Below are 72,089 nucleotides of genomic sequence, written 5' to 3' on the forward strand. Positions count from 1 at the left end.
CTCACGCAACTACACCAAGTTCATGAATGATTACGCAGCGGTCTACTACCAGTCACTGCCGATAATGGTGAAGGTTAAGGAAAGGTTAAAGGAGATGGACCGATTCAAGGCGAAGAAGGCTGAGCTGGAAGGCTTCTGGAGGCTTTAGCTACTGAACGGGAGGAGCTGAAGAGGGTTGTGGATGAGGGACGAGCGAGGGAGCTAGTGCTCCAGGGTGAGGTTAATCAACTCCAAGCTCATTTGGATGTGGCCGACCACGAAGTCATGCGCCTACGGGAGGTCGTTGAGCACTTGGAGGCCTCCGTTGAACACATGGAGGGGGAGAGCGCATAGTTCGCGGAAGACCTCAAGAGGGAGGAGTGTAATGTTCTTAATGGGCTGATTTAGTAGAGGATAGTCCTCGAGGCTTGGGCTGCTACGGAGCTGGAGAAGCAGTAAGGGGCGCTCGAGACTCAAGCGGCCTCACAAGCTACCGTGACAGTGGTAGCTTACAAGGAGTCATCGGAGAGTGCCGGAGAGTTAGACAAACTATATCTCTTCGGCTATAACACCGGCTTTAACACCTGCCTTGCTGAGGTCTGAAAGCTCCACCCAGGCATCAACCTCGACGCTCTTACTGCGGATGAGGCCGAGAACGCTGAACTAGCCGTAGTTGAGGAGCCTGAGAATGCCCCCCTATCGTCAAAGCCACCCCTGACGCTCAGCCCCCCAGCTCGACAGCTGGTCCCTCTGCTCAGAGGGAGTGAGATACTTTATATATATATATATATATATATATATAATCTTACTTGAGATGTTTATGGATGATAATTTTTTAGGTGAATGATATTTTGTGGATGATGATCTTTTAACCCTTGGTCGAGGGCATAATTTTATGTGTTGATTGCTGCATGATAATTTTTCGATGTTGAGAGTCAACCCCTTGAGGGGTCAACTCTCCATGAATGGCATGCGACACTTAGTCATTTTGTAGATTTTTAACATATAATGAGCCGACCCCTCCTTTAAGGGATCGGTTCACCTATGGGTTTCATCTCTGCTTATGAGATGTGACCCTTTTGTAGTTTTTCATAGATTAACGAGCCGACCCCTTCTTTAAGTGATCGGTCCATTGAGTTCGCCTCTACTTATGAGAGGTGACTCTTTTGTTATAGATAAACTGAACGGGCAAACATGTAGAAGGAAAGATGCTTTTATTCAGAGCCTTAATAGGCTAGTAGCTCCGAGTCGTACATTCATTGAGGGCCTTGAATGCCAATAGTTTTTCATGGATAGTAGATCTTCAAGTGCTCGACATTCCAGGGGTGAGGGAGTTGACGCCCTTCGAGATCTTCCAGGTGGTAGGAGCCTGGCTTCATTGATCTGACCTCGCAATAAGGCCCTTCCCAGTTCGGTCCGAGCATCCCAATTTTGTTGTATTTTGGAAGACGCAGCGGAGAACCAAGTCCCCTAGATGAAATCACCTTGTCTTAACCCTGGAATTATAGAATCGTACCACTTGCTGATGTCGAGCTGCGACTCGAGTCTGGCGACGTCTCTGGCCTCTTCGAGCAAGTCAAGGCTTACTGTAATTTGCTCAGCATTCTGTCCCTTCTGGTAGTTTCTGATTCGAGCTGTGGGGAGGTCGATCTCGACTGGGTCGATTGCCTTAAAGCCATAAGAAAGTGAAAACAGGGTCTCCCCGGCAGATGACTGAGCTGTACTCCTGTAGGCCCGAAGGATAAACGGGAGCTCTTCAGCCCAGTTACCTTTAGCTTTTTCTAACTTCATCTTGAGATGGTGCTTGATAACCTTACTCATGGCTTCTACCTGCCCATTGGACTACGGGTGACGAGGTGAGGAGTATGCATTTGAAATGCCAAGCCCCCTACACATGCCTCAAAATTTATCATTATTGAACTGCTTCCCATTGTCAAAGACAATGGTGTGCGGGATTCCGAATCGACAGATGATGTTTTCTCAGACGAAGTCAGTCACCTTCTGCTCTGTAATCTTCACTACGGGTTTGGCCTCGACCCACTTGGTGAAGTAGTCGACCACTACGATAGCGAACTTGACCTGTCTTTTCCCAGTGTGCAGAGGTCCGATGATGTCGATTTCCCACTGAGCAAATGGCCACGGCCCGCTCATAGGGGTCTTCTCCTCCGCAGGCTGCCTCTGCACTACAGCGAACCTCTCACATTTGTCGCACCTCCGAATATAGTTCTTAGAGTCTTCTCGAAGGGTCAGCCAGAAGTACCCATGACGGAGTATCTTCAGAGTTAAGGCATGACCACCGGAGTGATTTTCACAGATTCCCTCATGAATCTCTCGAATCACGTAGTTTACTTCGTCGGGTCGAAGACACCTGAGGTAGGGCTATGAATGCCCCTTTTATATAGGATCTTGTCCAAGACTATGTATCATGCAACTCTGACCTTCAGACGTTGGGCCTCTAATCTATCTTGGGGGACTTCACTAGATGTGAGGTAGTTGTAGATCGGGTCGAAGTGGTCTCCACTGGATTGACCATTTCTTGATTAGCCCGGTTGATGCTCGAACTATCCAAAAATTCCACAAGAATGATTCTAAGAATCTTTCCTTCCGCGGCTGAGGCTAGCATTGCGAGAGCGTCGACCCAAGAGTTCTCCGTCCTTGGAATCTGATTGATGATGCAGCTCTAGAACTTCTCTATCAGCTTTCAGGCCTCGACAAGATAAGCCACCATTCTAATCTTCTTGGCCTCATACTCGGTGGAGATGTGGCTCACAACGAGTTGAGAATCACATCGTACCTCAAGAGACTGAACCCCCAGACTAGCTACCAATTTGAGTTCGGCCAGCAAGGCCTCATACTCTGCTTCATTGTTAGAGGCTTTAAAGCCAAGACTTATAGCATATTGGATGGAGGTTGAATTAGGCACGACCAGGACAATCCCTGCCCCAACGCATTTGGAATTGGACGACCCATCCATAAAAAGAATCCATCTATGCTCTCTGTCTGACTCCACATCCTAGACAAGTGAGAAAGCTGGTGGGGCCGCGGGAACTGCATCCATGCCCACATCTGTCACCTCTACATTCGAAGTAGTGAATTCTGTTATGAAATTGGCCACAGCTTCACCCTTGATTACAGTTCTCGGATGATATTGGATGTCAAACTCCCCGAGTTCTATCACTCCACTTGGTCAATCAACCTGACACTGTGGGCTTTTGAAGGACTTGCCTAAGGGGAGAGTTAGTCAAGACAACAATAGTATGCGCCTGGAAGTATGGACGTAGCCTCCAGGCCGAGAAGACTAAGCTGAGTGTTAATTTCTCCATACTCGGGTACCTGGTCTTGGCGAGTACCATTGCCTTGCTCACATAGTAGACAGGGTGCTCCTTACCCCCCACGTTCCTGATAAGTGCAGAGCTTGAAATTGCGGTAAAGACCGCTTTAGTTGAAGTAGGAATATGCCAATATGTCCTAGAGGGGGGTGAATAGGACTTTTTAATAATTTTATGATAATTTTAAAATCCTATCACTCTAATCCTAACAACAAGCATGTTTTAAAATTACTCAAGAGTAACTCTACTAGCTTCCAAGCTCGATAGAGGATCTAATCACAAACTATTTAATAGATGAACAATATGCAAACTAGTTTATGATGGATATGACTGTGCATGTGTGTGAAGTGTGATATCAGATAATCAGATATGAATGTATTTAAGGAAATCACATAAACAAATGAAAGATAATAACAATCTTAAACACAGTCATTTTTATAATAGTTCGACTACTTGTTTACTCCACTCCCGGTAACCGCACTCAACCCTTAAGTGTACCGGATTTCACTAAGGAGGTTTCACACGGTTCACCCCAAACCCAAGGTTTTAAATCAAGTTCACCTTTAACCTTTACAACCTACACCTAGGCTGACTGTTTATGCTCTCACGAGTAAGGGTCAACACAACGCACTCACTTTTAGGCACACTGGCCAAGGATCTTCCATAAGACCCTAACTGTTTATGCTCTCCACAGAGCAAGGGTCAACACAACGCACCCACCACGTACACTCCCGTTGGAGGCCTCCTAAAGGACTTGCAAGGGGTGAGAACACCTTAGACCCAATCCTACAAAGGAATGATCAAAAGGGTCCTCTGGACTCTGATAACTTATAGATAAGCAGATGAATCCCTTTTAGCTCATTGAGGAAGATCTCCTCCTTTATTGATGAAAAGTCTTCTGCTTCCTTGAACTACAACTTAGAAGATATATCAATGTATAGCGACGGGTTAGGTCAAGGTTATAATGGAATCCTACTCTCAAATGTTTTCCTATTAAGGAGATAGAGAGGTTCCAATCATCTATGCATTCAAGGCATCCCAACTTAATGATTTGCCATTAAGGTGGTAGCTAGAGGATCCTTGAATGTGGGAGTTCATTCCCCAATCCACTCTATTGAATATCAATGATGAGGGTGGATTGGAGGATGAACTTCCCTGAGAGAAAGGGCTTTCGGTATATGATCTAAGGTTAAACACTCAAAAGCACTCTCTTCTTTCTCTACCAGCAACAAAAGACAATCTCTCTATATATAAGGCAAAAAGTTCCAACGGATATAAAATAGTCACATTTATGACAGAGTTCGATATCATCGAGCGTATACTCTCGATTGCATCGACTGGCTGCTCGACGACACGAACTCAAATGTCATACGCTTTTAAAACCTTTTGCCAGCTGGTCGAGGGGATCGAAACATGCGTCGATGTTATCGAATTTCGAACTCCGATTTCATCGACACGAGGTTCGATTCCTCGACATTTGAAAATGAGAGAGACAAAGCCTTTAAAAATTTTCAGGTCAAGGATATGATCGAGGTACACTCGATATCATCAGAATTTGAATGTCGATGATATTGAAGGTCCTGTCGATGCATCGATAAATCCAAAGATTTTATCAGTGAGCTTGCTGGACAGTTTATGTCCTTTCTTGATGTCATCAATCCGGCCTCGATATCATCGATATTTGAATATCGATTCTATCAAGTGACCCTCGATCCTAAATAAAAACCACCTGAAAAATGTTGCTGGAAAAACTGTGTCTGAGACCGATATCATCGAAGCCCTTCTGATATCATCGGTTTTTGAATTCTGAGGCTATCGAGGAGTGTTTCGATATATCGAAGGTCTATATGATTTTTTTATAAAAAACAGGGACACATACACTCTGCTATCAATTTTATCGAGTCAACTTCATAGACTCAAGTTTCAAATATCGATGATATCGATAGGGGTATCAATACATCGATAATTCCGTCCAAATAAATATTTGGTTGCTGGACATCTTTGGTCCTCATTTCGATGGTATCGATTGATCATCGAGGACATTGACAGCACTTCTCGATTATATTGATAAGTCTATCGATAAATCGACAGAGGTAAAAAACTTAGAGATTTTTTAATATTTTGAAAAGTTTTCTAACTCAAAAACCCTATGGTATTCTAATCAATTTTTAAGGGTTTTAAGTACCTGGTGTTTTGGGGCATGGGATGTGAGGTTTAGATTTACCTGTGGCGAGTTTGAGTACACATCTGGTTGAGGCAGATGGTTAATTGATCTTCCTATAAAGCTTCTCTGTCTTGCTGACTCAACACTCACACTAATTGACAAACCAGGATACTTTCAATCTCCCCCTTTGTCAATTACGTGACAAAATACCAAAACACCCTAGAACAGCATCTAGACAAACACATCATAAATTGTGTGTACATGTATTTTATACAATTTTACAATGTCTAGTAAGACCATACACACACTTAGTAGCTGCTCCCCGTAACAGCATTCTCCTCCTATCTTGATGCAGCTGCTCCCCCTAACACCTGCATTACCATTCAAGTAGATATATAATTTTCCTTTCATGGTGTTTGAATTGCTCTCCCCCTTTTCTCAGTCATTGACAAAGATGAATATAGCCGTTAATATTGACTAAAGTTTGAAGTATGTGAGAGAACCAACATTCAGAGAACATACATATATAAAGGATAGATGTATAATGATCAAATCAGTTTAATCAGACATCATTTTCAGAAACTATGTATGCATAACAGACCAGATAGAGCAGTGATATAAGCAGATAGAATCAATCATTAAAAAAAACATCACATGCATTCCACATATCAGAAAGTAGATAAAACCAGGGGATCTTAACACATAGTCATGGCAGTAAATAGAAGTGAATTATAACCGGCCATATCCAGAAAATATCACAAAATGTATATACTACCCTAGATTGACAGCAGTTCAACAAGGAATCGAAGAAAAAAAATATTCCTCACTTAGAGGATATTACACCAAAAAGAGACTTTTCAAACTTTGTAAGTTAGTAATGCATCACACATATATATGAGAGAAGGGCATTCAAAAAGATATTTATGCCCTAGGCATACCAGGGAGACTCTAGGTATGTGATAAATTGGACGTACTATAGACAATCAAAAACCTTTACTGCGCTAGCATGAAATTTAGAATTTGTTGTGTAGCATGTTGCAACGTTGCCAGCATGGTTTTGATCTCCAATAGACAGACTTCACAGTCATCCAGTCGTTTCATTATGTAGGATTGAGATATTTAACATGAAGCATATTCTTTGCATTTCTCAGTATAGTAACACCATTACATAGTGCTCTAGTAACTTCTCCCCATACACCAAGACCATTCATGTTTCGTTCTGATATAGGTGTCCTAGTGACTTCTACCCCAATCAGTCGACTTATCAATCTAGGGGTGATGTGCTCGATTCGATTTATTACATCGACTGAAATGATTGGAGGATAATTTTCAACATTGTAAATTAAGTTCAGAAATTGATGCACCAGATTATAATGAAATCCTCCACCAAAATTCATGCTATTCCCCCACCCAATCATTTCTAAGAGACCGATGATCCCAAAGGGTTCAATGCATTTTCTCTGAACAGTTCGTTCTGCCACAAATTTTAAGTTGGAAAATGGAGATGAGCCAGTTGCATTCTTCTTAAATTTCTTGCTCTCCATTGAGAAATGTTGTGGAAGAACCAGTCCTTTAGACATTTTTGCTTGAGATGAAAGAAGGAAAAAAACTGTTCTGAGAAATGCACTACCATACTGAGATCAACAAGTGAACCTCTTTTTTCGTTCTTCCGTTTTTAATTTAGCAGTGACTTTCGATATCATCGAACATATTTTCGATGATATCGAAATACCTTAACTGATATTTTCAATGAAGATCAGAGGGAAGACCAACCGACCCGACGATTCAATTGCTCGAGAGTTCGTCGATGGTATCGATGTAATCGAACCGTTCACTTGATGTATCAACAGGTATATCAAAGGTGAGTGTTTTCAATTTTCAGCATTCAGACAACCCTTCATGTATACTTTAGTATATCTATGAATCAATAGTGTACATAGCAAAATTTTGTACAAGCATTGTACAAATCAAAATTACAAACATTAGAATGTTTATATACAAAAAGATTGAGGTGAGAAACCTCAGATGTATCATTAGAAGCTTGGCAAAAATTTCATCTTTTCAACACATATCCAGATCTCGATGCATGACCTAGACTTATTTTTCTATGCTCAATATTTCTAGGCATAGGGATCACCCTTTCCTTTACCTTTGATGACATAGCAGTGGTTATTTGTGCAAGAACCCTTCATTGCTGATTTTCCTATGAGGTCTAAGATTTCGCATTTTTCTTTGTTGAATGTAACCACGTGCTCATTGTCACACATGTGAGAAATGCTTAGAAGATTGTGTGTTAATCCTTTAATGCAAAAGGCATTCTCATTTTTTAGCAAATCTATTTCTTTAATAATTTCCCTATCCGACTACCTTAGCGGTGCTACCGTCTCCAAAGGTGACTATTCCATTATTAAGATCTAAATAATTTGTAGATTTGTTACATGTGACATGTCTTGAACATCCGCTTTCTAGGTACCATTTAGTTTCATTGCTTGGTATATGGTTTGAATGAGTAACCAGACAATTCTTCTTTTCTTTTGGAACCCATTTTGTGACAGGATTTTTGACTATGGTAGATGTTGTTTTCTTGTTCAATTCGGCCACTTGATTCACTAGCTCCTTGTTAGTCATTTTAGGTGGTGATGGATGAGTATTTTTAACCAATCTCCTAGGTGGAATTTTAACATTCTGTATTTCTCTGGTCAGTTTGAATTTACCAATAAGATTTTGAGTAAGGTTATGTGGAATCCCTCTAGGTGTCAAGCATTCAAACTTATAATGACCTAAATCACTACATAAATGACAAACTGGAGTAGTTCTTGTATTACTAACTGAAGCAGCAGATTTTTTAGTTGTTGGTGTTGCATATCCAGTCTTTGTTTTAAATTTTTCATATCCTAAGCCGCTCTTGTCCTTTCCAGGTCTTCCCATACCTAAGAGTTTTTCTAACTTCTCACCACTCCGGGAAAACTTGTAGTGTAGCTTAGCGATTTTTCTAGATTCTTCTAAATCAAACAGGAGTGTATGATTTTCATTTTGAAGGAGCATGTTTTTGTCTTTTAATTGCTCAACCTGTTTGTTTAGTTTTTCAGACTCGGATTTAAGGAAGGTGTTAATTCTCTCAAGTCTATCATTATTTGAATGATATTGATGTAAATCATTAATTAGATGTATATAAATTTTTAGAGTTTTATTCAAATCTTTTTGCAGCAATTTCTTTTTGTTTTCAAATATTCCAAGTCTTCTAACAATGTTGATGCTATGGATGTAAACTTGATTGTAAGCATCTTGTAGTTTGTTATGTTCTTCTTCTTCTTCCTTTTCGGTTTCCTCATCATCTGATGGAAATGATTCAGTGGCTTAGTGTTCTTTCTCATTCTCAGTTTCACTAGGAATGATTGGAGATAAGGATTTTCAAAGATTTCTGATCTCCATCACTCTCTGAGTCGATAGATTCTGAGTTTGACTCTTCTATATCATCCCATGTGGCAGCCATTGTTTTACCCTTTATTTTTTTTGTTTGGGCATTTAGTAGACAGGTGTTCAAACCTCTGACAAGCATAACACTATAGTTCTTTAGTCTTTTTACCAATTTTACCTGCAGAAAGTCTGTTGTCCATCTTTGTTCCTTTAAATGGACAGCCACGATTTTTCTGAAAGAACTTCTTGAATCTTTGTGCCAGCAATGTCACTTCCTCATCTTCATCTTCTCTTTCACTTTCAATGTCCTCATTAGTTGTTTTCTTTGAAGTTTTGAGGACAGCATTTTTAGATTTTTGAGTTTGTTTGAAGTGTAGTTCAAATGTTTGTAGGGAACCTACAAGTTCTTCTACTTTCATTTCATCTATGTTTCTACATTCTTCAATGGTTGTTACTTTAGGGTTGAACCGTTTCGGTAGGGATCTTAGAATTTTTCTATAAATTTTTGGTACCGAAACTTTCTCACCTAATCCACCAATGGAGTTACAAATGATATTCAACTTTGTGAAAAACTCCATAAAGGTCTCATGCTCTTTCATTCTGAGACTTTCAAACTGTGATGTTAGGAGTTGCAGTTTGGATCTCTTTACAGTGCTTGTTCCTTCATGGGTTGTTTCCAATAAATCCCATGCTTCTTTAAATGTCCCACACATACTGATTTGATTGAAAATATCTTGGGACACAGCACAATAGATAGCATTCATAGCTTTAGCCTCAGCATTTTAATTTTCTTTGTCGAATGTTGTCCATTTTTCTTTTGATTTTGGTTTGGAGATAGTTGTACCATTTTCAAGTACTATCTATTCAAGTGTTGGCACATGTCCTCTTTCAACTATGTCCCAAACAACATGATCCAAAGATCTCAGAAAGTAGTGCATTCTAGCCTTCTAGTATGCATAATTTGATCCATCGAATACTGGAGGTCTAGAGACAGATGAGCTCTCTCCTTTGGCCATATTCCCAACTTTAGTCAAGATCACTCTTTAGGCGGTGAAGCCCTTTAAAAGAGACCTGCTTTGATACCAATTGAAATTGTGGTAAAGACCGCTTTAGTTGAAGTAGGAATATGCTAATATGTCATAGAGGGGGTGAACAGGACTTTTTAATAATTTTATGATAATTTAAAATCCTATCACTCTAATCCTAACAACAAGCGTATTTTAGGATTACTCAAGAGTAACTCTACTGGCTTTCAAGCCTGGTAGAGGATCCAATCACAAACTATTTGAGAGATGAATAATATGCAAACTAGTTTATGATGGATATGACTGTGCATGTGCGTGAAGTGTGATCGCTGATAATCAGATATGAATGTATTTAAGGAAATCACATAAACAAATGAAAGACAATAACAATCTCAAACACAGTCATTTTTATAGTGGTTTGACTACTTGTCTACTCCACTCCTGGTAATCGCACTCAACCCTTGAGTGTACCGGATTTTACTAAGGAGGTTTCATACGGTTCACCCCAAACCTAAGGTTTTAAATCAAGTTCACCTTTAACCTTTACAACCTACACCTAGGCTAACTGTTTATACTCTCACGAGCAAGGGTCAACACAACGCACCCACTTTTAGGCACACTGCCAAGGATCTTCCATAAGACCCTAACTATTTATGCTCTCCACAGAGCAAGGTTTAACACAACGCACTCACCATGTACACTCCCACCGGAGGCCTCTTGAGGACTTGCAAGGGGTGAGAAACACCTTAGACCCAATCCTACAAAGGAATGATCACAAGGGTCCTCTGGACTCTGATAACTTACAGATAAGCAGATGAGTCCCTTTTAGCTCATTGATGAAGATCTCCTCCTTTGTTGATGAAGAGTCTTCTGCTTCCTTGAACCGTAACTCAGAAGATATACCAATGCATGGCAACTGGTTGGGTCAAGGTTATGATGGAATCCTACTCTCAAATGTTTTCCTATTAAGGGGACAGAGAGATTCCAATCATCTATGCATTCAAGGCATCCCAGCTTAATGATTTGCCATTAAGGTGGTAGGTGGAGGACCCTTGAATGCAAAAGTTCATTCCCCAATCCACTCTATTGAATATTAATGATGAGGGTGGATTGGAGGATGAACTTCCCTAAGAGAAAGGGCTTTGGGTATATGATCTAAAGTTAAACACTGAAAAGCACTCACTTCTTTCTCTACCAGCAACAAAAGACAAACTCTGTATATATAGGCAAAAAGTTCCAACGAATATAAAATGGTCACATTTATGATAGAGTTCGATATCATCGAGCGTATACTCTCGATTGCATCGACTGGCCACTCGATGACACAAACTTAAATGTCATACGCTTTTAAAACCGTTTGTCAGCTGGTCGAGGGGATCGAAACATGAGTCGATGTCATCGGATTTCGAACTCCAATTTCATCGACACGATGTTCGATTCCTTGACATTTGAAAATGAGAGAGTCAAAGCCTTTAAAATTTTTCAGGTCAAGGATATGATCGAGGTACACTTGATATCATCAGAATTTGAATGTCGATGATATCAAAGGTCGTGTCGATGCATCAATAAATCCAAAGATTTTATCAGTGAGCATGTTGGACAGTTTATGCCCTTTGTCGATGCCATCGATCCGGCCTCGATATCATCAATATTTGAATATCGATTCTATCGAGTGACCCTCGATCCTAGATAAAAACCACCTGAAAATGTTGCTGGGAAAACTATGTCCGAGACCGATATCATTGAAGGCCTTCCTATATCATTAGTTTTTAAATTCTGAGAATATCGAGGAGTGTTTCGATATATCGAAGGTCTATATGATTTTTCTTATAAAAAATACATGGACACATACACTTTGCTGTTGATTTTATCGAGTCAACTTCGATAGACTCGAGTTTCAAATATCGATGGTATCAATAAGGGTATCAATACATCGATAATTCCATCCAGATAAATATGTGGTTGCAGGACATCTTTGGTCCTCATTTCGATGGTATCGATTGATCATTGAGGACATGGACAACACTTCTTGATTATATCGATAAGTCTATCGATAAATCGACAGATGTAGAAAACTTAGAGATTTTCTGATATTTTGAAAAGTTTTCTAACTCAAAAACCCTATGGTATTCTAATCAATTTTTAAGGGTTTTAAGTACCTAGTGTTTTGGGACATGGGATGTGAGGCCTAGATTTACCTTTGGCGAGTTTGAGCACACATCCAGTTAAGGCAGACGGTTGATTGATCTTCCTATGGAACTTCTCTGCCTTGCTGACTGAACACTCACACTAATTGACAAACTAAGGTACTTTTAGAGCTGATGGCTGAGGCATAGACCACCAAGTGTAGGAATAGGGGCTCGCCCTCTTCCAGCTTAGATAACAGGAGTAGTGAGCCCAGGTACTATTTCAGCTGTTGGAACGCCTATTCACACTTCGGGGTTCACTTGGCCTTCTTATAACCCTTTAATTATTGGAAGAAGGGGAGGCAGGATATGAATCGACCAAGTGCGGCCACCCTACCGGTGTGGCATTGGATTTCCTTTATGGTCCGAGGTGAGCTCATGTCAAGCAGCACATTGATCTTCTCGAGATTTGCCTCGATGTCCCTCTGGCTGACTTAAAACACAAGGAATTTTTTAGAGCCGACTCCTAAGGTGCACTTGGCGGGGTTCAACTTCATACAGTACTCCCGAAGAATCGAGAGAGTTTCGCTGAGGTCTGCAATGTGGTCAGATGCCTTAACGCTCTTCACCAGCATGTCCTCAACATAAACCTCCATGGTCTGACCGATTTGCTTGGCAAACATCTAATTCACAAGCCTCTGATATGTTGCCCCGGCATTCTTCGGGCCAAAGGGCATGACCCAGTAATAGTAGAGACCTTTATTTGTGACGAAGGTCATCTTCTTCCTGTCTAGAAGATGCATTGCCATCTGATTGTACTCGGAGTAAGCATCCAGGAAGGATAGCAGTTCGTGTCCGGCTGTGCTATCCACTAGTTAATTGATCTAAGGCAGGGGGAAGCTGTCCTTGGGGCAGGCCTTGTTCAGGTCTGAGTAGTCTACACAAACCCACCACTTCCCGTTGGCTTTCTTCATAAGGACCATGTTTGCGATCCATTCTGGATAATTCACTTCCTCGATGAATCCGACATTGAGGAGCTTCGACACTTCATCTGCTATGGCCGAGTACCTTTCAGGGTAGAACACCCTCCTCTTCTACTTCACCAGTCTATGATCTGAGGCCACATTCAGCCTGTGGACCATAACCTTAGGAGAGATGCCCGGCATGTCTTTGTGCGACCAGGCGAAGACGTCCTTGTGGTGTTGTAAGAAAGCCAGCATCTGAGACCACTGCTTAGAATTCAGTGACGATCCAAGTAGAACCATTTTGCTCGGGTCGGCTTCTTCGAGTGGGACGGTCACTAAGTCCTCCATAGGGGAATTTTCTGTAGGAGCTCTAGAGTTGAGGACATTGACGGTGAGGGCTTGCTTTAACAAACCCTTTCTCACTGCTATAGAGTAACATCTTCAGGTTTCACGCTAATCTCCTCGGAGGTATCCGACTCCTCCCTCGGCAGGGAACTTCATCATGAGGTGATAAGTGGACACGACCGCCCTCATTGCATTAAGGGAAGGTCGGCCCAATATAACACTGTGCACCGACAGCACGTTCACAATGAGGAAGTCGACCAAAAGTGTGACTTGATGCTGCCCTTCCCCTTGGAGAGGGAGATGGCTCCCTTGGAGATCACCTTATCTCCGGTAAAGCCATGCAGGGGGTCTTCACAGGTCGGAGGCATGACCTATCAATCCCCATTCTCTCAAACGCCTCAGAGTAGATGATGTCGGCTGAGCTTCCGGTATCAACCAGGATGCAGTAAACCTTGTGGTTAGCTATAGTCATAGCTACTACTAGGGCATCATCATGCGGATGCTGAATTTCGCGCGCATCGTCTTCTGTGAAGGTTAAACTACATGGGCTCACTTGGAGTTTTTCCTCGGCCTTTCCGCCAGGTGAACATAATGCTCAGGGTTCGAGCTCCGAGAGTAGGCTTTGCAAGCCCTATTCAAGTCACCTCCACAAGATGAACCACCATGGATGGTGCGGATTTCGGCAGGCTCTTTCGCAGTCTTGATTGGTTGGTCTTCTCTCTGAGCCGATTTCTCTTCCTTGGTGTATCTTCGCAAATGACCTTATGGGTGAGGGTCTCGATCTCGTCCATGAGATCCACACAGTCGCTCGTATTGTGACCGTGGTCATGATGGAAACGATAGTACTTATGCTTATCTCACTGTCCTGCATCGGCCTTCATGCAAACTGGCCACTATAGGAGTTTCTGATCCCTGATGTCTAACAGGATCTATTCCGAAGATGTGTTGGGGGGGTGTAGGAGTGGAACTTGCTCTCAGGCCTCCTGCTCAGTCGGCGATCGCGAGAGGCTCGATCGTCTGGCTTCTTGCTGGATAGCTGAGACTCTTCATTCCGCGGTCTCTTCTCCTTGGACGACTGCTCGGCAACTTAGACATTCTTATGGGAGTTGGAGAACTCTTCGGCACTGGTGTATTTCTGAATTTAGCTGATGAGTTCGGCCAAAGTAGTCATCGGATTCTTTCCAATTGAGAAGATGAACTTCCCCTCCCTAAGTAAGCTGAATATGGCAGAAAGTGTCATCTTGTCGTCATAGTTGTCCACTAACAGTGCCTCTTCATTGAAGTGGGCGATGAAGTCCTTCAATGACTCCTTGTTCCCCTGCTTGAGGGTGAGCAGATGAGTAGTCGAATTTTTACTCTTCTTACCAGAGATGAACTGGGTAAGGAATAATCTACTAAGCTCCGCAAAGCACACGATCGACTTTGTCTTAAGATGTCAATACCAACTCTGAGCAGACCCGGAGAAGGTTATCGAGAAAGCCTTGCACATCATTAATCTATGGTCAACTGGATCTGCATCTACGAATGGTAGAACTCCACATGTTCTAACGGTTCTCCAGACCCAGAGTATTGGATGAATGGAGGCATTCTGAACCTCGGCGGCATCACCTCATTCATGATTTTTAGGGTGAATGGAGGCTCGGTCTCTTCCATCATCGCCTGTACTACAGTTGGGATGGATGCAGGCTACTGATTTTGCTGCAATGTTTTGATCTGATTGTGGAATTCCTTAAGTTGAACTTCCCAAGGATTTTGGTTCTCAGCCACTACTTCTTGGGGAGCCTCTGCTACCTCAGGCGTTCTGCCCTGCCTTCTCCTCTCCAGTCGATGGCAGAGGTTAGATGGGGCTAGAGCCGAAGTCGCGGACACATAGGATAGTTCTGCTTCCCGAGCAGGTTTTGGGACTTGGGCTGACCGATTCTTGGACGCAGCGTTCTGCGTAGGATTGGGAGCTCGTGCCGACTGATCTTGGGATGCCCTGACTCGAGAATTAACTTGCTGTGGTGGTTCCTCGGGTGGGGTCGCCTCCACCACATTTAGAGGCGGCTACCGACTTTGTTATGCCTTCATTCGGTTGATTTCGTCCCTCAGCATCTGGACTTCATTTTGTAATACCTTGTACTTTCCTCCTCGGCTTCGAGTCCGCTGGGATGGCCCTATCGGAGCCGATTCAGTATGTAACAATGAAGAAGACTGATGTTGTCCGCTAGGTTCGAGCTCCACTGCTGTCACCTTCTTCTTCCCTTTCGCCATTTTCCTGGTAAATTAGTCTAACTTTTTGTTTAAAATTCCCGCAGACGGCACCAAAAAATGTTGAGGTCAAAATCTGGACCACCCTCCACTCAATGCTGCGAACTCGAAACGGTCCCTAGTCCTGCACAAAAAGGGTGAGCAGAGGAGACCCTGGCTTAAACAGGGGACCCTCCGATGCCTAAGTCAGGCCAGAAAATCTGGGTCTAAGTTGTGTAATGTAAAGAGAGGGTGCAAGATCTTGCGTACCTGTTGCAATGGTGTCCCCTGGTACTTATACCTGTGGGTCAGGTGGATCGTGTCTGTCAATCTTGGCATGATCTACTCAATCAAGCGGATATTGCAATCATGGAGATACTCCACAATCTTTGTAGTGCATCGTGTCTTAATGGAGCATATCTCCAGGCATGATTTTCGGCCACGTCCACATTCGGACTAGTTTCCTAGCTCGGTATTCGGAGTATCTTCATCTGGTCTCGGACTTCGTCCTATCCGAGTCCACACTGAGCACTAGTAGTCAGGATTCATATCTGAGTCATTGGGGTTGGAGTTTGTTGAATGAAGATGAGAGCTTGACTCGGCCAACCTTCTTCCGATGAGGATGAGGACGAGAGCTCGACTCGGCCAACCTTCTTCGGATGAGGATGAGGACAAGGATGTTGAGACTCAAATATTGCATAATTTTCCCATTTATATCTTGGTTTTATGAACATAAATCATCTTAATATTCTATTTTACTCAGTATGTGTTGCAAGGTGAATTTAAGAGCTTGGATTGAAAAAGGGTGCTAAAAAGTAAGAATTTGATGCTCAAAATCACCAAGGCAAGGGATAGATCTTAGGAGATCAAGATTGAAGAATTCACATGCCAAAGATCCAAGAAAACCAAGCGAGGAATGAATAGAATCGAAGATTTGAAGTGATGAATCCTGAAATCGTCATGAAAAAGTATATTATGAAGCTGTAAAGTTTATTTTGGAAAACTGCACAGCAGGAAGTCTGTTTTACATGAACTATGCAGCGAGAAGTCTATTTTGAGAAAATACGTATATTTGAGGCATTTTCTAGGGTTTTCAACTTTGTACGAAAATTGGAGTTCCCTACTTATAAATAGGGCCTCCTAGGGCATTCTTAAAGATCATTAGAAGCATTCAAGAGCAATATTTAGGGTTTTTTAAGAGTTTTTAGTTTTATTAAAGCTTTATAAGTTGTTTTTTTATTTTAGATCCTTTCTATTTGCATTTTTTTCTTCTTTCTTTCTTGTTGCTTTTTATTTCTGTAATTTAATTATGTTTTTCTAAGTTCCCTCTAGCCCAAGCTAGAAGGGAAGCACATGGGTTTATTATTTCTTTAAGATTATGATGATTGATTGTTTTAATGATGAGAAGAATGGTGTATGCATGTTATCTATTATTTAGGTTTTGTTTTTTTATCCTCTTGTGAGATCCATATGTTTCCATCATATGAGATCCACATTGATGGATAGGCTAACCCTAGGTTAATCAGATTTCCTAGATAGGAGATGTTCTCAACCTGTTATATTTCTTTAATATTCATTATCCTATAGATATTGAATACTTAAAATCACTGGCGCTTGAGAATATATGTCAATGGTGCAGATCCATTATTTTCTAATCTTTTATATCATTTATTAAATATTTAAACTGTTTTATTTTCCGATTAGGCTGACCATAGTGCTCAGATCCTAGTTGTGTTATCCAAGTCATCATGATTTTGGAACATTAACCTATGTGTGGAACTTTGAAGCTTGGGTGTTATTTTATTCAGTTGAATTACATCCATTTAAAAATTCCAAAATCAAATCATCAGTTTAGTTTTTATTACTTAGTTTGTTTTACATTTAATTTTTTCCTTCTCGCAATTCATCTCCCTGTGGGATCGACCATGTATTCACAGGATATTACTTATGAACCTCTGCACTTGAAGGCAAGCAATAAAGTTTTTGGCGCCGTTGCTGGGGAGAGACTGAGATAGATCAAATCTGTGCAAGATAGTTAAGGTAAGTTTTCTTCTAAACCCTCCAGATTTTCTGTAGATTTTTTTTATTATTTTATTTTTTTTATTTTTATTTTTCTTTCTTCTTTTCTTTTTCTTTGAAAATAAATTCAGTTGGGTCTTTCAAGCACTAACTATGACATAAGGTTGCCCTGCTTGGGATTTTATCACCCAAGTGCTATGGTTGTCCTATAGTTACTGTTTGATCACAAAGATCATCCGCTGAATCTATTTTCCAGATTAGCATAGTTTAATTTCTCCATTAGTATTACTTTTATTTATTTATTTATTTTATTTTTAATTTTTAATTTTTTGTGGACTGAACCCTCATGGTCGGCTCTGCCACCTGGGTTATTGATTTAAGTTTTTATTTTTATTTTAAGTATCATACTTGCTATTTGAATTAGTGGTATTTATTGTGTGGTGTGGATGGTTTATGTCCCGTTGGAGTAGGGATCAAAACAATCGACTCTCCTCTGAAGGGGGATTAGTTCCAGGCCTTGATCATTCACTTAGAAGAGGCACTCAACATCACTTGGATTCCATGGCAGACCCAATTGATAATCCAAATCCAAATCTGCCAGATCCAACTATAAATCAAAATAATCCTCCTCTTGAGGATGAAAATGAAGTTCATAGGAATGTGTTAAACCAACCACGGACTTTACGTGAACATTTACACCCTGAGAGATCAACTTTACCATCTTGCATAGTGTTCCCTGCTCACACAGGGAACATTAATTTTAAACCAGGTGTGATTCAATTAATTCCTAAATTTCATGGCTTAGATTCTGAAAGCCCCTACTTGCACCTCAAGGACTTTGAGGAAGTAATTGCAACATTACAAGTAAACAATGGCAATAGGGATGTACTTAAGCTTAGATTATTCTCATTTTCTCTAAAGGATCAGGCCAAAGTATGGCTCAACTTTCTAAGACCTAATACCATCACTTCATGGCAAGCCTTAAGTAGAGAGTTTTTGAAAAAGTTCTTTCCCGAGCACAAAATAAATGCACTAAAACAAGAAATCATGTCATTCTCCCAAAAGGGGAATGAACTATTTTTTCAAGCTTGGGAGCGCTTCAAAGACATTCTAATTACTTGTCCACATCATGGTTATGAACCATGGCACGTGATTGATGCTTTCCGAAAGGGGCTCACCACGGATACCCGTCAGTTCATAGAGATGATGTGTGGTGGAACTTTTCTTGACAAAGATCATAATGAGGCTTGGAATTTTCTAGATATGTTAGCAGAGAATACTCAGACATGGGATGTCTCTGCTAAATCAGACCAAACTAGACCCATTCCTAGAGAGAAAGCGGGAATGTATGTCCTAATAGAGGAAGACGACCTTAATGCAAAATTCGTTGCATTGGCTAGAAAGGTCGAAGCCTTGGAAATTAGGAAGGTTGATATGGTTAAAGCAAACACTTCCTTAGGTAATTTTTGTAGCATTTGTGGTGGTATAGACCATGACACAAAGGATTGTCCAATAATCTCAGTTGTACAAAATATCACGCATGAGCATGATCAAGCAAATGCTATAAATAATTACCAAAGGTCAGTTATGCAACCATTGGAAAACACGTACAATCCAAATTGGCGTAACCATCCTAATCTTAGTTGGAGGAATGGACCACAAATTAATGTGCCCAATGCACCTCAAATACCTCCACAAAATAACTTCTTTGGGGCACCTAACAATGCACCATATGTGCCCCTGCCAAAGCGATCATCTGTGGAGGATTCATTGACCACATTCATGAACTCTCAAGCTCAAATGAATCAGTCTCTAATCCAATCAAATCAGGAATTAAAGACAGTTGTGGCTAGGATTGAGACTCAACTAAATGCTAGGGAAAAAGGCACCCTTCCTTCTCAACCTGTGCCAAACCCTAAAAACACACATTTCATTGGAGACTCAAATCCAAGTGAGCTACATCATGAACAAGCTAAGGCCATCATTACCTTGAGAAGTGGAAAAGAGGTCGATAACAAGATAATGCAACCGGTAGAAATACCGGAGGATGAGCCACTGTCTCAAGAAAATGATGAACCGATTATGGTTCAAGAGCCGCAACAGTAAAAGGATAAAGAGACTAAGTCACATGAGCCTCCAGTTCTGTTCCCATCTAGACTTCGGAATCCAACTGTCCCCATGAAATATCAAGAGGTGTTGGATGTGCTCCAAAAGGTTACTGTCAATATTCCTCTGCTTTATGCCATTAAACAAATTCCATCATATGTTAAATATCTCAAGGACTTGTGCACTGTAAAGAGAAAATTAAATGTGCACAAAAAAGCCTTTCTTACTGAGAAAGTGAGCGCTATCATTCAACAAAGGGTTGTACCCAAATACAAAGACCTGGGAAGTCCCACTTTCCTTGTATTATTGGGAATTTTCAAATTGAGCATGCTTTGCTAGATTTAGGTGCAAGTGTCAACTTAGTACCTTATTTGGTTTACAAATAAATGGGGTTAGGCGAGCTTAAACCAACTACGATTACACTCCAACTCGCTGACCGTTCTATTAAGGTACTAAGGGGAATTTTAAAAGATGTGATAGTCCAAGTGGAGAAATTCTACTTCCCCTTGGATTTTATTATACTAGACACTGAACCATGTGTAAATGCTAGCGCTCAAGTTTCCATCATTTTAGGCTGCCCATTCCTAGCAACTTCAAATGCAATCATAAATTGCAGGAATGGAATGATGAACTTATCTTTTGGTAACATGACTCTAGAGCTAAATATTTTCAATCTATGTAAGTAGCCCATTGATAATAATGAGATCCATGAGTTGAATTTCATGGACTGTTTGATAGAAGAAGAGGAATTAGAACCTAGTCTAACTGAGGAATTGATTCAAGTCATTGGAGACTTGAAAAATTCTGATTTAGAAAAAGTGTTTGCTGAAATTTCTAATGATAATGAGAGCACTACTACCCAGGACATTGGTATGTACCAATGGAAACCGCGCACTCAAATCCTATCTATCGAGGACTTGCGACCTCTGCCATCACTAACCAATGTTCCAAAGCTTGATTTAAAACCACTACCAAATGAGCTTAAGTATGTATACTTAGGTGAAAATAAAACTTATCCTGTAGTGATCTCTTCATTTTTAGAGAAGGATTAAGAGATTAAATTGTTGAAAGTTCTAAGGGACCACAAAGGAGCCTTGGGCTGGACCATTTCTGACATTAAAGGTATAAGCCCTTCCATATGCACCCATCGGATCCACCTCAATGATGATGCCAAACCAATTAGACAACCTCAAAGGCGTCTCAATCCAAACATGATGGAAGTTGTAAAAAATGAGGTGATCAAATTATTGGATGTGAGAATCATCTACCCAATATCCGATAGTGTTTGGGTGAGTCCAACTCAAGTAGTCCCAAAGAAATCTAGAATAACTATTGTGCAGAATTCTAATAATGAACCCATACCAACACGTGTCACCACTGGTTGGCGTGTTTGCACTGACTATAGAAAATTGAACCAAGTCACAAAGAAGGACCATTTCTCTCTACCATTCATTGATCAAGTTTTAGAGAGGGTAGCAGGTCACTCCTTCTATAGTTTTCTTGATAGATATTCTGGATATAACCAAATAGAGATAGCCCTGGAAGACCAAGAGAAAACCACGTTCATTTGTCCATTTGGCACGTTTGCTTTTAAACGGATGCCATTTGGATTGTGTAACGCCCCAGCAACTTTCTAACGGTGTATGTTAAGTATTTTTTTCAAATATGGTTGAGAAGTTTCTTGAGGTTTTCATGGACGACTTCTCTGTATTTGGGAGTAGTTTTGAGGAATGCCTCAACAATTTATCTCTTGTCTTGTCTAGGTGTGAAGAGAAACACCTTGTCTTAAATTGGGAGAAATGTCATTTCATGGTTCAAAAGGGAATTGTTTTGGGCCATGTTATCTCTAAAAATAGAATCGAGGTAGATCGCTCAAAACTCGACATTATATCTAATCTACTTACCCCCCAAACTGTTAGAGATATTAGATCACTTATAGGGCATGCTAGTTTTTATAGAAGATTCATTAAGGACTTTAGTGCCATTACTAAACCCTTGACTAATCTTCTTCAAAAGGATGTTCCATTTAAGTGAACAGATGAGTGTGCAAGTGCCTTTAATAAAATTAAATCATCCCTTACTACTGCACCTATCATGCGTCCACCAGATTGGACACTTCCTTTTGAACTAATGTGCGATGCATGTGATTATGCCATAGGGGCTATTTTGGGCCAAAGGAAAGATAAACGGCCCTACGTTATTCACTATGCAAGTAAAACTCTAAACTCGGCCCAAGTGAACTACTCAACAACTGAAAAAGAGTTACTTGTAGTAGTTTTTGCTTTGGATAAGTTTAGGTCCTACTTGCTGGGATCCAGAGTGGTCATTTTCACGGACCACTCGGCTTTGAAATATTTGTTATCTAAGAAGGATGCAAAGCCGAGACTTTTGAGATGGATCCTCCTACTCCAAGAATTTGACTTAGAGATAAAAGATAAGAAATGAGTAGAAAACGTAGTGGCCGATCACCTTTCTAGATTGGTATTAGATGATTCCACTGAGGAGATACATATCCAGGACACTTTCCCTGATGAAAAATTATTTACGATCTCTAAATTGCCTTGGTATGCGGATATAATGAACTATCTTATAACGGAAAAAATGCCATATCATTGGAAGTCACAAGATAGGAAGCATTTTGAAACCGAGGTTAGGAACTTCTTCTGGGATGACCCATATTTATATAAATATGAGACTGATCAGATTTTTAGACATCGTGTCATAAAGGATAAAGTTCAAAGTGTTATTTCCTTTTGCCACATGAAAGCATGCGGTGACCATTTTTCTTCTAAGAAAACCACTGCAAAAATCCTGAAGTGTGGTTTTTACTGGCCCACCATGTTTAAAGACACCCATGCTTTCTGTGTTGCTTGTGATAGATGTCAAAGGTTGGGAAGAGTGTCTCGGCGCAACATGATGCCTTTATCCCTAATTTTACTATTGGAGATTTTTTATTGTTGGAGTATTGATTTTATGGGTCCAGTTCCATCTTCTTTTGAATTTCTTTATATATTGGTTGGTGTGGACTATGTTTCAAAGTGGATTGAGGCAGTTTCAAGTAGGACCAATGACAACAAAGTGGTCATACGATTCCTCAAGGAAAATATTTTTGCTAGATTTGGAACTCCAAAGGCCATCATTGTGATGGCGGGTCTCACTTTTGCAATAGAACATTTGAGGCTTTGATGAAGAAATATGGCATCAAGCATAAAGTGAGCACCCCATACCACCCACAAATGAGTGGGCAAGCTGAGATTTCTAATCGGGAAATCAAACATATTTTAGAGAAAACTATAAGGCCAAATAGGAAGGATTGGTCCCTCAAACCATCCGACGCTTTATGGGCTTATAGGACCGCTTATAAGACCCCGATTGGAATGTCTCCATACAGATTGGTGTATGGGAAGGCTTACCACTTGCCTGTGGAATTAGAACAAAGAGCCTACTGGGCAATAAAGAAATTAAACTTTGATATGGATCAAGTAAGTGGACAAAGAAAATTAGAGTTAAATGAATTAGAGGAGTTGAGGAGAGACTCCTATAAAAATTCTAAAATCTACAAAGAGAGGACTAAACATTTTCATGACAAAAATATCCTGAGGAAGAATTTTGAACCTCAACAAAAGGTCCTATTGTACAATTCCCTTCTCCAGTTCTTTCCGGGAAAGTTAAGATCAAGATGGATAGGCCCCTTCATTGTGAAGAATGTTTATACTCATGGGGCTATTGAAATTGAGAATCCACGTAATGGCAATATGTACAAGGTTAATGGTCAGAGATTGAAGCCTTATGTGGAAAACTTTCATTTGGGAGAGGAGTCCTTCCCTCTTCATGAGCCAGAATATTCAGAATGATGCTCCTGGTCTGACGGAGCATTTGTGTAGGATTTGTATCATATTCAATTTTTTTAGTGTCACATAGCAGATAAGTTTTTCATGGCAGGTACTATCCACCCTTTCTTTTATTTTTATTATTCTCTACATTACATTATCATTACATTGGGGACAATGTAGATTTTAGGTTGGGGGGTGTGGATAGTCATCCATGTGAAAGTTTTTTTTTTTTTGGAGGGGGGGTTTCGGTTTCTTTTATTATTATTTTTATTAGGTTTAACTTTATTTTTTTTAAGTTTATGGAAAAAAAAATTTCAACATTTTCAAAATAATATTTTTATATACAAGAATGTGAACATGATATTATACGAATTCCAAAGGCAAAATTAATACTTAGTCTAGGTTAATAGTAGTCAGAAATCTGACAACTGAAAATTATAAACTTGAGTTCAATTATCTAATCACTAGTTTAAAGTGAGTTGTAATTTGATGTACTAAATTCACAATACACCCTAGTTAACTAAGTGAGGAAAATGATATGTGCACTAGAATAACAACTTTTGATTCAAATAAGGTTGAATGAATTAGTACCATTGATATATGTTTAAAAGAGAGAATATTGGGAAAAAAAAGAGTGATGAAATTTTTTATTATTATTATAGAGCATAAATGTAATGACCATAACAATCGTGTCAGTAATCCGGAGTAAGGATATCTAAGTATCCACTACTGTTACCATTACAAGTACGATACCTTAGGTTATGAAGCAAACCCGATGGGAATCTTCATCTAAGGGTGGTCTATAATAATGAGGATATGATGATAAAAGAAGAAATATCATAAAAAAAATGAGATAACTAGAGATTTCATATTCTTGGGATGATTGAAAAGAGTTAGGATAGAGAACATGCATATTTCTCAAAGTTAGACTAGTGTCACAAAGCACCTAAGGATATTGGATCATAACTATTCTAAATTTTGATTAGGTTTCTGAACTCAATAATGTAATGGATTAGGAAATTGAGATTCTAACTTCAAACTTAGAGTAAGTATTGTTTTGTTTTGGAATTCATATGATGAATGGAGGCATAATTGTATAAATTTCTGAGTGTTGAACTATTTTTCATGTTTTTAATGTTTGTGGGTAACATTTTTGGAAACCCTCACGAGACTATAACTCGTCTACTAGAGGAAACCTAGGGGTTTAAAGGCTTGTTGTATATGTTAAATGCAATCGAGATTACCTGCGAAAGTGGTGTAGTTAGAATTTTTTTCATTTTAATTTTATTTTTAAAATTAATTTTTATTCTTATTTTTATTTTTCTTCGCTTATTTTGCTCGGGACTAGAAAAATGCTGGTTAGGGTCCCCTGGTACTTATACCTGTGGGTCAAGTGGATCGTGTCTGTCAATCTTGGCATGATCGACTTAATCAAGCGAATATTGCAATCATGGAGATACTCCACAATCTTTGTAGTGCATCGTGTCTTAATGGAGCGTATCTCCAGGCGTGATCTTCGGCCACGTCCACATTCGGACTAGTTTCCTAGCTCGTTACTTGGAGTATCTTTATCTAGACTTGGACTTCGTCCTATCCGAGTCCACGACTGAGCACTAGTAGTCGGGATTCATAGTTAAGTCATTGGGGTTGGAGTTTGTTGAATGAAGACAAGAGCTTGACTCGGCCAACCTTCTTCGGATGAGGATGAGGACGAGAGCTCAACTCGGCCAACCTTCTTCTGATGAGGATGAGGACAAGGACGAGAACTTGACTCAGCCAACCTTCTTTGGATGAGGACGAGGACGAGGACGAGAGCTCATTTTGATTGGCTTAGAGTCATAGTTCAGAGGTCTGCTCCTGCCCAATGTGATGTTTTCCTTCCAAGACCCTATTAATTGGTTCGGATAGCTTGGGCCAACCCTGGCTGACCCTGTTCAGATTTTCCCATAATAACAGAAGCCATTTTAAATTAGAGAATGGCTTCGATTTGGTAAGAGAAGCCACCAGGTGGCATTGTTACAAAATGCACCCTTAAACACCTCGCCTCTTGTTTGATTCTTGCTGTTATTTTTGAGAAACTGACCATTATAGTCCCTATATCATAGGTAACTAGTTGTGGAAGTACAAGCCTATCCTAGTACATGTATGTTATCTAACCTATTCAGCATAGTTGCACCACCGTTAAAATGGGCAAACCCAAAAATCGGGTTGATCCAACCGTTAGGTGGCTGATCATGTACCTTTGGAGTTTTTTGGTAGGTTTGGCCTACCCCACGATTGTATTAATTAGATTTTTTGGGAGTCCCATGCCTACGGTGGAGAGATTCTATGGGACAAGTTGGATACAAATTCTTCTAACTTCTCTGGCAAAGATATAATACTTCCAATGATTCAAACTAGAGGGGAGGTGTTTAAACTTATTAGAAACTAGATGGGGGTGTTTACAATTATTGTCTCCTAGGTCTCTTGTATGAGGGTTTTTTTTTTTTTTTTTTTTTTTTTTGGTTTTAAGAGGATACGTACGCAAAATTTCCTAAATAAACAAGAATTCTTCACTTGGGTTGTATTTATTGTAATTCCTCCTTTACCAAACGCATGCCACATAAATTCCGATAAGTTTTCCACTTGAAGAGTGTTTAGCCCTGCCACGGCTCTCTTCACATCACATCAATATCAAATGAAACGACAGGTCTATCCGAGCTAATCAAGAAGACTTTCGATCATTTGGAGAATCTTAAACAACTTGCAAGGCCATAAAAACGTATCACTCAATTGAAAGGAGTAGAAAAGTTAAAAGCATAATGATGCAAATCCGACATGGAATTCCATGAAATAACGTCCATGTGCCTAGTAAAGAATGAAATGCATGATGGTGGCAATCTACACTTTCTGATGGTAGTACGCTTTCCGGCAGCGTTATGAGGTTTTTTACAAAAATAGCTGTCGATGTGAATTTAATACTCTGCTTTTGAGTCGCACAATTCAATTATATTGGAAACATTCAATTAAATTTTTAGAGAAATTAAAAAAAAAAAAAAAAAAAGTAATTATATCTTGCGCTAAGAATGATAAAAGACTAAACCACATCCGCGTCAGGTATCATCGGTAAAGATGTTCATCGGGAACGCCACACGGTTGAAGTTAGTGGATAACCAGTAGTCTAACCCGACATGCAAGTTGGGTTCACTTGGTGAGTGGATTAGCTTGATTTTAGAGAAGGAGACCCTCCTAGTGGGGCCTGCCACCGACATGGCACCACCGTCTTCCAATTTGCTGTATGTTATAACATCCGATCAGTTTAACATATGAAACTCATTATTCATTATTGATGCTCACACCGCCCAAAAATCTGATCTTCAGCAAATGGACTACACAATTTAGATGTGTATATTTTATTTTAGGGTTTGCCCATCTTATCATTTCATCTGCCAGAGTTTTGGTCCTTTTGAGTAATCATGGCATGCTGCACCTGCTGGACGGGTTGGATGTCCGACATATTCCTCGTGGCTACACAGATTCTCGATTCTGAACTTTCCTAAAGAAAAAGAAAAAAGAAAAAAAAAAAATCTCTCTCTCTCTCTCTCTCTCTCTCTCTCTCTATGTTTGTGTGTCTATATATATATATATATATATGAAGTGTCTTGGTTGTTTTATTGATCCTGATTTCGGTTGGAGTCATTATTTGTAAAATCCAACTTTCTTAGGAATTTTGCAGAAGTCTCTTCTTTTTGTTTCAAATTTCATAATTCATGGATATTTTCTGCCCAAAAACACTCCTTACCGGCCATTAAATTGAGTATAAATACTCCATATATTTCATGAAATAATCCCTACAAAAACACTCACACAATCGAGAGATACTGTATCATCTCTATACAATCCTTTGAACAGAAGAAATACATGAATAACAATCCACCATCATCTGTACAAAGGATTTTCTGTCCATCACAGATCGCTCTTCAGGCGGGTTTTCGAGAGAATTCATTCCAGGGAAGATGGTTCCGTTCTTCTCAAATCTCACTAGCAAATTACACAGGCATTTGGATTCTCTTCCATGCTCGGGACATAGTAATGTGTGGTCAAGTGGGGATTGTAGGCCTTGTAGGCCTTGACGAGCTCAGCAATCTGCTGCTCATGCGGATCCTTCTTCTTCTCCTCCTCTTTCTTGGGTTCTTCTTTCTTAGGTTCTTCTTTCTTGGGTTCCTCCTTCTTGGGCTCTTCCTTTTTGGGCTCGTCCTTCTTCGGCTCCTCCTTCTTTGCCTCCTCCTTCTTCTTCTCGGGCTCTTTTGCCGGCCCCACGGAGAGGATCTCAGTGTGCCAGAGCTTGCGGAGCTTGCTTACGATGTTCACAGGGTCTACATCGCCAACCACCGTTAGTTTCTTATCCTTCATGTCCATGGCGATCGAGTCTATCCCTGCAGAATTAAAGAGAAAGGACATCGGTATCTTTTCTTTTAAGGGGTCATAAATGGGGCTAACTGTAAACGATTTACAGGTAAATGGGTTACAGTTTGTGTTTGGGTGCTGAAATGTCCGCTGTAATCATTTACAGCTTTCAGCCCCATTTGATTTACAGGCAAAAAGCTGTTATTTTATTTACAGGCTCTCCATTTACGGTCTAACAGCTATAAATGAAAATATTGACTCTCTAATTACGTTTTAGAGGACTTAAATAATTTACAGGCTATCCAAACAAAGAGAATCATTTACCTGTAAATGATTAACAGCTTACAGCCCAACAGGACATTACACCACTTAAACCACTACAGGCATCCAAAATGTCGATTTCAATGGAAATTGATTCATTTCAATAGATTATTATTATTATTTTTTTTTTTTTTCTTTTACAGAAATGAGATGTACCTGAAAGGCTAGAAACAGCCTTCATGGCCTTCTGCTTGCCTTTGTCATCATGCAACTCCAATTTCAGCACCACTTTCTTCAATAACAACAACATAAAAAATAAATATATAAATAAATCCAAGAAGAATCAAACATTTGAAAAATCATATATTTGAAACAGAGTGAGGGGGTCTAAATAAAATCAAATTTCCATTTCTCACTTTCAACAAAAAAAAAAAAAAATTTAAAAATAAAATAAAGGGGGAATCAAGAAAACATCAATATCTTTATAAACCAGAGACAGAGATTCAGATCCAAAAGTCTGGAAAAAGATAAAGGAAAAAAGAAAAAGGAAAAAAGTAATACCCATCAAGAATCATGCTTCAGATTCTTTCAATGTCTAGAAAATAGCAAAAGAAGAGAAAGCAAGAAAACCCTTGCTTCTAACATCCATGAAAAGGTAGAATCTGAATTAGGTTTCTACCGGAAAAGGATGAAATCCTAAAAGCAAGTGAGAGAGAGAATCTGAATTAGATTTTGATCGAAAAATATTTCTAAAACCATGTAAAAAGAACAAAAGAAGAAAACCCATGTCTCCGCCTCCCCCAAAATATTTATTAAAAAATAAAATAAATAAAATAAAATAAAATAAAAAAACCAAATTGGTTTGGATTCAAAATAAAAAGGAAAACTAAAAGAATCCAGATTGGGTGTTGGATTGAAACAAAGAAAATTAGAAGAATCTAGATTGGGTTTTGGATTCAAAATAAAAGGGAAACTAAACGAATCCAGATGGGATTTCCGATTGAAACAAATAAAATTAGAAGATCGAGATTGGGTTTTGGATTGGAACAAAGAAAACTAACCTTCATTTCCGTGAGAGAGAGATGGGTGGATGGGAAAGAGGGGGAGTTTCAGAAGGGATCTTTAATAAAGAGAAAAAGGAGTGAAAGAAAGGAGGGTGAAAAGAGTGCGTTTCTAGGAAGGAACGGTTGTCATTGGAAGAGTGGAGGAAGACGACACTTTCTTCAAAGGCGATTCGCACTAAGACACTTGAGTTTTGCTATAATTCCCACACGCACCCTCTCCCTCTGAACTCATCTTTACACGTGCCAATCTCTTCACCGTGTCTCGACTGTGAAGAAGAATGATGTTCTACTGGTTGAGGCCAAAGGGGTCCCTATCCTTGCTCCGGTGGTAGACTCTCGAGGTTTCAACCCTAGTCAAGGGTTCCAGTACCCATGGGTGGTGATAGTGTAAAAAACAAAGTGGCCCCCATGACATTACAAAAAAAAAAAAAAAAAAAACTATAAAAGAAAAAAGAAAAAAAGTGCCCCATCTTTCACACGTACGGTTATTTGGCAATTTTTTCGCGAAACCCGTCCTTCATTCTCTCTTCGCGCGAATATCCCGGTTACGTTTGTGGTTGCCTTTTGACGCATTATTGGTCGTAGTCGTATCCGCCGATTCACCGAGTCAACGTCATGCATTTACTGTTGAACCCAGATTCTTATAAGGCGGCCGTGAATACCCTCGGGTTAAAAAAAAAAAAAAACGAAAATGACCGTAGTCATGTTGAAGTTTGGGCAAATTATCTAAGAATGCTGGAACAACCCGTATACTCCCGTAAGTAATTTTTGACGGCCTTACTTGGAAAATAAATTTCCTTATCCTTGTTTCAAGTTGTTGTAAGGTTTTCCAAGGAAAAAGAAGTTACATGATATTTAATGCTAAGAAAGTGAAACTTTTTTTCTTATTTATTTATTTATTTATTTATTTATTTATTTTTATGTACGGGCAAGGACCAAGCTTGTGAGGTCCACATTGATGTATGTGTATAATCATATTGCCCATCCTGTTTGTTGTGTCATTTTAGGGCTAGGGCTAAGATATTAACCTGATACAGAGCTTATGTGGGTCACATAATATAAAATAATGGTGACAATGGAACCCACTATTGAAACATTTCAGCCTCACTGTGATATTTGTTCGAAGTGGACACTGTCTAAATCAAGACTTTTTTGGGCCCACGCGGAGCATGCCGACAAGGTGAACGGAATGGATCACCCCATTGTGGGTCTTAAGTTATGGTACCAATGGTTTGATAGAAAAGGACGTGAAGACGTTTAAAACCATGATCCATACAATATGACAACCACGACCCATATAATATATCAACTACGATCTATGCAAACCGCGACCCAAATGGGCCCACACTGATGTATGTGTATAATCCATTTCAATCATTCTTTTTGTCATGTCATTTTAAGGCTAGTGCCCAAATATCAGCCCGATCTAGTGCTTTTATGACCCACAAAAAAGAAAATAATGGTGACTGTTGAAAGTTTCTAGGCTTACTATGATGTTTATTAGATGTGGACATTGCCCAAGTTAAGACTTTTTAGGTCCACACCGAGCTGCCCGATAAGGTGGATAGATTGGATCACTCCATTGTGGGCCTTAAGTTTTGGTACCAATGGTTTGGTAGAAAAGGAATTGAACACATTGAAAATCACGATCTATACAACATGACAACCACGACCCATATAACATGGCAACTACGACCCATGCAAAACACGACCCAAATGGGCCGCAATTGTATGGATCGTAGTTGTCATGTTATATGGGTCTTAGTTGTCCTATTATATGGGTCTCAATTGTTTGGATCGCAGTTGTCCTGTTATATGGGTCGTAATTATCCTGTTATATGGGTCGCGGTTGCAGTTATCTTGTTATATGGGTCTTAGTTGTCTTGTTATATGAGTCTAAATTGTATGGATCGCAGTTGTCCTGTTATGTGGGACGTAGTTATCCTCTTATATGGGTCGTGGTCGCAGTTGTCTTGTTGTTTGGGTCTTAGTTGTCCTGTTATATGGGTCTCAGTTGTATGGATTGCAGTTGTCTTATTATATGAGTCATAATTATCTTGTTATATGGGTCATAGTCGTAGTTGTCCTGTTGTTTGGGTCTCAGTTGTATGGATCGCAGTCGTCCTGTTATATGGGTCGTAGTTGTCCTGTTATATGGGTCGCGGTCGCAATTGTCTTGTTGTTTGTGTCTTAGTTGTCCTGTTATATGGGTCTAAGTTATATGGATCGCAGTTGTCCTGTTATATGAGTCGCAGTTATCCTATTATATAGGTCATAGTTTTAGTTGTCCTATTATATGGGTTTTAGTTGTCTTGTTATATGGGTCTCAGTTGTACGGATCGTAGTCGTCCTGCTAGATGGGTCGCATTTATCATATTATATGGGTCGCGGTTGCAGTTGTCCTGCTATATGGGTCGTAGTTATCCTGTTATATGGGTTGCGGTCGCAGTTGTCTTGTTATATGGGTTTCAGTTGTATGGATCGCAGTTGTCCTGTTATATGGGTCGCAATTATATCGTTATATGGGTCTTGGTCGCAGTTGTCCTGTTATATGGGTCTTAGTTGTCCTCTTATATGGGTCTCAATTGTATGGATCGCAGTTGTGCTGTTATATGGGTCGCAGTTATCCTATTATATGGGTCGCGGTCGTAGTTGTCCTGTTATATGGGTCATAGTTGTCGTGGCTCATGGTTATCATGTTATATATGACCCATAATGGGGGTGATCTGATCCATCCACCTTGTTGGTCAGCTTGCCGTGGGCCCAGAAAGTCTTAACTTAGGCCCATATTGATGTTTGTTAAAACTGGACAATGCACTGGATCAAGTTGATATTTGGCCCCTAGCCCTAAAATGACATGACAAGAAGGATGAGCGGAATCGATTATACACATACATCAATGTGGGGCCAAGTCAGGACTTTTTAGGCCTACGGCAAGCTAGCCGACAAGGTAGATCGATCAGATCAACCCATTGTGGGCCATATATAACATGATAACCACGACCCATGATAACCACGACCCATATAATAGGACAACTGCGACCCAAATAACAAGATAACTTCGACCGCGACCCATATAACAGGATAACTGCGACCCATATAACAGGACAATTGCGATCCATACAACTGAGACCCATATAGCAGGACAACTAAGACCCAAACAACAGGACAACTGCGACTGCGACCCATACAATAGGATAACTACGACCCATATAACAGGACAACTACGATCCATACAACTGAAACCCATAAAACAGGATAGCTAAGACCCAAACAACAGGACAACTGCGACCGCGACCCATATAACAGGATAACTACGACTCATATAACAGGACAACTGCGATCCATACAACTGAGACCCCATATAACAGGACAACTAAAACCCAAACAACAGGACAACTGCGACCGCGACCCATATAACAGGATAACTACAACCCCATATAACAGGACAACTGCAATCCATACAACTGAGACTCATATAACAGGACAACTAAAACCCATATAACAAGACAACTGCGACCGCGACCCATATAACATGATAACTACGACTCATATAATAGGACAACTGTGATCCATACAACTGAGACCCATATAACAAGACAACTAAGACCCATATAGCATGACAACTACGATCCATACAACTGCGGCCCATTTGGGTCATAGTTTGCATGGGTTGTAGTTGCCATGTTATATGGGTCATGGTTGTCATGTTGTATGGATCGTGGTTTTCAACGTGTTCAATTCCTTTTCTACCAAACCGTTGGTATCATATCTTAAGGCCCACAATGGAGTATCCGATCCATCCACCTTGTCGGCTAGCTCGGCATGGGCCCAAAAAGTCCTAACTTGGACAATGAGCTTAAAAACTTTCAACAATCACCATTATTTTCTATTTTGTGGGCTATAAAAGCACTAGATCAGGCTGATATTTGGGCCTTAGCCCTAAAATGACATAACAAAAAGGATGGGCTGAATGGATTATACATATACATCAGTGTGGGCCCATTTGGGTCGTGGTTTGTATAGGTCGTAGTTGCTATGTTATATGGGTCGTGGTTGTCATGTTGTATGGATCATGGTTTTGAACGTGTTCACGTCCTTTTCTATCAAACCATTGATATCATAGCTTAAGGCTCACAATGGGGTGATCCATTCCATCCATCTTGTCGGCCTGCTCCGCGTGGGCCCAAATTAGTCCTGACTTGGGCAGTGTCCACTTCTAACAAACATCATAGTGAGCCTGAAAAGTTTCAACAATGGGTTCCATTATCACCATTATTTTGTATTATGTGACCCACACAAGCTCTGGATCAGGCTGATATCTGGGACCTAGCCCTAAAATGACATAGCAAAAAAAGATGGGCGGCATGAATTATACACATACATCAATGTGGGCCCCACGAGCTTGGTCCTTGCTCATACGCAAAAAAGGATTCCGTACACATCACTTTCTTGGCATTAAATACGACGTAACTTCTTCTTCACTGGAAAACCATACAACTACTAAAACAAAGATAAGGATATTTTGGTCCAAGTAATTTTCTAAAAGCTGTCAGAAGGCCTTTTAGGGAATATATGGAGTGTCATAGCATTCTAAGTAATTTACCTAAACTTCGAAGCCAGCACGGCCCATTTCCCTTTAAAAAATCACATTAACTGTTTCAACGAAAAATGAAGACGGCAACAAACAGATGCACCGCGTGTCAAATATCCGAACCATTCATCACGTTAAATATCCGGCGAACTTGCCATGGACAAAATAGTTTTGGTCATGAACAGTATTCAAACTGTTATGACAAAAATAAAAATAAAAATAAAAATTGGGCGGTCAGAATAAGATGTCCAGTGGTCAAAATCTTTGATTTTCTGTATCTGGCATGTTTCACATAGCCCATCACGTGATGAATGGCCCCGATAGCTGACATGTGCCGTCCGACACTTCATTGAACCGCGATCCTTTCCCGAATTTGAAATTCACCTCCGCATGATGCGGCCCCCCATATCCCATGGTAAGCTGAGCGGTGATTGATACTCATCTCGACCATATCCATATCATAAGTGGTACGCGCCCCTTTTTAGCACCGTCCAGCCATTCATAGCCATTCATAAGTGTCCCACCTGTAATGATGCGGGCATTAAATTGGTAAAATCTTCATTTTATTTTTTGTTTATTTTTTTTAACACGCCCACACCACATGGACGTTTGAACCCATAACCTCAGCGTTGAATGCACCGTATCTACTTAGCCATTGGTCCGATCCCGGTAAAATGTTCAGTTGATTGGATGGTCATGTCCCAACACCGACATGGCGGAGCACATGATTGGGACGGTACGGTACTGATCATCACCTGTGTTGATGTCGTTTTTGGCTCACTCTCCCTTTCCGCATTTTAGTAACTGGTGCTGCACAAAAGAAAACAAAGGAAACCTAGCTAGTTCAGGGGACCCTCCGATGCCTAAGTCTGGTGTGTAACTTGGGTCTAACAGTTTAGATTTAGGGGTGAGGAACGGATCTATTTTTCATACCTTTTACTGTGAGTAGATCCTCTTATTTATGGAGGTAATGTAATCCCGTGGCGTGTAGAACTTTCCCTGAAGGGATTGATTGTTATCTTCAAGGATTTTAAGATCTTTGATCCTCTAGATTTTCGCGATCGAAGTTTATCCTCCTAAGATATTGGAAGGAGATTTAGCTGCCTTCTTGACTCGGCTCTAATTTCGTAAGAGGTACTAATAGTCAAGATTTAGCTGACCGAGGCTCGGCCGACCGTTTACTGATCTCAAATATTGGTATATTTGGATGGCTTACGTTGGGCGTCTGACTGACAGTTGACCCATGGCCGACCTACAAGATAGATCAGGCTGATGCAGGGCCAGGGCTCGGTTTGCAGTTGATTAATGTATAGAGTCGGCTTGACGTCACCTCTGAAAGACCTCTTGAGTGTCTGTAAAGGTGTATTGGCCTTCGTGGAGGTCTTACCCTTTGGCTTGAGACATGTAGGCTCTGGGCAGGCTTGGCGCCTGGTAAGCCCGGGCCATGTCTCTCCTTTCGGCGTTCTGGACATGTGGGCATTGGTCAGGCTCGACGCTTGAGGAGTCCAAGTCATGTTAGTATAATTGGTTCACTCCATAAGCCGACTCATTTGACTTGTCATATTTTCCTCCCAACAGTGAGCCCCCTTACTCCTTGTGCCGACCTGTAAAGGCTGAGGAGTAGATCGGTGTTGGGTCGGATTATGCATGGTCCGAACTTATGATGGAACATTTAATGTTGGCATGATGGCTAGCTTGAATATCGAAGTGGACTACCTTGTCCTGAACATGCGTCGGTTCAGTTCTCAAAGCCACACGAGAGAGAGGCCATCGTTTCAGCAGAGGGGCGAATGAGCGTTGGACGCATGGCAGGGCTTTTGATGGCGGATTCGTACGGCGTGTGGTGTGATGCCACGTGTCGGACTAGGGAGTCTGAAGAGGCGTCAAGTCGGCTTCTCATTTAAAGCGTGCGCTACGTGGCGCAGCTATAAAAGGAACGCCCTAGCCTCCGAATCGTCCCCATTTTCTCACATCTTCTTTTCTACTCTTTGCCTTTTGCTTTCTCTACCCTCTTTTCGTTTTTCGGCCATCGTTGCAAACTCCGGTGAGCATTTTTCTCCCTCCCTTTCATTTAATTTTGAACAATGTCAGGCTCCGTAAGCCCTCGGGAGGGAGTGTACAGTCACGAGGGTGGACCGAGCAGCTTCTGGGCCACTTCGGAACCACCCACGTTGCTGGCGGAGACACTGGCTTGTGCTGATGCTACATTCCAGCATTCGCAGAGGGTAATGGAGTCCCCGACATAGAGGTTGGTGGCATTTGCTGGGGCATCTAACTCATCTTATAGGCGGGGGGCAGTGATAGAACTACTCCGGGCAGGCCCAACCCCCCTGATGTGGATGAGGATGACGAAGCCGAGGAGGCCGATAAAACCACGGCTGAAGAAGCCACAACTGAGGAAGGGTCGAGAGGGCCAATACCCTTAGTTTTGACTAAGGATGACCTACTTCGGATCTGGGATGGATATCATATCCCTGACTCTATCGGCCTTAGCTTTCCTCAGCCGAATGATCTCCCTGACCGAAGCCCTCTTGGGGCTGTCGCGATTTTTCAGGTCGCAATGCAGTGTGGCGTCTGTTTACCACTGCAGGAGATCGCTTGGTGTCTTCTAGGCTCTCTTGGTTTGGCTCCGGGGCAGATAGTTCCGAATGGGTGGAGGGACTTATTTAGCTGTGCAATCCTATGGGCTGAAATGGATCAACCAGCGCTGATCATTAACGAGTTCCTCCATCTGTATCGAGTGCGGCCGAATTCTTAGCAGCCCGACTGGTATTACTTTTGCTCTTGGCGGAAGAAAGGAGGAGCTCTTATAACCGACCCTCCTTCCTCTAACAAACACTAGAGAGATCGGCGGTTCTGGGCCTGCAGTCGCTGGGAGATGGCCAGGTCGGAGCCATTCGTACCTTTTGTTCCCCGGGCTTTCTCCGAGCCAGGTGACTTAGCTTCTATTCTTTTCCCTTCTTAGTTAGCTGAACCTCTTTAATGTGTCCTCTGACCATTTTTGCTCCTTCAGACGTCCCCAAGCTTCGTCCAGGAGAAGGACCGAGCTTGGAGGCTCGAATCAAGGATCTAAGGGCACTGGATCCGGAGACGAGATCTTGTAAATGGCTTCTCCAACCAGAGCACCTTTTTGAGGCCGGGTTGGACTCGGTTCCGACAGGTACGACTCATAGCTGTGCATTAGTACTTGGCATAATCTCTTTTTTTATTTTGTTTGCTGACACTTGTTGTATCTTACTTCTAACGTAGAGATGTCTGAGGCTCGGCCAATCCTTCGTCCCCCTTCCAAGATGAAGGCTCCTCCTCGGGTCGACACTCGGCCCTCGAAGAGGCAGAAGGAAGTCTCCAAGAGCTAGGGGAAGGCTGCTCCTCCTCCTTCGACCGTTATAGACGTTGCGGACAAGGGTACGGAGGTGGCAGAGGTGGTTCCACCCGAGCCTCGGGAGGTTTCCGAGCCAGGACCTGTTGAAGAACATGTCCTTGAGAGAAAAGAGGAAGGGGAAGGAGATGAGCCCCCCAGCGGGGAGGCATCCGAGGGAGAGAGGATTGGCTTCCTCCGGAGCGTCGAAGGAATCCTCCATTGGGTGAGTCGCCAGAGGACCGAGGAGGATTTCGCCGGCCTCTTTAAGTCATCCATGGAGTGGACGCTCGCCAAGATGACGAGGATACTCCTCGAGGTAAGAGTGAAATCTTCTGTTCTTCATTTAGCTTCTCTATTCGATGATAATTTTTTTTATGCAGTTCACACCGTGTGCGCTGAGGGCTCGCGCTGAGCTGTCCAAGGCCAACAAGCGTGCGGATGATGTAGAGGCTTGGCTGGTGACCGTCGAGGCTCGTGTTGCCACTGTAACGACCAATCTGGCATTGGCAATGGCGTCCCTTGATATAACACCCTGAATTTTCACTATTTTGATTTACCAAAAATCCTTAAAATTTTCTTTTTTTATAACTAGCCACGTCATCACTTACTGACCCTTGACACTCGAGATGGGTTTATACGTGGCTGGTACTGATAAAGAACTGTACTAATAAGATTAATCCAATGTATAAAACCAATGAATCCAACCGTTCAATTAAACATTGAGTTTAGCCCCATGATTCATTCACATAGGGCTCAAATCTAACTGACCTTCCACTGAGTAATCAAACAACTGTAACTAAATTAAAGATCTACTCAAAGTCGAGCTAGCTATAGGTCGAACTTAATTAATGGACAGAATCAACCCAGTTATTCTTTTAGCCTAAAACCGACGATTTAGAGTGATCATGACCAAATATTCATTTTTACTAATTTCGAATAGGCCATACCGTGAACTTAGTTAATTCATGCCTCAACCACTGCGCCCAAGAAGTCTCTTTACCCAATTTATTTCAGAAGTGCCCCGATTATCCGAAAAAGTTCTAGACTGCTCGTTAGTGGGCCACTAGTTCCAAAAATTATAAAGTAATGCCTGTCTCATTGGGCTTGTGGTCCATCGCGGACGATGGACTCAAACGACGCCTGGAAACAGACGATTTGCGCCGTCCTGTCGGCACTTGTAAAATGCAATTCTCCATAGTATTGGCCAAAAATCTGAATTTTAAAGTAAATGGCCCCACCACTTAGGACAGTAAATTAGGACATTTCAACCGTCGGATTCCACCCAAATTTACACCATATGTTGAAGATATTTTCCGGCACTCATCCGCCAAATCTGACCCTAATCGAGAAACGGTGACCGTTGATCACAAATCGGACCATTGCGATAAAACCTCACATTCGTTTGCTGTCAAACTTTGCCCAGCCCTTCATCGAGCCATGGGGCACTTATCCCATAAATTAGATGGGCTAAGGGGCCATCAGGATAGCCCTAATAGCCAAATATGGGCCCCATAAGGCCATTGGAGGCATTTAGTGAAACACAGGGCCAAATGACTTAATTTCTGGATATTTAATGCGCAAACCCCTTTCATTTCCACCATTTCCAGCAGCTGAAATCTGGGGGAGAGAGAGAGAGAGAGAGAGAGAGAGAGAGAGAGAGAGAGAGAGGAGAGAGAAGGGCCTCCTTTAGTGGTGCATGTGAGCTTGAAGCTAGGGATATTGAAATTCTGGCACTTTCACCTCTCCATGCCGACTCCAATCATTGTTGGAGTGAGATTCCAACCCATCTAAGGTAAGATGAGGTTCCAAATTACATCTTCCTTGATTTTTACAACATGCATGTGTCTTATCCTCCGTTCTATGCAATGCAGGGCCCCATCACCTCGAGCTTGTGGACCTGACGGCGCTAGGACGATCTCAACAACCTCCGGCCAAGAATAGGTGCAGACTGACCGATTATTGCGCCTAGAGTAGGTTTAATGAATGTGATTGGTGAATTGTTAGTGCATGTGATTGAATCTATGTTTGGATTGCATAACTAGGATAAAGGACTAGAAATTACTGAAATTATAAAAAGAGATGAGACCTTAATATCCCAATCACATGACTTAATGATTTGCATGTCATGTAGGATGCAAATATTTGATTTTTCCTAAATTATTGTTGATTTACTGTTGATTCCTTGATTTGGAGTTAATTTGCTTGGAAAGATGACATGAATTGTTGTTTGATGTTTGATTCCTTGATTTCCTGAAGTTGTGATTGAATATGCTTGAGTGTAGGCATGTAATGATGAGGATTGGCTGATTGGGTCGAGTCACTTGTCTGGATTTTCAATGCATGGTTGAATTATATGATGTATGTTGACCTGTGGAAGATTTATTTTAGTGCATTACTATATGTTGTCCACATAATTGTATAGGCTGGAATATGTTATGTAGAACCTGTAAAATTTAGTAGAACTTTATGTGTGGCTATCCATGTACTGATTATACTGAAATTGTGTCTGCCATATATGAATTATATACAAGGAATCCATCTTTTGTTGTGAATTGTTGCATATTCCCCTATGGATCGGCCGATTACCTAAAATTTCTTGGGCGGTCCTTGTTGGACCTGTCTGTGAGTGAATCTGGCCTGAATGGTTAAATTATAGGTTGTTGGCCGTAGTTGGACTACACGAGACAGTGTTCTCAGGCCGATTAGCTAAGGTTCAACCCATCGGGGCATATTGACTATATGTCGACCATCCTTGTACGTTAACCATGTTTGATCAAGCCTATATGAACCCGAAGTACCATGAGACCATTGTTCCCACTTCTAATTGTTATGTACGGCCCACAAGACTCATGAGCCGAGGATGGTGGTTTGGGACACAATGCCCGTGCTATCGGCCTACGCTGGGGTGACGAGCCTCTCCATAGTGTCCATTAAGCACTTGGACTCGTGAGCCGGAGACAGTGGTGTAGGACATTGTGCCCCTGCTATCGGCCTGTGCTGGGGTGACGACCTCCCCATAGTGACCGCGAGTAGGACATTTAAGTCCCAAATTACTTTCTTTTGTGATTATATTTCTTTTTAGGATTGACGACCCCATACAGGGCTAAGGGTTGCGAGAGTCACATGACCACGGCCCCTGAGTTGCATGATCGGGTCAGGGCAGTAATCCACTAAGGGTATTCTAGTTTCCCCAAGATGAAAGAACTTAACTAATCAGCCAAGTTTACATATTTCACGACATTGCATTATATTTGCTGGCGATTATGCAGTCGAGGTCACTTTTGAGGGAGTGTTGTTTCATTACGAACGTTAGATGTCGTCGCTTAAGGGAGCACTGGTTGGTGAGGAGCATGCATCATATCATAACCATGCATTTCAATTAACAATATTGTTTAGGATTCTATGCTGCTTGCTGTTTATTAATGTATTCTATACATGATAATTTGTGTGGCCTATTGCTAATGGTACCACTGAGTTAGCTACTCACTCCCACTCCGGGATGGTGTTTTAAAACACCAACCAGAATACATTATAGATGTAGGGTTGATGGAGTTAGACGCGCTGGAGGATGCTGACATGGATGACAAGGGGGAGTGGACGCACTCCCAGACTTCAGCGGTTTCTTCTAGTTTATAGTTGGATGGTCACATGACATGGGCCAGGGGCCAGGGCTCTAGTCATTTTGGGATATTTATATAGGTGGGTCTAGTTCCTAGATGGATTTTCTCGGTACTGTATTTTGGATATCTTACCTGTTTAGCAGCCTGTATTTATATTTTATAATATTCTCGTGTTTATGGTTTGATAAACCCGTCATTGCTTATAAATAAACCCAAATGAATTGAAATCTGGGGCCCATTAGGGCATATGTGGCACTCGGGAATTCAGGAGCCAAGTTCTTACTCGGCCCTTGAAAATCTGGGGCGTTACACTTGATGAGGCCACAGCTGAAAATACTCGTCTGGCCTCGCGATTAGAAGAAGCTAGGGTGACATACGATAAATTCCATGTTGAGTACGTCCGAGTCTGTGAGGTCACGAACCAGATCAAAACGGAGACCAAGGACACTCTTGTCATTACGCAAGATAAGGCGTGGAAGGAGGGATGAGCGGAGGCTGTGAAAGCCTTTCTCTCATCCCAATCTTTCACGAAGGAGCAGGATCGTCTCTATTGAGACGGTTACATCGAGTGCGTGAAGTTGAAGAGGGAGAGCTTTCCTCAACTCGACCTCTCTGGCTTCGATGAGAGCGGGTCGGGATCCGGTGACCCGGGCACCGAGGGGGATGCTAATCCCGAAGCTGAGTCGGCTGCAGCTGGTCCTTTGGTGGTCGTGGTTGATCCCGAGGCAACTTCTGAGGTTGCTCTTGAGTTGGCTCCTGATGAGGTGGTCGAGCCATGAAGTCGAATTTGCAGAGCAAAATTCCTTTCTGCTCCCTTTTTTAACTTCAGGCACTTCATGCACGCCTAGCACCGAGCTCGAGAGTATCTGCAACCTCGAGCGCCGCTGACCCCCTTTTCTCCTCTGTTAATGTAATACCGATGTACATGATGATGTGTTCTGGATGTAAATCTTATTCTGATCAATTAATACACTTTTTTCTCGCATTCAATTGTCTGATTTACATGGTTATGAATTTTTTGCATGTTTATCAATAGAACTCGAGCAATGCTTTGTCTATTGGCTAATTTAGGGATAGTAGATCTTGAGATGCTCAGCATTCTAGGGGTGAGGCGGTCGTTAGTCGGTTAAGTCTTCCAGTCGATATGTGTCGGGTCAGATGGTGTTTGCAATCGCGTAAGGTTCTTCCCAATTGGGCCCCAGCATACCTGCACCGATCTCTTTAGTGTTCTGAAATGTCCTTTGAAGGACCAAGTCCCCAACTAGGAATCTTCTTACTTTAACTCGGACATTGTAAAATTGCAACACTTGCTGTTGACGGGTGATAGTCCGGAGCCGAGCTTGTTCCCTTCATTCTTCTAAGAGATCGAGGCTGAGCGCCAGGAGTTCTTCGTTGTCTTGTTCATCGAGAGAGCTTACTCAGGTGGTCGACAGTCTGATCTCAACCGAAGTGATGACTTTTGACCCATATGCCAAGGAGAAGGGGGTCTCCCCTGTTGCGGTCCAGGCTGTAGTTCGGTAGGCCCATAGAACTTTTGGAGGTTCCTCGGCCTAAGCTCCCTTGGCTCGGTCAAGCTTAGTTCGGAGATGCTGTTTGATGATCTTATTGACGGCTTCAACCTGGCCGTTTGCTTAAGGATGGCGCAGAGACGAATATATGTTTCTGATTTCGAGGTTCTCACGCATCTCTTGGTACTGTTTATTGTTAAACTGTTTCCCATTGTTGGAGATGATGGTCCGAGGCACATCAAATCGACAGATAATGTTTTTTCAAAAAAAGTTGGTGATTTTTTACTTGGTTATCTTGGCCAATGGTTCAGCTTCCGCCCACTTGGTGAAGTAGTCTACGGCAATAATGACAAACTTCGTCTGACCCTTTCCCACAGGAAAAAGTCTGATGATGTCGATCCCTCACTCAGCAAAAGGCCACAAGCCGGCCATAGGGGTGAGCTCTTCTGGTGGTTGCCGAGGGATGGTCGAGAACCTTTGGCATTTGTCACAACTTTGGATGAGCTTCTGTGTATCATTTTGGATGGTTGGCCAGTAATATCCTTGCCGTATCACCTTATGAGCCAAGGATTGTCCTCTAGAGTGATTTTCGCAGATACCTTCATGTCCCTTAGGACATAGTCGGCCTCATCCGGTCGCAAGCACCTCAACAGAGGCACGTGGTATTCTTTCTTGTATAGTATCCCATTGAGCAAGGTGTAACGGGCAGATCAGATCTTCAGTCGTCGGGCTTCGGCTTGGTCTTTCGGTAGCTCGTCTACTTCAAGGTAAAGAATGATAGGATCAACCTAGGAGGGTCCCGAATTAATCGGGAGTACGGTTGCAACCTCGGTCTCATCGATGCTCGACTTGGCGACGTACTCGATCGGGATGGACATGGGGATCTCATCTTCATCAGCTGTAGCGAGCTTAGCCAGTAAGTCAGCCTGGGCATTCTCTGCTCGCAGGATCTGGATGACGGCACAGTATTGAAAACCGCTGATAAGTTCCTTTTCTTGCTGGAGGTAAGCCTTCAACCGCTCTTTCCTGGTCTAGTAGACATCGGCTATTTGATTGACGACCAACTGTGAGTCGATGTATACGTCGAGGTGAGTGACCCCCAAGCTGGCCTCTAAACGGAGTCCGAGGAGCAGTGCTTCATATTCTGCTGTGTTGTTGGAAGCTTAAAATCTGAGTCTCAAGGCATACTGCATGTATGTATGATCAGGAGTTTCTAGGATGACCCTTGCCCCGCTTGCCTTGGAGTTAAATGAACTGTCGACATAAAGTCGCCAATGGGGTGTGGCGGGTAGGGTAGCGGAATCAGACTGTTCTAAATTCAGAGCATCTGTCGAGCTTTTAGGTGGATTGACCCGGTGAGGGTCGGCCACGATTGGCTCAGACTGCTGTGTGACTTCAACGATAAAGTCGGCTACTGCTTAGCCTCTGATTACGAATCAAGGCTTGTACTGAATGTCAAATTCGCTTAGCTCGATCGCCCATTTAGTGAGGCTTGTAGATGCTTCTGGTTTCTGAAGTATCTACCGTGACGGTTGATTGGTCAAAACAACAATCGAATGGGCTTAGAAGTATGACTGCAAGCGTCGAGAAGAGATAACCAGCGCTAGGGCCACTTTTTCCAAGGTTGGATATCTTGTTTCTACTGGGACCAGTGCTTTACTGACGTAGTAAACTAGAAATTGCTTCCCCTCATATTCACAAATCAGAGCTGAGCTTATAGCTATGTCGGATACTACTAAGTAGAGCAGTAGTGTTTTGCCCAACTCAGGCTTGGAGAGCAACGGTGGTGATCCCAAGTATTGTTTCAACTACTAGAAGGCTATCTCACATTCTTCTGTCCAGTTCACCATTTGCCGACCCTTCAATTGTTTGAAGAAGGGAAGACACTTATCTGTGGCTCAGGACACAAAGCGATTAAGCACAACAACTCTTCCGGTCAATCGTTGAATATATTTGATCATCTTTGGCGAGTCCATGTCGAGAAGAGCCTGGATCTTTTCTGGATTTGCCTCGATTCCTCGCTGTCTGAGCAAAAATCTGAGAAACTTACCTGAGCCCACGTTGAACGCGCACTTGCTCAGGTTTAGCTTCATCTGGTATTTCTAGAGGATGAGGAACATATTTCGAGGCCAGCAATGTGCTCGGTTGCTTTGATACTTTTGATGAGCATGTTGTTAATGTACACTTCCATCGTCCCCCCTATTTGTTGGGCGAACATTTTATTGACCAACCTTTGGTAGGTCGCTCCTGCATTCTTTAAACCAAATTACATCACTCGGTAACAATAAAGACCTTTGTCGGTGACAAAGGTGGTTTTCGATTTATCAGAGGGGTGCATTACAATTTGGTTATATCCTGAGTAGGCATCCATAAAACTAAGTAATTCGTGCCCCGCAGTACTGTCGACTAACTGGTCGATCCTAGGGAGAGGAAAACTGTCCTTCGGGCAGGCTCTGCTTAGGTCAGTGTAATCTACACAAACCCGTCACTTCCCATTGGCCTTCTTGACGAGTACGATGTTAGCTATCTAGTCGGGGTGTACACTTCTTCGACAAATTTGGCCTTGAAGATTGCCGACCTCTTCTTTGATAACGGCATAACTCTCAGGACCAAGGGCACGCCGCATCTGTTAGATCGGTTTGTAGATCGAATCGATGTTGAGGCGATGAGTAATGATCGAAGGGTCGATCCCGGGCATGTCTTCATTTGACCATGCGAAGACATCGGCGTATTGGCACAGTAAGGCCACCAACTTCTCTTTCAGCGGAGGAGTCAGGGACAAACCAACTCGAACGGTTCTGGAGAGGTCAGACTCATCCAGACGGACTTGGAGAAGGTCTTTCACCAGTTGGCCTCGTTCGGGAGCTTCATCATGCGGGTCCAGGGACTTAATCATTGCTACTTCGGATAAAGCTTTTAATGCGGTGGCATAACAATGCTAGGCATCGTGTTGATCTCCCTTGATGACTCTGACTCCTGACTTGGTCAGAAACTTCATGGAAAGGTGGTATGTCGAAACTACAGCTCGGAGAAGACAAAGCAAAGGACGGCCGAGAATATCATTATAGACCGAAGATTAGTCGACTATCAGGAAGTCGACCATAGTTGTTGCCTGGTTCGGTGCATCCCCAGCAGTGAGCAGGAGCTGAATGGTTCCCTCGGGCAGGACTTGTCCTCTCGAGAATTTAATCAAAGGAGTTTAGATGGGCTACAATGTGGACCGTTCGATGCTCATCTTATCAAATGCCTAGGTGAATAGCACGTCGGCAGATGACCCTGTGTCAATAAGGACTCTGAAGAGTTTGCGATTAGCAATAGTGACGGCGACGACCAAAGCATCGTCATGTGGATGATGGATGTCACAGGCGTCTGCCTCAGTAAAGGTCATGCTATACTTTTTTAGTTCCTTTCCTTCAAGGGCCGAGCCAGGACCATGATCTCAGACTTAGGCCAAATCATGTTTCTCACATGGGTTTTCTGAGTGTTGTTTGAGTCACCTCTGCCCTTTTGACCATCGACAATGGTTTGAATTTCTTCTATCGGTCAGTTTTCACTCAAGTGTTCTTTTGGTGTAGCGGTCCTGTTGGCTCCTTAGTCTACGTGTTCATCAAGATGGCCTTTATGAATGAGCCTTTCAATTTCTTGCTTTAAAGTGTAGCAGTCACTCGTGTTGTGTCCATGATCGCAATGGAAGTGGCAATATTTGTTTTTGTTACATTGGTCAGGATTGCCTCGCAGCTTATTCGGCCAGTTAACGAATCGTTCACCTTTTATCTCCATCAGGACTTGTTCCTAGGGCTTATTGAGAGGGGTGTACTTGGAGAACTTGCTGTCGGGTCATTTGTTCGACCTTTGTTCGTCTTAAGGCCGATCTTCCTTGCGCTTATTACCAGCGTTGGCTGAGTCGGCATCCTTCTTCATCGACCCCTTGGCCGAGGAGGTTCTATTCTGAGTCGCTTCTCTTAAGATTCTAGTTTCCTCGGCATTGGAGTACTTCTGTGATCAAGCCATGAACTTGGCCAAAGTGGATGGAGGATTTTTATCCAGGGAAGAGAGAAATGGCTTGTCTCTCACCCCTTGCATGATGGAATTCAGGGCCATTTCATCTGAGTGTTTTTGAACTTGTAGTGACTCGAGGTCGAAAAGTTGAATGTAGTCTTTGAGGAGTTCTTCGTCCTTCTGAGCTACACTGAGATGGGCCAAAGCTTTGAGCCTTTTCTTACCCCCTATAAAGTTCACGACGAAGACCTAGCTAAGCTCATCGAACGAGCTAATGGACCTTGGCTTTAATTGTTTGAACCAGAGTCAGGCAGCATCGATCAAGGTGAGCGAGAAGGCGTGAGACATTACCTCATCCGAGGCGTCATGTAACTCCATATAAGTCCGGAAGGACTCTATATGTTCAGTAGGGTCGACTTTCCTGTTGTATGATGCAATTTGAGGCAAGCGAAACCAATTAGGGAGCTGAGCGTGCATTATATCAACCATGAATGGTGATTCCTTCTCTTCCAGCCTGAATGCATTGTTCGTCCGATTATGCTTCGTGTCCGTAATTTCCTTCTTCAGTGCTAGGAACGCGGCCTTCCAAGGTGCTTCACTATCCGCCGTTCCTTCAGTTGGGGATCGGTTGCGTCTCCTTCGGTTTATCTCGTGCCAAAGGTTGGAAGTGGGCAATGGAGTTGTTTCCGAGACGTGAGTCGACACGGGCTCAGAAGGCCCTTAATGCTGGCTTGGCTAGGGAGCGACCCGAGGGGGCAAACAGTTGAGGATTGGCGAACTATCGGACGTAGCTTGACCACTCTTCCCCCGGGTTGGGCTACTGCATTTGTGGAGGCTGCATCCGTTCTAGCATTTGCTTCGTGTAATTCATGTCGGCCCTCATATCTTCGACTTCTCTTTCCAGTGAATCACGTCGTCTGCTCCCTCTGGTGTCTCGCTGCCCATACTTGGATGGACTAGAGGTGGCTCTGCGAGCTAGAGAGCCTTGGCAGCTCTCTTGTCATTCTAGCCGATCCACGGTTTGTGGGCTGTGCTCTACCGGTGGCAAGGTTGCGATTGGAACTACCTCTAGAGGGGTTTGGGCTTTTTTCTTTCCTCTTGTCATGGCAAGTTGTAGGCTTTGATAGAGCGGAACACGACTTGGAATGTCGCATCCCACAGACGACGCTAAACTATTGATGTCAGTATTGGCTCACTCCCCCTTTCTGCACTTAAGTACCTGATGCCTGCACAGGAAGAAGACAAAAGAGACCTTGGCTAGTTCAGAGGACCCTCTGATGCCTAAGTCAGGCCTGAAATCTGGGTCTAACAGTTTAGATTTAGGGGTGAGGAATGAATCTATTTTTCATACTTTTTACCATGAGTAGATCCTCTTATTTATAAAGGTAACGTAATCCCGTGGCCTGTAAACCTTTCCCTTAAGGGATTGATCAATATCTTCAAGGATTTTAAGATCTTTGACCCTCTAGATTTTCAGGATCGGATTTATCCTCCTAAGATCTCGGAAAGAGATTTAGCTACCTTCTTGACTCGGCTCTAATTTCATAAGAGGTACTAATAGTTGAGATTTGGTTGACCGAGGCTCAGCCGACCGTTCACTGATCTTGAATATTGGTATATTTGGATGGTTTACGCTGGGCATCTGACTGATGGTTGACCCATGGCCGACCTAAAGATAGCTCGAGTTGACGCAGGGCTAGGGCTTGGTTTGCAGTCGATTGATGTGCAAAGTCGGCTTGACGTCACCTTTGAAAGACCTCTTGAGTGTCCGTAAAGGTGTATTGGCCTTCGTGGAGGTCTCGCCCTTTGGCTCGGGACATGTAGGCTCTGGGCAGGCTTGGCACCTGGTAAGCCCGGGCGATGTCTCTCCTTTCGGCGCTCTAGACACGTGGGCATCGGTCAAGCTCGGCGCCTGAGGAGTCCGAGTCATGTCAGTATAATTGGTTTACTCCATAAGCCAACTCATCTGACTTGTCATATTTTTCTCCCAACAACCTACCTACCCCACACGTACTCTAGGCATCTCTCGACTACTTGGTTTACCTGTCCGGGTCACTTTCTCTAGTGTGGCCAAATTAATTAACTTGCATGAAATCTATCCCATCCATCAGGTTCACCACCCATTTGTTGGCGTCGATCCTAAAAATCAGGCTGATTAAACACACAGGTGGGCCACGCCAAAATATTATATAGGAAACTCTAAATTCCTATAGAATGGCCCACCTCAATTTTGAACAATGTGATTTTTGGCTAATTATTTCCTCCGACGAGGCACATTGGATGAATGGATACAATATATAAACATCATCAACAAGGAGGCCCTGTATAAAACTAACGGTTGAGCTTGTCCATCCTAATTGTTTCCTATGATATGTGGATTGAGTTTGAGCCCGGTTTAGATGTATTATGTATTAAAAAAAATAATTACACTAAGGCCTTTTTTATATGCCAATTAAAAATGATTCCATCTCATTTTAATTAACAATTTTATATATGAGAAATTATACTTCATATAAATAAACTTTATCACCAATTTTATATATGAGAAATTATACTTCATATAAATAAACTTTATTAAGCTTGATAAGGGCAAGTCACTTAATGCCCATGCCACCATATATACCAATCCTGACAGCCATGTGAAATATCCAAGCCATTCATTAATTGGACCATCTACACCGTGCAAATGTTATCGATCTAAGATACATTTGGTAGGTGTTTACATTCCGTCTAATACAGTAAAATCAAACTACTTAACACCCTGATCCATAGCTCAAGTGGTAGACTGAGTGAAAGATACCTCGTTTCAACACTAAGATCTTGGTATCGAACCCCAGTGGGGGTGGCTAACAGTGAAGTGTGAATTGACAGTGGGGTGTACTAACAAGCTAAAAAAAAAAAAAACTCAAAGTACTTAAAAGAAAGCAAATGGTAAATTTACCTCGATGGAAATCTTTATCACTTTTAAAACACTAAATTTGGCGAAAAGTAAAATTATCCATTAAAACGCAAAACAACCTGCTCTACACTATTCCTGTCCGATCCTGCTATAATAAACCAATCTTGAGGACAAATGTGTAATTTTATAAGAGTTACATGGTGTATTCGAGATTTGTGAAAATACCTAAAGAGAATTTATGTGGTGATACAGTTGACATATATCGACTGATGCCATGTTTATTCACAAAACAAGGCTGGCCGAGTGGAACGTGGTCGAGACAATAAGGAAGCCTGAAGCAGTTATTGGGACATGTGGCAATTTTAGAACGAAGTCTCTGGAAGGTCATGTAGTGTTGAAACGGTTACAGTAACCATCAGAATATAAAAAGCCTCACATTATCGATTTAAAGGTATAAATAATAAGGGAATTCAATAGAAGAGGGTATCATACCAACCAAATCCAACCAAATCTAATTTTTAATTACTTTATGCTCCTTAGCATTATCAATCATTTACATTCCTTAGTGTAGTGAACATTATCAGTCGTTTACATTCCTTACAGTAGTCGGTAGCAGTAATCAAGTAGTTGTTAGATTTAGTTGTAATTTGGGTCTACACTCATACGATTGATTTAGTTCGAATATTAAGTGAGTTCTCCATTCAAAAAGGTAGTCTACAGTGGTTCTCTGTAGCTGATTATAAGAAATTCCTTTTTCTTTGTTATCTGTACTGAAAAGTTCTTTCATATAGAAGGTAAAGGTGCAACCCATCATTAGAGGATGAGCCCCACCCTATGATAATCAGCTGATTCTGACATATCTTCCTATATTGGCACTTTGGGTTGGTAGTTGTTCGAATTGAATTGAACCGTACATTCAATTATGAAACACCCGCACAAACCACGTGACATAATTATAAACAGAGATGCAACATCTTTTGGCGTAGGTCCCTTTCTTACTAGTGTAACATTGCGAATTAATCAATTGGAAATATAAATAGGAGCAATCAAATTGCTGGGGCTGAACTCTTAACTCCAATCTCACCACCTCCGATTGAGGATGTGCAAGTTCAAGCGGCTCCCGAATAATTGAATTTAAATACTAATCCAACACCCAGTCTCGTCAACCAGGAAGAAGCATCGACCTCTCAAAATATTTCTCTTAAAGAGATAACGGTCCAAGTTCGGGATGTGCAACTAAGTATTCGACATGTTCAGGAATATAAGGAGGGCTTAGGAAGAGTTGGTACACACTCATGCCAAGCAATTCCATATTCTTCCTGAGAATGTTAACGAATGGATGGCTAACCAGACCAAGGCCATGTATCGATTGATGGTTGTCATTACTGCAAGAGCACTTACGGTGATGCCATATAATGGCAAGGAAGTTCTATTGGTAACATAGTTCAACTGTAATTGATACCTCCCTGTAGTGGAATACACCTCTCGTTCCGATCAAAGATGTGCAGAATGCTCCACTACCCTGTCTGGTTTAGGCGATAAGAGCGGGAGGTTAGGAATTTTATCTTCGAAGCTCATAATTAAGGTATGATGGGGAGGTTAACCTTTGTAGCATTTTTCTAAAAATCCATTGGTCTATGAGGGATAGAACTAGGTAGGTCTTGATCCACCGCCGATGGTTTAACCACAATGTATGAATTGTGATCAAATCATGCAAATGGTCCAAGAAGTGGCAGGTCAAGTCTTTAGCCGCAATATTATCCCGGTCTACCATATACCATATCCCGAGTGGATCGACTGACAACACCCATTGCCGTAGAATTATCGATCGGATTTTGTATGATTCTTCGGCGATCATGGTCAATCAACCATCAAACACACAGGTTAATTCACTCTGCAATGTGGTGAACTAGCAAATAATAACTATCATAGGTTACAACTATTCATCATTCATTGACTACAACGACCTTCATATGGTACTCCAACTTACTACTGAATTCAATTCATACCTAGAAGGAGATGGAGGAAAAGTTCCATGCTTAGTTCTTTTTTAAGGACAAGGAGATGACCATGGCCAATCTCGCATGCTTTAGACAGTTATTAGGAAAATCTTACAAGAGTTACATTACCCAGTTCAACAGAGTAAAAGGCCAGTGTAAAATCATCATGACTGAGGTCAAATTTATGCAACTTGCATAAGCTGGCCTGGAATATAAATTACGAAAGAAATTCATTGGAACGGAGTTTGTTGATTTGTACGATCTAATCAGGAAAGTTTCTAGATATGAGGAACTTCTTCAAGAACGAGCCAGAGAAAAGAACTCAACAATCGGGACATATTATCATTACCCTAACTACGTGGTTGCGATTGCCAAGGTAGTGAAAAATACCACTCATATGCTCAGCGTTGGTCAAAACATAAATAATTGTACCAGCTGCACAAAAGGCTTAGAAGATATATACTTTTAATAATACCTAGGCGGATGAAATATTCAAAATACAATTAGCTAGGAAACTTATTAAAGCTCCAACTAATCACAAAATACCTATAACCAATGAATTGAAAAAAGGTTGAATACTACAATTGGCAGGGGACGTGTTCTCATTCCATTAACAAGTGTATTGTGTTCAGGAACATTGTCTAAGATAACATCGAATAGGGATTATTGAAATTCCCTGAGAAGGGTGAAGAGGTGATGTTGATCGATATTGATCCCTTCCTACCTAATTTGGACGTGAACATGGCCACTGTGAATCTATGAAAATTAAGCATGACAGTGGGTTAATCTTGGTTTCGGTAGTTACCATGTCGCGTTGCGATGACCGAGGTCTGAACGATAACAGTTCTATATAGAAACCTCAAATTCCGCAGAGCGATTGAAAGCAATATAGCGTAGTGGTCAAGATTTGTAACTATGCAGCCGAACTGCAAGATGGTTTATTGAACCCAAGGGTTGACAACCCTAACTGTAGGGCTTCAATGTGGTAATAACTTGTTGAGGATGAGGTCAAATCCTCAGGGAATGGGGAACACAATTTAGAACTAATCTAACAATATAAGTTTATCTAGGTTTTTAATCTAGCGATTAAGTAAATGTATTTTAAAATAAATAAATAAAAGACTAAGAATCCAGGAATCCACTTATAGCAATCACAATATCTCATTCATTGATTCAATGTATAACTCAATTGGAATTAAAGTTCTATCATATCCAGTTGGAAGTTAATTCTGTTAAACCAATCATTAACAACAATAAGATATGATTTCAATTGAATGATTTTCTCATAAAGCACTCAGATCTCAATGGCAAGAAATCAAAGGTATCCAATGTACCTGAAGGTGACACTAGATTAATCAATTATATAGATTGAATCATTCTCTAATTAAGCATTGTAATTGCACTTCCAAGCATTTAATGTACCCAAAGTCAACAATAGATCAAAGATAAAATAGCATAAAATTTTTAAAGTAAAATCTAAATCTATTTATGTAAGTACTAGTGTCCTAAGCACACATGTAATTGTCAAATTTCGTAGACAAATTACGAGGTGGATATTCACTACACATCAGTCCTTTACGACACTTCAAGAAGCACGATTTAACATCTCAAGAATACAAGTTCAAAAAGGATTCAAGTGAAAGATCAAGTGTATGCCAACCATTAGGTAAATTGACCTTAAAAAAGACCAGAGGATAAAGTACTTGATCATGGTTTTAAAAACTTTAAATTATGAATTTTTTTAATGTAAAATTGAGGATGTTTGACCAACTCAACCTCAGGTTCAACCAGCCAAATTCAACTCATGTCATCCTGACATCAACTTAGGTCAAGTTTCTAGTAACTTGAATTGTAAAACAGTTGCAAGTTCCATTAGCCCGACCCTGGGTTTGTCCAACTAAACTTAGCTCAGGTCAGCCCGAGGGTCACTCAGGTCAAGTTTCCAGCAATGCAATATTTTAGATTTCAAGGACATTCGGCTAGCCAAATCCTATATTCGGCTAGTAGAATCTTGCTCGGGCTAGCTAAATTTTTGCTTGGGCCAGTTGAATTTTTGATAAAATCAAATCCCACAAAATCTGAGAACCATTGGAATAATATCATTGAAATTCAGCTAGCCCAAGCTATTCTTTGGCTGACTGAAGAACCAAATCATTTGGCTATAAATAGAGGTATTATCTTATTGTTTTAAACACGAAAAAGTGAGATAATTCTTCCTCAAGCAAAGAGAGAAACTTTGGTCCTTTCCAAGCTATTTGTGTGGTAATTCTTATTTTGTTTTAGCTTATTCAATTCCCTTTCTCAAATTAGATTTAAATTCAATTAGAGAGTAAGCAATACTCTACTTGAGATTAAAGAATTGAATCTATAGCTTTTAGGGTTTTATTTTTTGAGAAACTATAGATCCCTAGATCCTTTCTTATTGAGCATATTAATTCAACGTCATATAAGAAAGAAGATCGCTACATCGACTTCATCCATATCTTCACATCGACGTTTCATCTTCAAGAAGATAAGTATTAAGTTTATTATTTCATTTAGGTTTTTTGAGATTGCCTAAAAATCTCATTGGATTGTGTGGTGGTTACCCTGTGAAAATCACTTGAAGTTTTATTGTGGTAAGGCTTTGAAAATCATAAGAATTGTTAGAGGTTATTGAGGTGATCCTGTGAAAACCTTGAAACTAGTGGAAAGCCAAAGTTACGTAGAGTAGTAATTTTGGTAGTGGAGTAGGTGTGTATTAAACATCGAACCATTATAGTTCTTTATGTATTTGTGATGATTGTTTATCTTATTCTCTGTTTTTATTGTTTTGAAAGATTGATTTTAAGGATGTTGTGAAATAAGGTTGTCCTACCTAAAGTTTTTATGTGAAGTTTGTCTTACAAATTAATCGTAATTAAGGTTTCAATATATTTTGCAACTGAGAATATATTTTTCGTGATTTATTATAAGGAATTGGTTTAGTCATATTCACCCCCCCTCTAGGACATCAGTAACTCATCTTTCAATTTCAATCTACTATCATCGTTCAATTCATTGTTATTGAATCAAATAAATTAAGTATTGTAATTGAACTATAAGCTTCATCCCTTAGCCTCAGCTAAGAGATTAGTCAAACATAGACATGATTGAACTAGAACTCAAAAGAAAACATAAAAACCGAAGAAGAATCGAAGGATTGGAGAAGATGGACTCTATAGAAGCTTTACAACTCCTTGCTCTATATCTTCTACCATAATTTGTATTTAGGAAAGCTTAAAACACCCATTTAAATAAAAAATATTCATATTGACTTGGAACTGACTTCAAATTTACACCCTTTTGATATGCTTTAATTCCACCCATTGTGGCCTTCGATCACACAGAACATCACTTTGATCACACCGAATGGGTCTCTCAATTACATCGAATTTCTCTAATATTCATCTGAAGTTTCTATCTTCCTTAGGTCACACCAAACTCTCCTTTGGTCAGACCGAACATAGCTTCAGTCACACCTAAGTGTCGAGCCGAATTAACTATGAAAATCATAGTTTCTTGCTTTACTATTTTGTGCACATTAAGTCAGACTGAACCAACCTCAGGTGGGGCCGAATAGTCTGTTATTTCTATTAATGGACTTTGTGAATTTTCTATCTTTTCTTCATCTTTTGTCTTTTGTTCTCTTTTTGAGCTTTAATCTATCTTTTTAAGCATGTATTCATCGTAGGCTTCTGAATCACCTCCCATAACATATATAATTAAATTAATTTAACACCTAATTGCAAGGGAAGTTGATGTAATTGAGAGGATAAATATGCAATATCTAGGCAATATCACACCCAACCAGGATTTTTCTAGTCCCGAGCAAAACATGCATATGATATTTCAAAACCAATTGAACAAATTTCCTTTAAACAATTCTAAAAATAATATAGATTATAGAAATCCAAAATAAACTAATGTCGAACACTACTTACACCTAAACTCTAGATCTTTGTAAATGTCCTAATCAAGTTCAAAGTCTTAATCTTATACTTAGAAAAATTCTAAACGTTGAGTTCCATGTATGCATAGTGAAGTCTAGACTTAACACAACAAAAGGTTTAATTATTTACTTTCATGGTAACATTGATAATCAAAAGAATATCGAGGATAACCAAAACCTAAACCAAAAATTTCCTTACAATTTAACAATATATTCATCTAGTTTTGATTTTTCCATCGACGACTTTCACACTATTTTCAGAATTTTTCTTCTTTTATTCTCACAACGGTCCTTCCATGAAACTTTGATAGGTAGCCCCTTTTTATGAAAATTATTTTTTAGCTGAGTATTACTCTCTTATTTTATTCATTTTAATTCTTTTCAATAAATATGATGGACAAATTTTCCAAGTTTAGTTCCTATCATTCTCAATAATCATCAAGTTAGCACTACAATATCAAACTTAGGATTTAATGTGTAAGCTAGAAGTGACATATGAAAATTCATGACTCAATCAACATTTAACACTTCCAATTAAAAGATTAAAAGCTACAAACTTAATTTTGAAATCTATCAAATAACTAAAATCTAGCATTAAAAAATCCTCAACACTAGTGTTTTATCATTATAATATCTGGATTATCTTCAAAATCACTTAAATTCACAGAAAATTTTTAAAATTTTGAAAAAAATAACTTAAAAATTTAAAAATTCAGTACAAACACAAATAAATATTTTAAAAAGGAAACTCTACCCCTGACCCAAATTCTACGTTGTCCTTAATATATAAACATATGTAATAAGAGTAATGAAAGTTAAGAGTAAATGAAAAGTACCTGAAAGGTGATAGACAGATAAGTTAATATGAGCTTCCCTATCTAGTGGTGTTTCAATAACTAAACTAACTAATAAATGAAACTAATACTAAGAAAGAAAATAAATTCATAATCTAAGAAAGCAAGGAAAAAATACTAATTCTGGACAGATAGGTTCCTCCGATGGTCTGTATCTTAATAAATTTCTCAACAGGTTCCTCAACATGATCATCCAGAAGCCCTTTTTGTAGTAAGCTTGGATGTCCCGGAGCATGGATATCCAGAGAAATTTATGAACTTCAACTCCTCATTCTCAAATTCAATATGCTTAATAGATGATTTGAGAGAATGAAGATCACTCTCCATATATTGTATTTTTAGATTAGGTTGAAGCTGGATTAGATACGTCTCTTTCTTCATCAATGACGCATGACTAAATTCATTGAGTGGAGGATGCAAGCATCTCTAATGATGTTCTAATGTCTTCGAATATTTGCATCATGGTTTGCTTCATTTTCTCTTGAGCAATCCCCCTTCGATCTGGGTCCTCTTGGGTTATTTTCAGTTGGATCTCATAAGTAGGAAGCCCAAGGGGATATTCGTTAGAATTCATGGTTAGTTCACCTCTCCAATTCACGCTCAATGGTTCCACTAATTAAGATCATATGGATCATATGTGGGTGTACTCGATGGTTGTTAAGTGTTATCACCCATATAATAATCACACACTGTCTTCTAAACTGGAGGATGATAATTGTTCTCCCTTATATAATCACGAATTGACTTCTTAATCGGTGGATGATAATTTTCTCCCTCATATAATCATGTATTGACTTCTTAACGCGATGGAACATTAAATCCTGGTAGCTTCTCGATCATAGATCCGGTTAATTTATGAGACATAAGGTGTTTCTTACATACATGCTATGGTAAAGGTGATCGAGCACACAAAAGGGCAAGGGCTAGTTTCCATCCTTCAGCCTGTGTCTCGACAAAATGGATATATTCCTTGGTGATTTAGAGGGCACTCACCCATAATAGGAACCGGTGGATCCACATCAGAAGGAAAGTTGTGTGTTGTTGCACATCAAGCTCATCCTGAGATTTGCTTTGTAAAGTCATGAAGGTAGAATATTCCTTGTTGGTCTTGTCTAGTAGGATGAAGGGATGTAGATATTTCAAAACAAAGCTTAGATAGACATGCACCCCAAATGACAGAAGGTGGGTGAATGGACATATATCCGTGATCGTCGAAACCATAGGCCCGCATCCAAAATGAAATGTATTGGTCGATTGAATCTAGAATTATGACGTTGCTACAAGGAGGAAGAAATTTCCTAGATATTCGTGCAGGGAGAGTTTGATGCATTCCTAAATTCTCAGTTGTGTGCATGTGTCACCATGTTATGCTTCGACGCGAGTGAACCATTTGGCCCAACCATTCATCAGTTTTGTCCATACTCCGAAAGTCTTAAACACATTGAGAGGATTCGAAAGATTGATAGATTAGAAGAGTGGGACTTTATTAGGATAGTTTAAAAAAATGGGTTCGAATTCGGTCAATTGGTCATAAGTGACTGCTAGGTGGAAGGTTGGACCAAGCGTCAACAGTGCACTATTTGGATTGATCGAAGTGTTAAATAAAAGATCGTCGATCACTACCAATAATAGGACATTTAGGTCTTTGATAAATGATTCCAAATGAAGAGCTGGAGCAAAAGAAGAAGAAGAAGAAGAAGAAGAAGAAGAAGAAGAAGATGTAGTCATAATGGATTGAAAGCAAGAAACTATGCTTATATGTTTAACACACATGGATTGTCAAAATTTGTAAGACAAAAGTGTTTCAAGTTAGATCGCAAGTATGGAATCACAACTACTCTACATGTCTGAAGAACAACTTAAGATTGGCACATTGTCTCAAGTAGTCGTCGCTTGATTTCAAGAGAAGATCAAGTCAAAGTTCAAGACAAGTTGTCCCAAGTATTTGCTAAAACACAGGTGGTATAACCGTATAAAGATCTTAAGTTAGGCTCTGTCAAAAATTCATTTATTTTGAGTTTTAATAATAGTGTTTTGACTTTAAAGTTCGGCCAACCTAACTTCTGTTTCAGCTAACCAAACTTCAAGTTTGGGCAAATTAATAAATTCTGTTAAAAATTTGGCTAACCTAAGTTTTGGTTCGGCTAGCCTAAACTTGAAATTCAGCTAGCTCGAGTGAGTTCGGGTCAAATTCCATCAATGTATTTCTATGAAATTTGTGAGAATTCAGCTAGCCGAATTGTGATGTTTGGCCACCCGAATTTGACCTCGGGCCAGCCGAATTTTGGATAAATCTTATCTCGCAGAATCCGATAGCTGTTAGAACAAATCCAGTAGAATCTGGCCAGCCGAAGCTATTCTTAGGCTTGCCAAATTTCTAATATCTTTAACTATAAATAGAGGCGTTCTCTCATTATAAATTATAATGAAAAATCACTCTGAAGCTTTTACAAGTGAGAGAGAAGCTTAAGTCCTTGACAAGCTAATAGCGTGGTATTTATAATTTATTTTTAGCTTATTCAATTCCCTTTCTCAAAGATCATTTCAATCTTATTCCAAAGAGTGTTCTATAGTCCCTTTGAGATATAAGAGAATTGAAACAAGCAGCATTTGATTATTTATTTATTTATTTATTTCTAAAATCTATAGAAACCTATACGCTTTCTTTTGAGCAAATATTGCTTCGTCTACATTCAAGAAAAAAGTTCCTCTGCTACAAGCTTTTACTTGGTCTTCGAATCTATGTTTGAAGATAAGTACACTATTTACTTGATTTCATTTAGGTTTGTCTAAGATAGCCTATGATAATCTAAGTGGGTTGATTTGTGATAGCTTATGAAATTCACAAAGTGGGTTTTTGTTTGTGATAGCCCATCAAAATCACAAAAGGGGTTTTATTGTGGTGAGCCTATGAAAATCACAAGGAAATGTATTAGGTTGTTAAGGTGAACTTGTGAAAACCTTGTTATAATAAAAACCAAAATTACAAGGGTAGTAATTTTGGGAGTGGAGTAAGTATGATTGTTTTAAGCATCGAATCACTATAACTCCTTGTGCATCTGTGGTGAATGTTTATTTCCTTTTTGGTGGTGGATATTATTTAATTCTTGTGGTGAATGTTGCAATTTTTTATATTCTCTTACTAGTTTGAAACATTGATTTTAAAGACATTCGTGAAATAAGGTTGTCCTGCCTAACATTTTAGGTGAATGTTGTCCTACGAATTATTTGGATTAAAGGTTTCAATACTTAGGAGATTGAGATTTTGTATTCTTTATATATTCTGCTTTTATTTTGATTAATTGACATTGTCTTATTCACCCCCCCTCTAGGACATTGTTAGCTCTCCTTTTCAAGTGGTATCAGAGTGGGTTGCTCTTTTTTATTTTATTTTTTGGAATAACCTCCTTGAGATAGATCTAGAGCTATATGATTTCAAATTTCGAAAGCTTATCCATTACCAAGCTACCTCCCTTTGATGACTCTAATTATTCATATTAGAAAGCCAGGATGAGGATTTTCCCAAATCCATTAATGAAAGTGTGTGACAAGATATTGTGACTAAATGGATCCCTTCTATGATGGAAGTAGTAGCTGAAGATGGAACCACATCAATGACAGATGGAACCACATCAATGAAAGAAACTACATACACTTTTTGGACTACTGTTCAGAAGAGTGAAAGCAGTGATAATGCAAAAGTTTTAAATGCAATAACTTGTGCTCTATCGCCAAATGAATTCAAAAGAATCATTTCATGTGATTTAAACTAAACAAGCATGTGATATTTTTGAAATGATACATGAAAGAACTAACATTGACAAAAAATCTAAGATCCAAATTCTCACAACCAAATTTGAGGAAATTCGTATGGAAGAAAATGAGTCTTTTATGGACTTCTATACGAAACTAAATGACATAGTGAATTCCATGTGGGGTCTTAGAGATAGAATCCTTGAAAGCAAGGTTTGCACAAAAATACTATGATCACTTCTTGATAGGTTTAATTCAAAAGTTATAGCTATACAGGAATTGAGGGATACCAATATTATGAAGGTTGAAGAGTTAGTTGGTTCTCTTCAAACGTACGAGCTAAATTTCAAAGCTATTAAAAATAAGTTCATTGCTCTTAAATCTTCTAAATTTAATTAAAAGGATTCTAATGTAAATTCTGATATTGAAGAAAATGAAGATGATATGGCTATATTGGTAAAGAAATTTTATAGAATTTTTAAAAATAAGATTTTTTTTTTTTAAATACCATTTGACAAAAGAAAAGGAAATTCGAACTTTTGGAAATCTAAAACAAAAGACACTTAATGTTTCAATTGTTTAAATATGGGCATCTAGCTTCTAAATGTCCTAAAAAGGATAAATCTATAAGAAAATGCATGAAAGCTTCTTATGATGAATCATCAGAATATGAAACTAATTCAAAAACTAAAAAATTAGACAAGGAAAAATCAAATGAATTAAAAGCCTTATGACTATAGATAGAATCACTTCTTCAGATAACTGTGATATGTCTGATTATGAAACTCCAAGAAGTGACTCTAAAAATGAAGATGATCTTCAAGATGCATATGATGCCTTATACAGAGAAAGTTGTAAGATTGAGGCTAAATTGAAAATTAAAAAAGAAAATTATGCTAAACTAAAATTAGAACTTGGAAAAGTTGTTTTAGAAAATTCTCATTTGTCTGAATATTTTGAAAAAAATGAAGTTAGATTTGAATTAAAAATTTTCTGAATTGCAAAAATTTAAATCTGAAAATGAGAAATTAAAACTTGAAGTTTTCTCCCTTTAGAGTTCAAAGGACACTTGAAAGTATACCCAAGGTGACCAAAAACTTGAAAAAGTGTTAATCTCATCTAGGCGATGTGGTGACAAGTCTGGATTGAGCTATATTCAAAATAACTCTTTGAAATCTAAGGACTCTACTCCTACCTTTGTAAAACGAGAATCCTCGAACTCTAAAGCAGAGATTCTAAAATGATCATACTATGAAAGGAATAACTTCAAAAATTCAAAACCTTTTCAAGCCACTAATACAAAGAATAGTGTTAACTTCCACAAATATCAAAGGAATAATAATAGAAATCCTCCTTTAGCTGATAAAATTGTGGACTTCCTTAAAGAGCTATTGAAATCCAACTCTGGTAAGATTGGAGTATATAGAAACATGAGAAATACTAACTCCCAAACACAACAAAAAACAAGAGATCCTCCAAAACCTAGAACCATAATGAAATGGGTTCCAAAGGTTAAATGTCTTGTAATCTACGCAACTTTCAAAGCAAGTAGCCATTCAAGATGGTACCTAGATAGTGGATGTTCGAGACACATGATAGGTGATAAGGCTATACTCTCAAACATCAACCAAATAAAGGAAGGCTTGATTACATTCGGAGATGGAAGCAACTACAAGATTATTGGCCAAGGTAATGTACAACTTCCCAACCTACCTATTCTTGAAAATGTTTTATATATTAAAGGGGTAAAACATAATCTCTTGAGCATATCTCAAATCTATGATAACAAAAATAATGTAAAAATTTCATATCATGGATATAAGATAATTAATGAGAAAGGACATGTAATATTAAATGGTTGCAGAACTTCAAAAATTGGTATATAGTTGATGACTCTTGCTCAACAAATCATTCATGTTACATGGTCCAAACAGATGAAACTGAACTATGGCATCAACGTCTTGGACATGTAAACTATAGAGATCTATATAAATTGAGTAAAAGAGATCATTTACATGGCCTACCCAAATTGAAAAAAGATTTAAAAAAAAGTATATGTCACCTGTAAGATACGCAAGCAAATTAAGAGTAGTCATAAGAAAGTGAACTCCTTAGTCATAGCAAGACCTCTTGAACTTCTCCATATGGATTTAGTCAGATCAACTAGAATGGAGAGTAGAGGTGGAAAGAAATATTTTCTGGTTGTAGTTGATGTCTATACTATATATATTCTTGGATAGTCTTTCTAACAGAAAAGTCAAATGGTCTTGACGAAGTCAGAAAACTTATAAAACGCATCCAGACTGAAAAAGAGTTATCTATGCTCGGAATTAGAAGTGATCATGGAACTGAATTCGAAAATAGCAATTTTGATAAATACTGCAATGACCATGGAATATTGCATGAATTTTCTGCTCCAAAAAATACCTCAGTAAAATGGGGTTGTTAAAAGAAAAAATAAAATTTTGCAAGAAATGGCTAGTGTAATGCTAAATAACATAAATTTGCCTAAATATTTATGGGCTGAAGCTCTTAGTACTGCATGTTATATAATCAATCGTGTTTACATTAGAACAACTAAAAATAAAACAACTTATAAACTATGGTTTAATGAAAATCCCGCTATCAAATATTTTTAAACTTTTAGAAGCAAACGTTTTACGCTATGTGACCATGAAAATTTGGAAATATTTGAAGCCAAAAGTGAAGAGGGAATATTTTGTGGATATGCTCTAAATATTTGGGCATACCGAGTACTTAACAAAAGAACTGAGGTTATACAAGAATGGATAAATGTTGTAATAGATGATCAACCTATTACACCCAGTCTTGATCAAGATGACGATGATATGAATTAAGTTAATCAACCTGAATCCTCTTGTAAAATTGATAATATTGAGTTAAGGTTAGTCAAAGACCATTCGACTAATCAAAAACTTGGTAACCCTCACACTGGTGTTCAGACCAGAAGACAGCTTGAGAATATATATAATCATGTCTGCTTTACTTCCTAAATAGAACCAGGTAATGTAAACGAGGCACTCATTTATGAAAGTTGGATAATGGCCATGCAATATGAATTAAATCAATTTGTTAGAAATGATGTATGGTTTCTGGTTTACAGACCTTTCGACAAACATATGATTAGAACCAAGTGGATTTCCAAAAATAAAACTGATGTAATGGGGAATATTATAAGAAATAAGGCACGACTAGTTGTACAAGGTTATACTCAGATTGAAGGTATTAATTACGATGAAACCTTTACACCAGTTGTGGGTCTTGAATCAATCAGATTATTTATTTTCATTGTATATCATAAAAAATTCAAAATATATCAAATGGATGTAAAAAGTGCTTTTCTAAATGGTGATTTAAATGAGAAAGTTTATGTTAAACAACCAAAGGATTTTGAAGATCCCAAACTTCCCGATCATGTTTACTATCTTACAAAGGCTCTTCATGGTTTAAAACAAACCCCAGATCATGGTATGAAAAGTTGACTAAATTCTTACTTAGTCATAATTTTGTTATCGGTAGTGTTGACAAAACCCTGTTTGTCAACAAATATAATAATGACATCCTGATTGTTCAAATCTATGTTGATGATATTATCTATGGATCTACGTGCGCTAATCTATCTACTAAGTTTGAAGATCTTATGAAATTCGAGTTTGAAATGAGTATAGTTGGCGAACAAAACTTTCATTGGATTACAAGTCAAACAACTAGAAGATGGCATATTCGTCCATCGGACCAAACATATATTGAATCTTGTAAAGAGTTTAGTTTTGAAAATGGTAAGAATTTTAACACTCCTATGAGTAAGATTCTTAAACTCTCAAAAGACAAACTAGGTAAAAGTATAGACTCTCAACTATATCATAGTATGATTGGTAGTCTCCTTTATTTAACTGCTAGTAGACCTGATATTTCATTCAGTGTTGGCATTTGTGCTAGATATCAATCGGATTCAAAAGAATCTCACTTATCCATTGTCAAACGGATAATCAAATATGTCGCAGGTTCTGCAAACTTAAGCTTATGTAAGTGCTTATACTTAAGCACAATTAAGTTTGTCAAATTTCGGAATCCTAAAAGGAACACAAGCTCTCATGAAGATATTCTTTAACAACTCATGAAGATATGTTATCGACTCGATCAAGCATCTCAGGGAAGACTCAACATCGCAAGGCATAAAAGAACTTGATTTAAAGATCATAAAACTTTATATGAGTTAACCATCAGGTGGTATAAACCTTACATTGACCCTAGGTTAGGTGTATTTCACATAGCATTATTGAACATTATTTCAAGTAAAATACACTCTAGTTGGGCCAGCCCGACATATGTTTCGGTCAGCCTAAGTACCTTCAGCTAACCCAACATAATTCGGGCAAGTTTACAGATTCTTAGAGATTTTCCGCGGCATGTTCGGCACACCCGAAGTATGTTCAGTCAAGTTTCCAACAATGTAAGATTTTGAATTTCAGAGAGATTGAGACAGCCAAAGCTTATATTAGGCCAATCGAACTGGAGGTTTGGCCAGCCAAAATTTTGAAAGATCTTATCTCGCGAAGTCTGAGTGCCGTTGGAATGAAATCTTTGGAGTCCAACTAGCCGAACCGACACTCGGGCAAACCAAATTTTTATATCCTTTGGCTATAAATAGTGGCATTCTCTCATTCATTCAACACACAAAAATCAGTGCAAAAATCCTTCTAATCAAGAGAGAAAACCAGGCTCTTCTTAAGCTATTTGTGTGGTAATTATAATGTTTGTTTAGCTTATTTTATTCTTTTTCTCAAGATAGTTTTAATCATTTTTAATAGAGTAATCCATACTCTACTTAAGATTTAAGAGAATAGAATTTGTAGCTACTAGGGTTTCGTTTATATATTGAAAAACACATTAGATCCCTATATTCCTTTTGGGTTGAACTCATACACAGCTTCATCAAATATCCCAAGAAGAAAATTGTTGCAACCAAGGTATAGTCATGTCTTCAACTCACTAATCAAAGATAAGTATTGTATTTACTTTATTTCATTTTGGATTTTTCTGAGATAACCTGGAAATCTAAGCGGTTTGTTTATGTTGATCCTGTAAAAATCACAAAGTGGGTTTTATTGTGATAGCCCATGAAAATCACAGGAACTGTATTAGGTTGTTAAGGTGACGCTGTGAAAACCTTAAAATAGTGAAAGCTAAAATTGCGAGAGTAGTAATTTTGGTAGTGGAGTAGGTGTGAGTTTAAGCACCGAATCATTATAATTCATTTGTGCATTGTGGTGATTGTTTTTATTTTTTATATGCTTGTGTTATGATGGATTATCTCTTGGTAACTTTGATATTTTGATTTCAAAGACATCGTGAAAGAAGGTTATCCTGCCTAAATCTTTTAGGTGAAGGTTGTCCTACGAACTATTTGATATCAAGAACTTAATACTCTAAGCAATTGAGTATTATTGTTTTATTATTCCACATTGTATCAAAATATTTGGCATTGTTCTATTCACCCCCTTCTAGGACATCTATAGCTCGTCCTTTCAAGTGATATCAGAGCGAGGTTGCTCTTTTTGAGATTAACATCCTAGAGCTAGATCTAGAGCTATTGGAATGTTAAATTTCGATAGCCTATGCATTTCCAGGCCACCTCCCTTTGATGGCTCAAACTATTCTTATTGGAAAACAATGATGAGGATTTTCCTCAAGTCCATTCATGAAAGTCTGCGGCAAGCCACCATGACCCAATGGATCCCTCCAATGATGGAAGTAGTTGTAACATTCTGAATTTTCACGGCCAAAGTTTATACTCATGCCCGAGAAAACTGGGTGCTAATAATTGAATAAATTGGATGTTTTAAAAATCGTACCATATTTTTTTCACTTAGATCACATCTAGTTACATTCATGAAGGTAACCATTCACAAGAATAAAATTGACTATATTTATTATTTTATTAGAGTAAAAGAATTTAACAAATTATCAAATGCCCTCTTAATGGGAGCTTATTACATTATTGAGTTTACAGCGAAAGTATAATACTAAATCATAAAACTATCTTCTTATTCTTTCAGTATAATCTTCCATAGGGAGATGGTCCTCTGGGTCTTTAATCTGTGCATTACCTGCATCATTTATATAATTGGAGAGGGTCGATGCCTCACTCATAGTGATGGTTATTTTTAAGATTAGTAATAATTCAAGAGATTCATAAAAGTAATTTAAGGGTTCTAATACGTCTCGTACTCCACTAGGAGGGGTATCAGCATGAGCAACCAATCTACATGAACGCATGCCGAGCAAAGTGTGTGTGGCTCATCATACATAGTGATCATCACAATGTGAAATATAATTCATAAAAAACCAGACTCGCCTCACATCCTATAATTATGAAAATTTGCCAGCGTATCCAACGCTGCCGTAGATTTACGTGAACATCTCGATTTGGCACAACACATGAGTCAGATGAATTACATGACACGATTTATTCATAGAGCGACTTTTTACGACATCCAATTTCGAAAGCGATGTAACATGCATTGCGAATTACATACATCGATTTGTGCACCACTTCCCAAACCCAAGGAATTATGCGTCAACCAAGAGGGTTGTTTATTGGCCTCCAAGTACAGAGGTTCATAAGTAGTATCATGTCAATACAGGGTCAATCCCACTGTTCACAGTCTTAAGTGTAAGGTTGCGATGTAGTAATAATCTCGGTGAGACTGAGGTTGAATCCATACAGACTAATCATGTGTGTCTATTATGAAAGTAATTAGAATTAAAACTAGGAGAAGATTTAACCTAAATCAATAAAGTAGGGAGTAACTGTGAGATAATGAATTTAGAAACTTAAGAATTTAAAGGGGGAACTAGGGTTTCTAGGGATCCACTTACAGCTATTAAGATGTTTCCTTATTTGATTCAAGGCACTCAATTGGAATTAAAATCCTATCCTATCTAATTAGAAGATATTCAATAAAATCAAATCTGAACTTCCATTGACCTAATTCTCAACGGATGAAAATTGTGAAGATTGGAAGTGATTCCATCACCTAACCATGCTTAGGAGACTATGGTAGACAACAGGATATAGCAATCCAACAACCAACATAGGAGAATTGTGAATAATAGAAGGGATTCCATCACTCAGTCATGCCCAAGGGACGATGGAGAACAACAGGATTTTCTATTTTCACAAACTCCAAACAGAAAAAGAAGATACTTCAAGCTATTGTAGATCTAGTGTAATTTAAGTCACAACAAATCCTTAGAAACTAAATGTATACCTTAAATATCAAACTAGAATCAAAGGAGTTCAACAATAACAAGAATCAAATAAGAAAAACATCCCAACCATGCTATAAGCTTCACCCCTTAGCCCTAGGTAAGGGATTACAAACCTTAGAAGAAAGCATTAAAAACTAAGAAAAAGGAAAGAAGAACTTTTGGGAAGCGGCTCTGCTCTTTTGCTCTACTTCTCCAAACCATAGATATCCTAGAAAGACTTAGGAAACCCCTATTTATAAGTAAAGTTCTGCAAAATCATAAAATTGGATCAAATTTACGCAGTGCCCGTAAACACTACGTAACTAGTTCGATGTCATCGAACACCCTTCTATGTCATCGAAGGGGTTTGAATTCGGAAGTTGCACCTCTTCTTCTTTTACACTGCGTAAATCTCTGTGTGATCGAATTGTCCTTTGATGTTATCAAGTGAATCTTCGATCCATTGAACAAGTCTTCAAGTCATCGAGAATGTGTCCAAAATAGTCTAGCAAGTTGCATCAATTTCTTCAATAAATTCGATGCCATCGATGTCATCTAGCACCTTCCTTTGAGTCATCGAACATGTCTTTGATTGATCAAGAAAAGTACCCAATATGTCCAGTAACCAACTCAATTTTTCCTCATAAATTCGATGTCATCGAACGGATATTCGATGTCATCAAACAATCTTTGCAATTTTTGCGCTTGTTCTTTCGACTTGCTTCCTTCGCCACTGGGTTTTCTTGGATCTTGGAGTCTTGAAATCTTCAATCTTGGTCTCCAAAGATCCCTTCTTTGCTTTGGCATTTCTTGAGCATTAAATCCATGTTTTTAGCATTCTTTTCAATCCAAGCTCTTAAATTCACCTTGTAACATAAACACATGTAAAATATACCATTAAGCCATATTATGTTTGTAAAACCAAGAAATAAATGGAGGATAATATGCAATATTTGACCCTCAACACAATTCCCAACCAGCATTTTTCTAGTCCCGAGTAAAATATGTGATAAATAATTTTTCATCTCAAGTTCAAAATCCTTTTTCAGAAAATAATCTTTTGTTTACTTAAGTATGAATGGGTGGAGATAAGATACGAAGTGAGATTTGAAAACCCTAGAGCAGAATCACATAGGCAACCAATCAAGTAAGTTTTTTTATCAATTAGATTAGAGTATAAGTCTATTTTGACATATTGTTTGAAGTGATTTCTAATCGATTGGAGGTCGTAAGAGCGATTATATTCCCATTAGAGGTCCAAAGAACAATTACGGGTGTGTAGGAGTTCCTTAAATTGATTATCGGTCCCAGGACGTCTCAAGAGCGATTACGAATTTATTAGAAGTCGACAGAGCAATTTAGGTCACAGAAGCAATTAAAGGCCTCAGGAGCGATTACAGATAGATTTATACTCACAAGAGCGTTTACGTTCCAGAAGTAGGAGGTCCTTGGTTGGCCTGATCCTCGGAGTCCTAGCCTTTACATGATCAATCACACATATTTTTAATTTTTATGATGGATAGGATCCGTCGCAAATTTGTGACGGATCTGAATCCGTCACAGATCCATCGCAAGTTTTCGACGGATCAAATCCGTCGTTTGATTTTTACTGCATGGAAAATTTCAATAGACCAAAATCGTTGTTAATTTAATTTTGTGATGGACATGTTCCCTCGTAAATTCAAATATTTGGCATATTGCTTGAAGTAAGTTCTGATTGATTTGAGGTCGCAAGAGCGATTATATTCCCATTAGAGGTCCAAAGATCAATTACGGGCGCGTCGGAGTTCCTTAGATTGATTATCGGTCCTAGGAGGTCTCAAGAGTGATTATGGATTTTTTAGAAGTCAATGGAGGGATTATGGTCATGGGAGGGATTAAGGGCCTCAGGAGCGATTACGGATCGATTTATAGTCACATGAGTGTTTATGTTCCAGAAGTAGGTCTTTGGTTGGTCTAATCCTCGGAGTCCTTATAGCCCTTACATAATCAATCTCACATATTTTTTTATTTTTATGACGGATAAGATCCGTCGTAAATTTGTGACGAATTTGAATGCGTCGCAACCATCGATTCATTTTTGCTGTGTGACAAATATCGACGGACCAAAACCATTATTAATTTGATTTTGCCACGGACATGTTCTATCGCAAATTCAAAAATTTGGCATATTGTCTGAAGTGATTTCTGATTGATTGGAGGTCGTAGGAGCAATTATATTCCTATTAGAGGTCTAAAGAGCAATTACAGGTGCGTTGGAGTTCCTTAGATTGATTATAGGCCCCAGGAGGTCTCAAGAGCGATTACGGATTGTTTAGAAGTTAATGGAGCGATTACGGACATGGGAGCGATTACGGGCCTCAGGAGCAATTACAGACCAATTTATAGTCACAAGAGCGTTTACGTTCCAGAAGTAGGTCCTTGGTTGGCCTGATCCACGGAGTCCTTCTAGCCTTTACATGATCAATCTCATGTATTTTTTATTTTTATGATGGATAGGATTCGTCGTAAATTTGTGACGAATCTGAATCCGTTGCAGATCCATTGTAAATTTTCGACGGTTCACATCCGTCAATTGATTTTCCTTGCATGGATAATATCGATGGATCAAAACCATTGTTAATTTAATTTTGTGACGGACATGTTCCGTTGTAAATTCACTATTTTGGCATATTGTTTGAAGTAATTTCTAATCGATTGGAGGTTGTAAGAGCAATTATATTCCCATTAGAGGTCCAAAGAGCAATTATGGGTGCGTCGGAGTTAGATTGATTATCGGTCCCAGGAGGTCTCAAGAGCGATTACAGATTTATTAGAAGTCGATGGAGCGATTACGGTCATAGAAGCGATTAGGGGCCTCAAGAGCGATTACGGACCAATTTATAGTCACATGAGTGTTTACGTTCCAGAAGTAGGAGCTCCTTGGTTAGCCTGATCCTCAGAGTCCTTCTAGCCTTTATATGATTAATCTCACGTATTTTTTATTTTTATGATGGATAAGATCCGTTGTAAATTTGTGACGGATGTGAATCCGTCCCATATCCATCGTAAAATTTTGAACGGTTCACATCCGCTATTTGATTTTTGCTGCATGGCAAATATTGGCGGACTAAAACCGTCGTTAATTTATTTTTGCGATGGACATGTTCCCTCATAAATTCACAATTTTGGCATATTGTTTGAAGTGATTTTTGATCAATTGGATGTCGTAAGAGCGATTATATTCCCATTAGAGGTCCAAAGAGCAATTACAGGTGTGTCGGAGTTCCTTAGATCGATTCTAGGTCCCAGGAGGTCTCAAGAGTGAATACAGATTGATTAGAAGTCAATGAAGCAATTACGGTCATAGGAGCAATTAAGGGCCTCAAGAGCAATTACGGATCGATTTATAGTCACAAGAGCATTTACGTTTCAGAAGTAAGTCCTTGGTTGGCCTGATCCTCGACGTCCTTCTAGCCTTTACATGATCAATCTCATGTATTTTTTATTTTTATGACAGATAAAATCTGTTGTAAATTTGTGACGGATGTGAATCCGTCCCAGACCCTTTGTAAAATTTTTTACGGTTCACATCTGTCGTTTGATTTTTGCTGCATGGCAAATATCGACGGACCAAAATCATCGTTAATTTATTTTTGTGATAGACATGTTCCCTCACAAATTCACAATTTTGGCATATGTTTGAAGCGATTTTTGATCGATTAGAGGTCATAGGAGCGATTATTTTCCCATTAGAGGTCCAAAGAGCAATTACGGGCGTGTCGGAGTTCCTTAGATTGATTATAGGTCTCAGGAGGTATCAAGAGTGATTACGGATTGAATAGAAGTCAATGAAATGATTACGGTCACGGAAGCGATTAAGGGCCTTAGGTGCGATTACAGACCAATTATAGTCACAAGAGCTTTTACGTTCCAAAAGTAGGAGGTCCTTGGTTGGCTTGATCCTCAGAATCCTAGCCTTTACATGATCAATCTCACGTATTTTTTATTTTTATGATGGATAGGATCCGTCGTAAATTTGTGACGAATGTGAATCCATCCCAGATCTATCACAAATTTTTGACGGTACACATCCATCGTTTGATTTTTGCTGCATGGCAAATATCGATGGACCAATACCGTCTTTAATTTGATTTTATGATGGACATGTTCCATTGTAAATTCACAATTTTGGCAAATTGTCTGAACTGGTTTCTGATCGATTGGAGGTCGTAGGAGCAATTATATTCCCATTAGAGGTCCAAAGAGCAACTATGGGTGCATCGGAGTTCCTCAGATTGATTAAAGGTCCCACGAGGTCTCAAGAGCGATTACAGATTTGATTAGAAATCAAGGACTACAGTCATGGGAGCGATTAAAGGCCTTAGTAGCGATTACGGACCGATTTATAGTCACAAGAGTGTTTACGTTCCAGAAGTAGGAGGTACTTGGTCGACCTGATCCTCGGAGTCCTTCTAACCTTTACATGAACAATCTCACGTATTTTTTATTTTTATAACGGATAGGATCCGTCGTAAATTTGTGACGGATCTAAGTCCATCACAGATCCATCGTAAATTTTCGACAGTTCACATCCGTCGTTTGATTTTTGCTGCATGCAAAATATTGACGGACCAAAACCGTCGTTAATTTAATTTTGAGATGGACATGTTCCCTCGCAAATTCACAATTTTGGCATATTGTTTGAAGCGATTTCTGATCGATTGGAGGTCGTAAGAGCGATTATATTCCCATTAGAGGTCCAAAGAGCAGTTATGGGCGCGTCGGAGTTCCTTAGATTGTTTATAGGTCCCAGGAGGTCTTAAGAGCGATTATGGATTTGTTAGAAGTAAATGGAGTGATTACGGTCACAGGAGCGATTAAGGGCCTTAGGAGCGATTATGGACCGATTTATAGTCACATGAGCGTTTACGTTTCAGAAGTAGGTCTTTGGTTGGTCTGATCCTTGGAGTCCTTCTAGCCTTTACATAATCAATCTCACGTATTTTTTTTAATTTTTATGACGGAT

At 39.7% G+C, this 72,089-nt stretch overlaps 1 protein-coding gene and 1 non-coding gene across 3 annotated transcripts; both read right to left on the bottom strand.

The window, feature by feature from the left end:
• Positions 1–18,627: 18,627 nt before the first annotated feature.
• Positions 18,628–18,734, bottom strand: LOC131250355 (small nucleolar RNA R71). Its single transcript, XR_009173277.1, has one exon. It is a non-coding gene; the product is annotated as a small nucleolar RNA R71 (small nucleolar RNA).
• Positions 18,735–27,320: 8,586 nt separating this feature from the next.
• On the bottom strand, positions 27,321–29,414 carry LOC131248777 (heavy metal-associated isoprenylated plant protein 39-like). Of its 2 annotated transcripts, none has more exons than XM_058249231.1 (3): positions 29,246–29,414; positions 28,401–28,472; positions 27,321–27,952 (listed from the first exon to the last, which is right to left on the bottom strand). In XM_058249231.1, exons 2-3 carry the CDS (start codon positions 28,423–28,425, stop codon positions 27,558–27,560), a joined length of 420 nt encoding a protein of 139 aa, XP_058105214.1. In that variant the 5' UTR covers positions 28,426–28,472; positions 29,246–29,414; the 3' UTR covers positions 27,321–27,557. The 2 variants fall into 2 exon arrangements, with proteins under 2 accessions (XP_058105214.1, XP_058105213.1); XM_058249230.1 differs by having other exon boundaries at positions 28,401–28,476; positions 29,246–29,413.
• Between the last annotated feature and the right edge of the window lie 42,675 nt (positions 29,415–72,089).

This window comes from Magnolia sinica, chromosome 6, assembly GCF_029962835.1.
Source record: "Magnolia sinica isolate HGM2019 chromosome 6, MsV1, whole genome shotgun sequence".
NCBI classification, from domain to species: Eukaryota; Viridiplantae; Streptophyta; class Magnoliopsida; order Magnoliales; family Magnoliaceae; genus Magnolia; species Magnolia sinica.

Coding starts and splice junctions, on each gene's coding strand:
- LOC131248777 (XM_058249230.1), bottom strand. Junction 27,953..28,400: donor GGCTGTTTCTAGCCTTTCAG/GTACATCTCATT, acceptor TTAATTCTGCAG/GGATAGACTCGATCGCCATG.